Here is a 72,089-nt window from a genome sequence, read left to right as displayed (position 1 = left end):
AAACTGCAATTGATAAATCTGCAGGATTGATCCAAATACACCTGACTAACCTTCAAATTATCAACTATTACAGCTGTTTGGTTACTTTGGAACTGCTACTGCTACGTGACATCAACTCAAGGCCAGATCTGCAACTGTCTGCATCAGTCCAGCAAAGCTGTCTGCAGAAAGGTGCCAGAATAGAGAGAGAACAAGCTCTCTTCAGAAATGGTTAATCAATAGCTTGCTAGGTTGACTCAGTGCCATTAGAGACAGTGGTGCACCCACTGTCTATAAATTGTGACCTGTCTTCTGTTTCATTCTCAGTCACCTCTCCTGCCGTCCTGGTAGTTACCCATTTTCCACTTGGAAGCTTGTGGGCATTACCAGAAATGTCCCTAACATCCTGGCTCTGGGGAACAGCAGTAATACTTTGTTGTGTGTCTTGGTTTCTTCTAGGGAGGAGGAGAAGGTAAGAAACCGATTGTAACTGCATCTCAGTGTGCCTACTAGCCTTTATTTGTGTCAAATATCCTGTGTACATCACTAAAAGAACTGTAGTCTCAAGACTGTCAGATGGACATACGCAGGATAGCATAGACAATGCTGTACTTTGATCTTTTGACAGATTTATGTTCCAATCGAATTTTTGTGTATGAATTTTGCAATGATAGTGCAGTGATGCCTAGAGGCAGCTGTAGATACAAATCTATGCACAAGTGAGGTAATTAAAATATGAATATGTATGTTCTAATTTCCTAAAGTTCTGGGCTGGAGTTTCACCTGTATTGTAATCACAGCTAATACCTACTTACATGTAATTAGAGTTTAATACCTACTTACAAACATTTTTATATTGTATCTAGTAACACTGTTTAATACAGGTAATATTTATGTACCACGCTATTTCAAATACATATTCCTTAAAAGCATTTATCCTACTGGCATATTTACATAAGGAGCAAGTAATTTGCTCTAATTTTGTATTTTCAGCAGTCATTTTCTTGTTTTATTTTAAAAGTTTAATTAAAAAAAGGTGAAAATAATTAACTTCATTTACTGGAAAAGCTGAAGTATTATATGAAAATTTTTTCAGCAGTCATGATGTCCTTATACAGGAAAGTTGTTTTCTACTCAAAAAAGAAAATCATTTAAGCATATGCTTCACTTTAAGTATCTGCTTAATTTAAAGCATGTGCTTGATGACATTTTGTCTGAAAGACTAGCTTTTATGCTTACTGAGGGTCATAGCAAAATTCCCATATTTTTAGAAAGATCTGGTCTGTTAATGGGATATGCAAATAATAACAACATTTCCATACTAAAAAATTTCTTTTCCTTGGTATTCAGATGAAATTGTGGATACAATTGTCCAAAAATATATCAGGCAATATTAGTGTGATGGACTATTTATTAATGTGAAAAATTCATAACTGCACGTTAGCTAATGGCAGTAATTTGGCATTTGAACAGGTGAAAAATATACTTCTGATCCAGGGAAAAGAAAGATGACATAATCAAACTGTGTTTTATTATGTCTATTAATAGTTAAGGCTGTTCTTTCTTACATAGCTTAGCCCTTAAATGGGAGAAAAATATTTGTAAATAAACTATTTATTTGGGATTTTTTTTTCTTTTTTTTTCACATTACACAAAGCCTAGCATCAGCATTTTACATACCTGGTAGTCCTAGAGAAGAGATCTTTATACAAAATTTTAAGTTCAGCTTTTGTTTGTGTTTTGTAGGCGACAAGGTGAGCCACCACTTGAAAATGGGTTCCTCCCATACCTGGGCTGTGCCTTGCAGTTTGGTGCCAACCCCCTTGAATTCCTCAAAGAAAAGCAGAAGAAGCATGGCCACATCTTCACTTGCCATGTAGCAGGGAAATACATTCATTTCCTCACTGACCCTTTTTCCTACCATGCATTGATGCGCCAAGGAAAACACTTGGACTGGAAAAAGTTCCATTTTGCTACTTCTGCCAAGGTACTGCTGGTTTTAATATCTAACAAACAAAGTATCTGCTGACATACCCAGTTAATCCCTGTAAACATAACTGTGCCTTTGAAATAGGATTGGTTTCACATTTCTGCACTTTTCCTCCTTTAAAACATTGTGGTCTTGTTTTGCTCTTCCTAAATGGAAAAGAAATTTGCAGTGATTTGGATTGTTCTAAGACTATACATTATTCTAAGACTGTACATAATTTTGTTACATTATTACTCCTCCCTCTAGTAAGCTATGAAGTTATACTTTGGCTTTCATTTATGTTAGATTTTATCATCAAGGTAATGACAGGCCTTACTTATCATGCATACAATTTATTTTGTGACAGGCTTTTGGGCATGGTAGCATTGACCCAGCAGAGGGAAACACCACTGAAAATTTTCATCACACTTTCATTAGAACCCTTCAAGGCAATGCCCTAGATGCCCTCATTGAAGCAATGATGGAAAACCTACAGTATGTCATGCTGCAGTCAAGAACACCTAAGCTCCAGTCTAATACCTGGGTGACAGAAGGACTTTACACATTCTGTTGCCAAGTGATGTTTGAGTCTGGCTTTTTAACACTTTTTGGTAAAGAATTTAATTCAAATAATGACAAAAACCTATCATCAAAGCAGGAAACTGAGAGAGCTCATATCCTAAATGCCCTTGAAAACTTTAAGGAATTCGATAGGATTTTCCCAGCCCTTGTGGCAGGGCTGCCTATCCACCTCTTCAAGAGTGCCCACAGTGCACGTGAGAAGTTGGGAGAGGCACTCCTACACAAGAACCTCCTGAAAAGGGACAACCTCTCTGAGCTTGTCACCCTCCGCATGTTCCTGAATGACACCCTGTCAACCTTCGATGACATGGAAAAGGCGAAGACCCATGTGGCAGTGCTCTGGGCCTCTCAAGCAAACACCATTCCTGCCACTTTTTGGACCTTGTTCTATCTTCTTAAGTAAGTCCCAACGCTTCTTGCTCCCTAACAAGAAAAATGTTTATCTTTCAGAAACCAGTTCATTAATACAGGCCAATTCCACTGCTTGATACCTCACCAGTGATAAAAATCTTACTGTTTGCAACAGAAATGGTGTGTTGTTCTGGACTTCCACAGAAAAGCCCTTCACTCATCTGAGAGCAAGTAGTGGTAGCACAGAGCAATTCTGTAGAAGCTTTTTTTTTTAAGAAACAACACTCCAGGGCAATGCTACACTTTGTCAAGAAAGCTTTGGAGTTAATCTATATGTTATGACATTAAAAGTGCTAGTTGCAGTCAAAACATTGATTATATTAAGGCTACAAATATAACTAGACATTTTTAGTCCATCTCACTAGAGCAGGCAACATGAGATTTAACTTCATTGTTGTTTTCACAGATACTTAATAGAAAATAATTTATATGCCGATAGATCCCATTGAAGCTCTGCTGTAGACTGCACCTGTTGAGCTTGTTACTCTTGAGACAAGTGCACAGCTCAGATAATACTATCAAATGTCCATTTTAGAGTGGACCTTTGTGGATTATCTGCCTCAGTATAACTAGCACTGAAGTGTGTGTCTAAATTTCTAATGCTTTTATTTATCATATCTACTTGCCAATGCTACTTTTTGAGGTTAATTGTTACTTTTTGCTACAAGAATGAATTTGCTTTAGATTTTCTGGACTTGGAGTCTTTTAATACCCTGATTGTGCCTTTGTCAAGACACTATTGCACCCTCTTTTATTGTCTCTATATATTTCACCATAGCTCATATATTCAGTGTCTGAAAGAAAGCCTAGACAGTGAGGGTACTATGTGGGCTCTTAGTATTAGGAAGATTCTTTTCAGCTAGACAGAATATTGTCACATCAGCCAGAATAAATGATGTTATAAAACTGATCTATAATCCTGTTCCTAAATTTTCTGCCCGTGGTGGGGCTATTTCCTAATCTACAACTGGCTGATTTTTTTCTTACTCTTGGCATTGCTTTTTAGTGACAGTACTGTTTATTACCTGAATTACTCTCATCAGTTCTGTCCCACTTGTCATTGCAGACAAAATCAAATACTTGAGGATCCTTTCCTTTTTTTTCCCTTTGAAGTTATAATACCTTTGCCAAGACATGAAAAAGTGGAACTGCAGCATTTTGCTACAACATTTTCATTTTAGAAGGTTGTACTTGTCAGCCAACAATAGAAATTTTAGCCAGGAAGAACTTTAATAGCAAACCCCTTCTTAAAGAATTCTTAAATTTAAAATTATGTTATACCTTTGCTCTTTTGATCTTAGGAATCCAGAAGCAATGAGAGCTGCTACCAAAGAAGTGCAACATGTTTTGGAAAGTGCTGAAGAGAGTATCAGCTTAGATGGCAAACATATTTCCTTGAACCGAAAACAGCTGGATAATATGCCAATACTGGGTATGCTTCTTTTATGCAGGAATCACACTACAATTTCCATGGTCTTCTACTTATTACCATGTAAATACTTGCTATGGAATTCCTATGGAATTAGCAAAGAAACAGTAGAAGAGGAAACTATATGTTCCTTAGCAATAGCCAACACAACCAGGCTTCCCAATGTCCCAGGTGGTACTGAGAGTATCAAAATTTACATGAAAAGCACTTCTTCATGGGTAATGGCATGTCTCAATAATCCTATACAGCTACATAACATAGACCCATGGATAATTCTGAACAATATTTTGTTTGGTTATATTTTTAAATCAAATGAAAATGTGTTGCCAAAACTTAAATCCCAATTCTTATCATGTGAAGCAATATTTTCTAATACCATTATTTCTATTTTCTCTTAATATTTTTTCAAATTATAAGCACATTTTTCAGAAGTTACAGAGAGTTTTGATAATGTTGCCTTTTAACTACTGTTACTTAAAAAAAAAGTCAGCTTATATTGAAACAGAAAAACCCCCACATTATTTTTTTCCTGAATATGGGTTTCTATAAAGAAACTCTTACAGCTTCAGAAAATTCTGCTTACTGAACTGCCTCTTTTTCTTGTTATCTTTCAGTTTTCACTGGTTTGGTCTTTATCTCAGAGTGACATTGTGTTTAACTTTTGAACATTTGGTTTCATCAACTATAAGCATTTTTCTAGGGGAAAGAAGATCAGGTTCTCAGTGGTATCTATAGAAGGGATAGAAATGCTAAAAAGAAATGAGGAAGATACTTGCTTAGGCATTTAGAAAGTTAATATTAAAATTTTTCTTCTAATAAATTCAGGGTTTGATAATGGCTCTGAAATAGATCAATATCTATGACCTGCCCCCAGGATGTGAATACACTGTTTCCATGGCAATCATTCCTTGTTCTCTCCCAACAGACAGCATCATCAAGGAGGCGATGAGGCTCTCGAGTGCATCCATGACTTTCCGAGTGGCCAAGGAGGATTTCACTTTGCACTTAGAGAACGACTTCTACAACATTCGCAAAGATGATATTGTAGCTCTTTATCCTCAGCTGCTGCATTTTGATCCAGAAATCTTTGCTGATCCCTTGGTAAGTATTTTTTTCAATCTGCATTAAACTCAGCGCTGTGGCAGAAGTTAACAGGCCTTTAGATAAAGCATTTGTAGTGGTGCCCCATGGCTGGTTTTCTGTTGTACCCCAGACAGTCTGTTCTTACATGTGAAGATGTAATGATAGGCAAGAAAAAGAATAAAGTCAGTGCAAACACTCTCTGCAAAACATGTTTTAGTGTGACCAAAAGGTGTGCTACCAGCCCCAGACAGCCTTCTACTTACTGCCTTCCTCACTGAGGGAAGATCACCATTATGGAGGTCTTTGAAGAAGGACAAGGATAATAGTTTCCCAAAGGCATGGAATTAGAATACTTCCAATACTTCTTCTGCTGCATGAACAAGGATGCAGGTTACAATGCTTATTTTTAGAGGTCAGGACAAAAAAGGAGAGTTATCAGCAAAGAACCTGGGATCCTGTACCACATAACAGAACTTCTCAGAGGCCACTCTTTCTAAAACAGCACCATGGGGCCTGGTGCTACTGTACGATGCTTATTTCTAGAGGCATCTCTTTCCTAGCCTGCATTTTGTGTCTTAGCAGCTTTATCTGGTTTTTGGAGGTATTCAAATATCAAGGAACTCTTTTGTGTGTTCAATTGCAGACGTTCAAATATGATCGCTTTCTGAATGAGAATGGGGAGGAGAAGACTGATTTCTACCGGAATGGTCGGAAGCTGAAGTATTACTACATGCCTTTTGGGACAGGCATGGCAAAGTGCCCAGGCAGGTTATTTGCTGTCCATGAGATTAAACAATTTTTGGCTCTGATGTTTTCGTGTTTCGAGATAGAGCTGGTGGACAGTAATGTGAAATGTCCCTCTCTAGATCAATCCCGTGCAGGACTGGGTGTTTTGCAGCCATCCAATGACGTTTATTTCAGGTACAGGCTGAAATGCTTATGAATATGTATTTTTTATTATGCATATACACTATGTACTAGTAGTACATAAATACACTGTATATACTAACAGTACTAAATACACTGTATGACATACACTTTATATACATTTTATGTATATATGCAAATGAAATACTTCAAGTCTTGGGGAAAATCTATATGAAGATGCTAATTCACCATTTTAATGAAAAATGTGCTGGTACCAGTGTGGTACCAGCATGCAGTGGGTTTAATGTGCTGTTTTGATGCAAATATCTCCTTTTTTACCAACCATTTTGAAATGCAAGTTAAGATTTTCAATTGTGTGTGTACAATAGCGGGGCTTTTTCTGTCAGCAAATACTTTCCCACAGTTAGAATTTCATCAGCTAATTCATCTTAATTTCAAAATTGTACTACAGTTAAAACGTATTCTTTTCTACAATTGAAATGTTTGGAGGGGGGGAGGAATGGTGGTGGTTATCCCCACAGGTGAAATAAAGTTTTTGTTGTATAAAGGCAGATCTGCAGTGAGGAGGGGAGAGTTTTCTGGGGAAATACCTTTACGGTTTTATGAAAAACTAGAAGACTTGAAAAAAAAATTACAAAAATGTTCACGTTCAAGTGAAACTGCAAAACTTGTATTATATTCATTGTAAGATACTTATTTTCAGAGAGTGCTAACTGTGTTAAAATAAATTATATTGGCTGAACCAAATGCATCTCTAGACTGTTGTTTTAATGTCTTAACATTGTCAAAGGTTTATGCACTCATCCAAAGCCACCTAAACCAGTTTTAAACTAGCCAGCTCAAACACCAATTTGGATATAAATAAATATCTACCACATATTCACCATATTCAAGGGTGGTTTTAGCCTCATTGCCTTAACTCCGTATTTCAGTAAGCCTCCTTAGGTCTTCCTAGTCTAATTCCACTAAAGTTACCATGGGTAGAATTCTGTGGCATGTGCATGAGAACAATTGTTTCAGGGTTAATATAATTTGCTTCTCTTTAACATCCCTGTCCTTTTCTGCTGCAAATGACAGATGTATGTATGTATGTCACAAAGTCCATTTTTTAATGAAACATCTTCAGGCTGAAAGAGAGAGCTTTCTTACCATCTGATGCTGAAAAGAACAAATGGACTTAAAACATTTTTTTATCCTGTTCTTTTCTAAGGACCTGTAGTGGTTTGGCCCAAAATACTTATTACTTATTTACTTTCTGTGAGATAAGAATTAGGAGAAAGCAAAGCAGGCACAAAACTTAAAAGAATATAAAGAAGTTTATTAACAGACCTAAAAGGAAAGGAAAAAGAAATCATACCACACCTTCAGAACTCTTCTCCTCCCCCCACCTTTCCCCCTTCTCCCACTGCAAAAAGACAACCCTTGAGATGTCCAGTCAGTTTACCACTTCCATAATAACCTTGCTTAGTTCATTTAGGGAGAGGAGTCTCTTGCTCATGCTATGGAGACCATCTCCACAAGAAATTAATGGGTTAGCAAAGCATAGTCTCGGAAGTGACCCTCTTGCAAAGGGGTGCTTACAGATTCCTCTGTGACCTAACAGAACCTATCAGCTGGCCAGTATGAATATGGACAATTTTTTAGGCCATTTAAAATTTTGACCTCCTCTGTGGTCCACACTTAAGAATAGACAAACCCCCCCCCACAGCTCTCTCTGTTCCAGTGCTGGGACAGGTGGCTGCAGGCCCCATGCAGGGGCCAGCGGGCCCAGCCCAGGCCCTGCTCGGGCCAGGCCAGGCCAGGCCATGGCCATCCTGGAGCTGATGGGCCCTGTTCCACCCACAGAACCCCACCCCACCCCCCCGCAGCCCTGCTATGTGCAGACAGACCAGCCTGGCTCCCCCTCTCCCATGTGGCCAAGATTCAGCTAAAGCTGCACCAATGTGACCAACAGAGATAAGCCACATTCCATCTGCAAGGCCTAGGTGAGATTAACCCTTATAGTGCTGTGAAGAGCTGAAAACCTGAGGGAAGAGAAAGAGGAGATGCTTAAGGCTGAAATTCTGTTGTAAAGCTGTGATATATCAGAATATCCCGTTGTAATTTCATGAAGGCATGGGAGGGGTGGAGCGTTCAACTTGTGAGCGAAAGCACCTGCGCTGAGATAGGCAGATGCTGAAGCTGCTGTAATTTCATGAGAAGTTTAAACAGGGAGAGATGGAAGCGATGAGGACTTTTGCTCCAAATGGAAAAGGAGAAAGACCTCAGTTCCTAGAGATGCTCCCAGAGATAGTCCTAGAGATGAAGATGAGGAGGACCCTTTGCTCCCAGGGAAGGAGAAGGGCCTCTATTCTTAGAGATGAAATGCTCCCAGAGATGGGTGAAGAAAACTTTTGTTTCTGAACGGCTCAACCTTAAAATTTTACCCTGGTAATTCAAGAGTGGACCCTTGAAAGCAGTTGTGGGAAAAGCTGCAAGTTGGGGGAAGGGACTCTCACATGTGAGCAGAGAACCAACCCAGGCGGCTGTCTCATTGTGATAATGTTTTCATAGCATGGGCAAGAGAGACTCCTCTTTCTAAATGGACTGAACAAGGTTATTATGGAAGTGGTAAACAGACTGAACATCTCAAGGGTTGTCTTTTTACATTGTCACTGGGAGAAGGGAGAAAGGTGGGGGGAGGAGAAGAGTCTGAAGGTGTGGTATGATTTTATTTTTCTTCCCCTCTTTTAGGTCTGTTAATAAACTTCTTTATATTCTTTCAAGTTTGGTGCCTGCTTTGTTTTTCTCCTAATTCTTATCTCACAGAAGGTAAATAGTAATGAGTATTTTGGACCAAACCTCTACACATGGCTTCAGTATCACAAGACAGCCGCCTGGGTTGGTTCTCTGCTCACACGTGAGAGTCCCTTCCCCTGACTTACAGCTTTTCCCACAACTGCTTTCAAGGGTCCAGTCTTGAGCTACTGGGGTACCATTTTAAGGTTGAGCTGTTCATAAACAAAGGTTGTCTTCACCCATCTCTTAGAGCATCTTCACCTCTAAGAATAGAGGCCCTCCCCCTTCCCTGGGAGAAAAAGGGTCCTCATCATCTTCATCTCTAGGACTGTCTCTGGGAGCATCTCTAGGAACAGAGGTCTTTCTCCTTCCAATTTGAAGCAAAAGGGTCCTCATCGCTTCCATCTCTCCCTGTTCAAACTTCTCATCAAATGACAGCTGCTTCAGCATTTGCTTATTTCAGCACAGGTGCTTTTGCTCACAAGTACAGTTTGAACGCTCCACCCCCCATGCCTTCATGAAATTACAGCGGGTACTCTGATATATCATAGTCCATCACCACCATAGTTTTACAGCAGAGTTTCAGCTTCTAAGCATTTCCTCTTTCTCTTCTCTCAGGTTTTTTCAGCTCTTCTTTCTTTACTTAATATCTGCAGCACTAAAAGGGTTAATGTTACCCGGGCCTTGCAGCTGGAATTTCGCTTATCGCTGTCAGTCACATGATCTTTGCCGGACAGCGGGGCAGCTTCAGCTGAATCTTCGGCCACACTGGCAAGGTGGGGGGGGGAACCGGGCCGTGCCATCTGCATGTAGCAGAGCTGTGGGGGGCCGAGGGTGGAACAGGACTGCACAGCTCCAGGATGGCTTTGTCCCAACCGGGCCCGGCCCAAGCAGGTCCCGGTCTGGACCCGGCCCAGACTGAGCAGGGCCCAGCCCGGGCCCGCTGGGCCCTGTACCAGCTGAGCCCAGTTACTTGTCCCAAAGCTGGAAGCAATAGAGCTTTCCTGGGGTTTGTCCATTCTTAAATGTGGACCACAGAGGCGGTCGAAATTTTAAGCGGCTTAAAAAATTGTCAATATTCAAACTGGCCAGCTGATAGGTTCTGTTAGGTCACAGAGGAAGCTGTAAGCACCTCTTTGCAAGAAGATCACTTCCAGAGTTATGCTAACCCATGACAGGACCTGTGGTCTGACTTTTTGTCCTTGACACAAAAGTAAGCCTCATGACAGAAGATGAGATACAGAACTACTAGAAATTTTCAAATTTCACATTCTGGCAAGATATCCAGCCAAACTGATAGAGCTCTTCCTAAATAAGGAATTTTCAATTGAGTTCTAGAACAGCTTTAAATTATCTATTCTTTTTTCTTCTCACTATCCACTGTGTTAAACATTCAAATGTTAATAAAAAGATTATGCAGTGTGTGATTATTTTTTACCTTGGTGTTGTCCTTGTAATTTTATTTAATCTTTTTGCATTTTCAAGGGAGAACACTGATTTGTTGCCATTTGCACTATGTATAATATTAGACTATTATGTATAATGCAAGGGGGTTTGAATTATTACTTTGGTTCTCTTGGCAAGGGTAGTATCCAGTACAGCTTGTTTTCATACTTCTGTCAATTATATTTTGTATGATTTATATAAATTATAGCATACTTAATGTAAGCTGATTTGGAGAGTGAATGCTAGCCTGACATGATTGTAATTACCTGTGCCTGGCACATATTATCATTAGAGCATCTACTCCTTCCTTCTTAAATAAATCCCGCTTGACACAACAGTTTTTGAGGACAGCAAGGCTCTGCAACGTTTTAAGCAAAATACACTTCCTTGATGAAAAGGGATTCAACATGGCATTACAGCAGCAGAAAAAGGATAAGACAACTGCTAAACTAATTCTAGGTTCCTTCAGAAATTAAGCCTTCTTTTACATCCCTTTGTCTCCTTCAAACTGACTGTGCCAGGCTTTTCTGACTGTGGTTTAATGGGACTTTGTCAGTTCCTTTGGTCTATGAGAAATTGAAGTACTCAGTAGCTCCTCGAGCTGATCTGACTTTCAGCTTCCCAAGTTTGGGAAAATAATGGAAGATTGGTGAAGAGGATTGTGAACATGGTCAAATGGCTTGCAAGCGGGGGTGTCAAAAACCACATACATCATACCAGTCATTGTTTAGCTGTCCTCATGTGCTGGACAACACTCGTGTTTAGATAACATAATCTGGTGATAGATTTAGAGTCATCATGTTGAGCATGACTGAGATTCCTGCCTTTCTGGGGGAACAATCAAATGGTGGTAAACTACACCTGCATGAACCCCTGATATACAGGGGGAAAGAGTAGGTTTGGTGATCCCCTAGCACACACAGAGCTCCATGGTGCCTGCATCCCTGCTTGTGTGCCTCTGCCCGGGTGCTGCTGTGGGGATCCCCCCACTGGCATCACAGTTTAAACCAGCCAGCAACCAAGCACCAAACAGCTAGTCACTCACTCCCCCAGCAGCAGGATCAGGGAGAGAATCAGAAGCGTAAAAGCTAGGAAATTCATGGTTTGGTCTTAACAAAACTAAATTTTCTCTGCATTTCAGCCATGGTATTGTGGTGGTTCCTGTGTCCTGCCTGAGCTGGCTCACACACCAAGGAGTACCAACAGTAAAGAACTCAAGGGAAGGTAAAAACATCAGAGGATTCACCCTAGAGATTAAAGTCAAGTTCTGAACATTGTGGAGAGGCTACTGACTTAAGTGCAGAATCATCATAAATTGGCAGAGACCAGCACTGTCACCAGACAGGGTTCTGCAAGGGTGGCTCAAGTGCTCCTGCCCAAACTCCTGTGGGACCATGGTCCTCACCACTCAGCCTGCTGCCACTCATCTCTTGTTGAGGTAGCAGTTCTCCACGGATAGCTGGACCACATAACCTGTGGATTGATGTTGGGGTCTCCCCCCCGCCATGGAGCCCTGGGAGAGGGGCCCTGGGGGGAGACACGGGGTTTCCCTGCCCCTGGTCAGCCTTGTTCCCCATTGGTTGTTTTGTGTTCCCCAGTGTGGGAAGGACCCTCGGGTCCCGTGACTGGAGGAGTTCCTGAGCAGAGCCCCGGCCATGTGGCTGGAGAAATAAACATCTCTGAACATCTACCACGAATCTGTCCATATATACTTCTTTTCCACTGGACTCCTGGTTTGATATATGCCTGTTACAGTAATCCCCGCTGTAACAAACTGGTGGAGGAATGCGGGCAAGACACCAATCCCTGAGGAAGATTCGCGAGTAAAAACCACTCTAGACCTCTCTCTTCTCATCTTGGTTTGGATATTCTCTCTGGACTATGGAAGAATCGTGGGAAGTGGGGCTCTCTGAGCCACAGAAAAAAATGTATCTAGAAGTAAAAGGAATCCTTGAAAAACAAAACAAAAAAGTAATGCAACCAGGAGATCTAGAACATTTTTTCATCTGGCTTTTCAAAAGGTTCTCCTATATTTCTCGAGACTTACTTTTTGATATCGAACCTGCTGAATCTTGTGACGGGTGTTTCTGGGACGAGATATGGGATAAAGTAAGGGATCAAAGAGAAGCTTTCCGTGCATACCTTATAATCAGGGAAGCTCTTGAGGAGCATTTGTATGGTCCCATTACCCCTAAAACAGAAGATCATACTTATCCCGTGGCCGAGGCCGCGCGGCCGCCATCCCGGGAGCACATGACTGCAGCTGTGCTGGCGGAGGTGCCTGCGCTGGATGCGCCCGGCCCCCTCGGGAGCGCGCACCTTATTGCAGACCCCATCCCTGTCTCGGGGTCCCCGGCCACGCGGCCGCGAGTGAGGAAGCGATGCCGCAGGCGCTGCGGGTGCCGTGGGCCACGAGCAGCCAGGAACCGGGCATCAGCGTGGCAGGCCGCTCTGAGCACACGGCTCGGAGAGCCCTGCGGAGGGAGAAGCAGCGGTTTCCACAGCGACACGAGAAGCCGCGCAGCGCAGCGCCGAGCCGAAACGGGGCCGCTCTCAAAGCCGCGTGGAGTTGGCGCAGCAGAACCGCTCACAGGGCACGGAGCCAGCGGTGATGGCAACGCGGGGCCGCGCAGAGGCCAGACACGCGCCGGAGCAGCGCCGCTCGGAGAGCGCGGAGCAGCCACAACACGGGGGCCCGGCCGAGATGTCGGAGTTGGCAAGGCGGCGGCCACACGGGACAAGCAGCCACGACGAACACGCAAGCATGTGATAGGAGGAGTCGTAGCCACGAAAGTCACAGGAACTGTGAAATGGTACAATGTAAAAAACAACTATGGATTTATAACACGAGATGATACAGGGGAAGATTTATTCATCCATAGAACTGCCATTAAAAGGAATAACCCTAAAAATTACCTGCAAAGTGTAGGAGATGGGGAAGTTGTACAATTTGATATAGTGCAAGGAAAGAAGGGTTTACAAGCAGCAAATGTTACTGGGCCTGGAGGTGTTCCCGTCAAAGGCAGCCGTTATGCACAAAATTATAAACAATATCCATCCCAGCAATTTCCCTACCCACAGCCTATTTTCCCCTTTTACCCTATACCCAATATGAACCTTTTCCTAAGTTTACCCTATCCCCAATTTATTCCTAATCCGTTTTTCACCCCATGGCTTCCCTATACAATTCCATTTCCCTACAATTCCTCTCCGATGCTGAGGGGGGGATGAAAAGAGGGAGAGAAGAAATTAAACCCTCTCCTGCCTCAGTTTCCCCACAAAGCATGCCCGGAGAGTTCTGTCTCCCTTCTGTCAGCCTTAAGATGTTCCACAGAATCTGTTTGGACATTTAAAGTCTCAGGAGGGTGGCTTGTTTCGTCTTGAAACTGTCCTTGTTAAGTTTATCCAGTTGTTTTCATTCTCCTTTTATTAAAATAAAACGGGTGAGATGTTGGGGTCCCTCCCCTGCCATGTAGCCCTGGGAGAGGGGCCCTGGGGGGACACACGGGGTTTCCCTGCCCCTGCTCAGCCTCGTTCCCATTGGTTGTTTTGTGTTCCCCGGTGTGGTCAAGGACCCTCGGGTCCCGTGACTGCGGGGTTCCTGAGCAGAGCCCCGGCCATGCGGCTGGAGAAATAAACATCTCTGAAACATCTACCACGAATCTGTCCATATATACTTCCTTTCCACGGGACTCCTGGTTTGATATAGGCGTGTTACAGTAATCCCCGCTGTAACAGATTGATACTCAGTGTATACAACAGAGGCAACCAGCCCTTTCTGCTCAGTTCTGGACTCCTGTAACCTGAGGACGATATAGCATGCCTTCAGGGAACTCTTTCATATTGACCTCATGTTATGCAGATGAAAAGACCCAGTATAAGCCCCTAAGTAGACTTCCACTTTGTGACAAAAGACATGCAGATGAACAGTTTGAATAGTTTGGATATGAATTTCTTTTTTGTTTTTTATATTGGGCTATATACAAGTATGTTGGTTTACTGCTGTAGCTGCTAATTTTCTAACCTCAGTTAAACCCCTGTTACTGGGGTTCCACAGATGCAAGCGAGGGGAGAAAAGAGAGTACAAAGTCTGTGGCACTATGCCTCAGCTAATGTAATCAAATTCTACAGCAATCAATACTCATCTGCCTTGCCAGGGTCACAAACACAACAAAGGTTATAACAGGGCAATGCTTTTTGCTGCCTCTCCTAAAAGCAGTACTTTTCTTAAGACAGGAGAACAACAAAAAACTAATACTAAAGACCATAAGAGCAATTAGAAATATATTGGGCAGATCCAGGAAGCAGGCAGCCTCTACTGCGGGCTCTGTGAGTATTTCACATTATATACTTACTATTTAAAATGCATAAAGAAATACAGGCAGAAGAGGAGCAACGACCTCAGCCCCCAGGTGGGCACCCTAACCATTAGGATAACTCAGGTATTTTTCTCAGGGAATCTGTAACATGTTTTCTCTAAAAAAAAGTTACAGACTCAACAGGATGATTTGCATGACTTCCTGTGCCTTTACAGCCAAAGTGCTCTCTTAGTTGAGAAGAGATTCAATTTCAACATGAGATTGAAGTCCCTAAGGAAGAGGAGGTTAGTGAGTTCAGTCTCTCCTACACCCCAGGGGACAACTCTAAGCTTGTGGTTGTCCTGTAAAGGGTGAGTAAGAGTGGAGGATACCTCTTGAGGGACATATAAGCTTACCATAGATTAGGCACACCAGGGAGTTTAAATGCCCAGATTTTTTTGGACCCAGATGAGCTGGGCATTGTTGTAGTCAGGTGCCTCTGAACAGTGATTTGGGGATTAGGAGCAAGGGACAGCCAGCTGAGCGAGACCATGTGCCTCATAATCCAGCAGAAGGAGACCTTTTGGGTGAACAGATTGCCTAGGCAGTAAAAATGCTTTACAGTTTTTTCAGGATAAAAGAAATCTTTACTGATCATGGAGATCTTGGAAGTGACATGGTGCTCTTACTAATGAAACAAGACACCATGTCAGAAACAAGACAGTTTTACAGTTCTGAAACCATGCTGCCCACAGCTGTTGTAACAGAGCTGCCACTAAGTTCAGGCAGCCACTCTTCAACTTGTCAACAGTGTTTTTGAACTGTTCAAGCCCTTCTTCAATTGTTTTTGTATTTTGCTGTAGGAATATCAGGATAAACTGGTATTTATATTATAAGATGTCTTATGCAAGTTTCTGATGAAATAAAAGAGGAAGCAAAAAGAGAAGTCATGGGATAATTTTTCTGAGAGCATGAAATACATTTTAGTGATAACTATAGCTTAGCTGGTAGCGTGCTTCAAGCTGCTTATCATCCTGGTCTAAAGAGAAAGCTGTGGCAGCATAAATAGGTATTTGCCTTTTATGAACTGCACAGAGTGCTACATCTGCATGTCAAAAGGCTGAAGGTAGGACCAAGATCTTCTGATGCTGCTGCTCATTGCAGGGGATTGGACTAGATGACCTGAAAATGTCCCTTTCAAGCAAAACTATTCTATGGTTCTGTGGTTCTATGATGTCCTCTCATTTACACCACCAGGTCCACACAGTTAAAGAAGATACAGAGGAGGCTTGGTCATAATTATATCTAGCTGCATACAGGGGATTTGGTGGTAAAAGTAGTGATTGCCTCCTAATAACCTTGAAATTAAATAATAAAAAGGTTACATACTATTAAATGGACTGCTATCAGTGTAAATACCCAGCTTGCTAACTCTTGTTGACTTGGTTTTCTGCCAAGACAGACAACTCTGTGGGGAACACTTCAAATCAAATGACCTGCAGTGGCCCATGAGTCATAAAAGGAGAGAGAGGTCACTTCAGAACAATTAACTAAAGAGCCATAGATGTTTCAAATGAAAAGTTCCTTTTACTTAATTCACCTGTAAATAAGATCCTGTGGGCTCCAATTATCTTTCTAAGGATTAAGTAACTTCTAAAATTTGTCTCATCAGATAGCAGGATCCCATAGAGATTTTGAAAGATTAAAACATCTTGGCTGACTGAGTCTCTCATGTTTTGAGAACTCTTCAGTGTGACTGGCCATGTAATTATTTCTCAGTAACATTTGTATAACAGTCAATTGGAAAAGGATTGTAAAAGGCCCCCAGTATATGCAGACTTGAGACATAAAAACACCCACAGGAAGAACATTAAATACCATAGGGTGGAAGAAGTCAAGCTATACGTCACTTCACCCTAGGTACAGAATGAGGCCCAGTTTACCCAGGACAAGAACAAGCAGAGCTTCCTTGGGATCCTTGGGATTTGTTCAAGGCTCCTAAGGAACAGGCTTGCTCTCAGAGGTGCTTAGCATGTTTCAAAAAACCAGCTGGTTTTCTGTTGGGTTCTGGAGGGCTTTGGGAGGCCTCCATCCTTGTGTTAGCTGCAGGTAAGCCCCCTGTGCAGAGTGCTGGCTGGCAGGAGCAGGGGCTCAGTCCCCGCTGTCACCCCCAGGATGTGCCTTTGCCTCTGCCAGCTGTGCAGGGGCCAGACTCGCCTCTCACTGGGTTTGTAGAGAGAACAGTGCCAGACCCCATCTCATCTCAGCCTGTGCTTCACATGGACATCTGGACTCTAAAGGTAAGCCAGATCCTGCAAGGGAATTGGAGACAGATATGAACATTTTGTGCCTGTGAAGGCTCTGTTGCTCCCCCTCCACAAACTTGCATGTCTGGTTTGAAGCACAGGGTGAGGAACATTGACCAAAGGGTTGCATCAGTGGGAGAGAGGGGAACTGAGTCTTGATGACCTGCAGTGACCTCAGCTCTGCTCTTCTTTAATAATAATTGCTCCTTATGCTGAGGGAAAGACTTCTTTGCTTTATGCAACAGTTCAGCTCGACTGCTCTGCCTAAGTAAGCAAAGCCTTGGAAAGGCAAATAGTTAAGGGGAGGGATTCTAAAAATACATCCTCCACATCGAATTGACAATTTCATGGCTATTTTATTTCTTCAATATAAGATCTCAGAAGAAGGAATAATATCCTTATGAGAATTAAAAAGCTGATGTTAAAAACAACAGGGGAAGCCATTAATGATGCAATTAAATGAGTTGTGTTCTCTGTGCCTCATACTCTTCATACATTAGCTTCTTATATGTATTATTTAGACACAGAAAACCTGATTAAACAGACCAACACAACTGTTGTCCATTGAAGTTCTGTATCTGTACTTAGAAGAGATTCTCCTGTTTCTGTAAAGAGACTGCAGTCAGAGGACTGTCCCTGAAATCTGTTGATTTAATAATCTTGTGAATTTGCAGAAACCATAGCCAGAGGCTAGGGGTGCTGCATGCAGATATAAGAGATACACCACACTGCACAGGTATCTGCAGATGAGGTTCCTAGTGGAGGCACTGCAGTGCCAGAAGAGAGTTGCCTGGCTGCAATTCAGAAGATCCCAGCTCCCTGCTGAAGTTCCTGGTGCAGGCAGAGCAGAGGTGAGAGATGAAGGGCCAGCCCCATCTTGCCCCGTGAGTGGTTTCTAAAGCTAAATGGTGGCAAAAAATACTTGCTTATTCTTCAGTCTTCCCTGCTAAGAATGTTTTTACAATCTTTATTTATTATTGGTATTATTTCCACACAGATAAGGACTTGGTATAAGAATTGTACAAACACAGAACAAAACCACCATGCTTCTCCCAAGGATGTCACAATCCAAGGAAAAGATAAAGTGAAACCATCCATCTAGAAGAGGGCAAGGAATCAATGAGGCAGCATTGCCAGAATGTCAGCTAGTGATCTGAAGAGACCAAGAGATCAGTTAAGATCAAGTTTATCACAGGCATCAAAGCATCTTGATCTGGTCAGATCTAAAACATGAGAACTAGACAGTTAATACCAGATGTCAGAGAGGTGAGGATTAAGGTACAAAGCTCCTTGGAAGAAAAAAAAGAAAAGTTTATATTTGGTATTATAAAGAATGCAGGACAAGGTAGCAAGGGAGGAGGGATGACAGCATAGATAAATGCCCTTTGCAGCAAATATATGAATGGATGTAGCAGGAGAGGAGAGGAGAGCACTGGAAAAATACTGCGGTACAAGGAGGAAACACTTGGGTGAATGTTTTGTTAGGAGAATGGTTAGGGAAAGCTGTATCTTATCAGCAGTTATGCAGAAGGCAAGACAACATTTGAAGGAGTACACAGACAGGGACAGGTTCCTGATGGGTGACCAAGGATAAGGATGGGGTACTGATCGTGAGTCTTGAGCCCAACTAAAGACATTGTGAAGCAGCATCACTTGAGTGAAGCAGGTATAAATTCAGTTGCTGGGGAGCCAGAACAGCACTTAAAAGCAGTGCTCCAGAATGTGATTTTTTAATGTGCATTCAGCAAGCTGTGAAGCAAGAAAGGAACAGAACACAAACAACACAGAAATAAGCTTGCATTAGGGCACAGTGGTTAAGGAGGAACAAAAGATTAAGGGAGGGCACGACCGGGTGGCTCTGAGGAGATACAATAGGATGGAGTCAGAAGATGAGAAGAGGTCTTCAAGAGCATGGTTCTGTGGAAACCATGAATCTCAATTTCCAGAGTAGATCTCAGACAGATCCTATTCCAAAAAGTTACTCTGTAAACAAAATACAACAGAGTGAATCCACGTGCATGCACTATGCAAATATTTGCCACCACTCTGATCAAAGTTATTAGGTGATAATGTCCAGCCTTCAACCTGGCCTTGAACAGCGTTTATTAAGGTGTTCCACTACTACAGCTATTGCTAAAGATCAGTACATCAAAGTGTACCATCAATCAGCCTTGAACCTTGTGCAGGGGACTACCAGTGGAGCCATGCAGAGTATAATGTGTCTGGAGCCTGCCAAATAGGACAGGCAACCATCACCAGCACCATAGAACCACTATTACAATTTATGTATTGTCAAAAATATGCTGGATAGCAAGAGGTAGCTGAAGAAATACAGATTTTTTACTTCTTATGCTTATCTGGGGGATAATTCTAATATTTCTGAGGCAGGCTTTTTTCATAGCCTAAGAGCCTTTACTTCAAGTTCCTAATTTCAGTGTAACAGAGATTTTTGTAATGAATATGTGGTAAGAATACAAGAAAGAAAGGGAAATAATGGGTGCCACGTATGTAAATTAAAATATCTTATAGTCTGAAAAATATTAAGTTTTGCTACCAAAGACTACAGGAAAATAGAATTTTAAAAAAGTTTAAAGTCCTGTTTTGAGAGTGACAGACAGCCAAAGTGGGAGTCAGTTCACAGGTTAAGAAACATGAATTAAGTTTCAAAACTCATATAGCGAGTGGAGATCTGGCCAGCACATGCAGGCAGCTGAACAGCAGCAGCTGCCAAAGTATGTGTGGTTACTTTAGGGTAAACCAAATAAATCTCTAAACTGAAATACGGCACTCACAAGGGGTTTGACTCATTTGTCCCCACACCGGAAGTAGAGACATTTGAAATACCCTGCAGTAACCCATGTATCTCTAGACTCCCTTCATACAGACTTACAGTCCCAAAAGTCAGGTGTCAGGTCTATTGACTTCATGGTTTCTTCAGAGACTGAAAAGCTCCTGGGATCTGACTGTGGGTAGCTGCCTGATCAAGCCCGAAACCTCCATGGAACAGAATGGGAGCTGGGCAGTTCACTCATACACAAATGCACACAGGTAGATACCTACATTTAAGTGCCCTAATTTTTGAACTGAATCCCATTCTCAGAGTTTTAAGGACTATCAAAGAAATGTAAGCTCTGAATTCAGTCTTGGTCATCAGCTTTCAAAAGCAAATTTTTATTTCAACAGAAACAATAGCTATCAAGCATATAAATAATAAAAATGCCCTGGAGACTTTTTTTCTTGATAACATTCTGAAACTAAGTCCTGGAGAGACAGTGTTTTTGGTTTAGGAATTGTATAGTGTAATTTTTGCATAAACCAAGGGAGTCAAGATTGCACAGATAAGGAAAATACTTTGGCCAACAGCTTCTGTGAAAAAATCCCACAAACTGTAGTCACTCAAACCAGCTTTTCATCTACCAGCTACACAGGGGTCATATTTCCTGAATTATGAATTTCAATTGGAAATAAGAAAATTAATTCTTTCCTTCCATTGTATTCAAAATGACACATTCCTGGTTTTCTTCCCATTTAAAAAGTTTTCATTTCAAAATTACTTCAAGTTAAAAGATTAAAAGATGGAAAGCATATGATTTTACTTAATTTGATCTATACTGGCTGTCACAATGTTTTGGTTTGCTGAAAACTGACATATTTGACTTAGGTCAAATCTACTAAATGGCTATGATCCAATTCTTTCTGGAATTAATTATTTTCGTAACTTGCCTAGTAACTAAAACTTCTTTTTAATCTTACCCAGAGAACTGTTAACTTTCTCCTACCAGGCACTCATGTATTGAAATCTATGCAGAACTCATGGAGTATTTACTTTTGAAAACATTTACCAACCAATTCTTTGGAGTTCTTACACAATAAAAGTACCCCAAGACACTTAGTAATGGATTGCTTCCCATCTTGTCAGTATCAGTAGGAACTTAATCTAAAACTTTCACCACAGGAAAAGAAACCATTGTGTACTCCTCTTGAAATTCTCCTCTGCAACATTTACATAAGGAAAGTAACTTTGTATATTTCTATTAACTTGAATGAACAGAAGAGATGTATCCGAGCAGATTCCAAAAATTATTTTCTATCTGTTGCCGTATGCACAAATACAGATCCATCAAACTATGGAGATGTTTCTGTCTGCTGACATTAAATTTTGGTATGCAGCATCTCATGACTATCACAGCCATAAGGCACAAAGCAGTTGGTGAGATGCATGTTGCACAAACCATTTAGAATAAATAATCAGGTGCAGTGCTGCATCTTGGTTGTCTACTTTAAAATATAACAGAGAAGAGCTTTCCTAATCACAAATCAAAGTCACAGACTATCTTATAATACTGCATTTTTGTTTTTCTATTTATTTTTATAAGCTTCTACACATTTACATTTCTGTGTCAGAATTTTATTAATTTACTTGCTTATACAGAGAGCAAAAGAAAACAGTCTCTAGTAACAGAAGGTAAAAAAAATCCTGTCTTGCTCAGCTCATAGATGCATGTCAAATCTACTTCCATTGTTACTTCTTCCCCCCAAAACTCAGAAAGAAACTACTTTCATTAATCATATCATTCAAAGAAATAGAAGAAACCATAAGAAAACTAGAAAATTCTTCTGGGTAAGAATTCTAAATGACAATCTCACTAGCATAAAATACAAAACTAAGTCATATTTAAAAAGTTCATGAAGTCATGATTCTAAGAGCGAAGATTATGTTTTAGTCTTTGGGGTCATTCCCTTTCTTAACACCTATTCCCAACATTTGTTAAATAAGGGGAAAGAAATCCTTCTTCAAGGAGTTGTCACTGGTGACAGTGGTCCCAACAGATCCACAAACCTTCATCTTTTCATTTGACATGCACATCACATCTGTCTGTTTTTCCTCTGCGATTCATAGACTCATAGAGCAGTTTGGGTTGGAAAGGACCTTGGAAGATCACCTAGTCCAGACCCCCCTCTGCAATGAGCAGCGACATTTTCAACTACATCAGAGCCTAGTCCAACCTGACCTTGAATGTTTCCTGGGATGGGGCATCCACCACCTCTCTGGGAATCCAGTTCTGGTGTCTCACCACCCTTACCATAAAAAAATTTCTTCATCTCTAGTCTGCTCTTTTAGTGTAAAACCTTTACCCCTTGTCCTATTGCAACAGGCCCTGCCAAAAAGTCTGTCCCCATCTTGATTACAGGCCCCCTTTGTATTGAAAGACTGCAATAAGGTTTCCCTGGAACCTTCTCTTCTCCAGGCTGAACAACCCCAACTCTCTCAGACTGTCTTCATAGGAGAGGTGCTCCAGCTTTCTCTTTACTTCTGTGGCCTTTCTTTAGACTCACTCCTCATTCCTGTGCTGAGGACCCCAGCACTTCAGGCGAGGTCTCATGAGAGCAGAGTAGAGGGGCAGAATGACATGTTTGGCTTTCTGGGCTGTGATTGCACATTGCAGGATCATGCCCAGCTTTTCATCCACCAGCACCCTGCAAGTCTTTCCCCACAGAGCTGTCCCCAACCCCTTCATTCTCCAGCCTGTGTTGACAGCCAGGGTTGCCCTGATGCAGTTGCAGGACCCTGCACTTGGCCTTGTTTAACCTCTGATGCAGTGCTCAGAGGAAGATCATAAGAACAGTCACTCGCTGCTCAAGATTTTTTTTGATTTGTTTGCCTTTTAACTTCCTTATCTATAAAACCCATTGGATCACAGAATGAGAACAAATTCCTGCTGACTTCTACAGCAATTCCATCTGTTCTGCTTTAGAACACAGAGGAACAAGAAAAAAGAAAAGAAAAACAATAGAAAGGGGAAGTTCTCCCACAAAATAGGTTGCACTATGTGCAGTTTTTAGCATATCACGGGTTGACAGATCAGCTGCAATGATGGCTAAATTCACTTTAATGGGGTAAAAACAGGATGGCAATACTGCCAAAGTGCCCTGAACTTAAGTTAAACACGGTAATTGTACACTTAGTCAAAAAAGTCAAAAGAGAATCAAGGTCTTTGATATGAAAAATTTAGCTTAGCAATGGAGGAAAAAAAGTGCAGAGTGTAGAAAGCAGAGCCCATCAGTGATGTTTACATGAAATATGACACTCTTTCATTACTGAGTTGAGGAAGAGTTGTTTTCTTTTCTTCTAATTTATGTCTTCCAAATAATTTCTTAATTATGGACAAAATTATGGCTCTCAGAAAGAAGGTGAACCCTTGGAATACAAACTAATATGATCAGCCACCCAAGCAACACATTACTCAAGCAGAAGCACTAGCTGCAGAAGACCAAATAAAATGGAGGAAGTGCAACATAATAGGTGAGATCCTGATAGTACAGAGCGAAACTTTGCTGTCAGAAGACTCCCTCAGTTTCAGTGACAGATGTTTAAGAAGGCAAGGAGAGAAAAAAAGGAACGACATTTATCAGAGATGGGCAGGCACCTTCATGGGAAGTGCAGATTGAAAGCTCTGTGGGTGCTGTGATAGCTGGAATAAGAAAGCAGTATCTTTCATTGTCACATCTGTTAAAACTTTTCTAGGAGAAAACCTGATATGAATTACAACCTATTCCTTCCTAAGAATGACATCATAGAGAGGAGAAAAAACTCCCCCTAATCATTTGCTATGACCATGACTATAATAGTATAGTTATGGGGTATAAGAGTATAGTTAGTTTTTAACCCTGTGTTGCAGGAATTAAATATCCTTGTAACTGTGGACAATCTTTCTATAACAATGCCACAGAATCTCAAGTTCACAGAATATATTACAAAAATCCATATTATTGACTATCACATTGTTATTCTACAGGAAAGAGACTGATTTGTTCATCTAAGAGTACCATGGAATCGTAGAAAGGTTTGGGTTGAAAGGGAGCCTAAAAATCATCTAGATTCCAAACCACCTGCCATGGGACACTGCTGAAGTCCCCATCCAACCTGGCCTTGACCACTCCCAGGGATGGGGCACCAATGACTTCTCTAGACAACTGGTTCCAGTGCCTCACCTTTGTCACAGAGAATTCTCTAATTTCTTCTAACATCTAATCTAAACCTACTTCCAGTTTGAAGCCGTTCCCCCTCATCCTGTGACTACATGCTCTTACAAATAGTCCCTCTCCATCATTCCTGTAGGCTCCCTTTGGGTACTGGAAGGCTGCAATTAGGTCAGCCCAAAACCTTCTCTTTTCCAGGATGAACAATCCCAACTCTCTGTCTTTCCTCATAGGAGAGATGCTCTATTCCTCTAATCATCTTCATAGCAAGTCTTTTAGCAAAATGTAGCTTTCTTAACATCTCTTTTTTTAACAGCAGTTAATAAGTAGTTACTGTGTTTGTATAAAGCCAGCAGCGCTCTCCTAGCTTGGAGAGGCTACTCTTCTAAGAAAATTCATAAAATTCAATGCGTGTTTGTTGGTGGCCTTGACTATGAGTAAAGGCCATTTGGAAATCACTAACTCCAGGTCATCTCTACCTTCTCTGTTGCGTAGTCAGTTGGGTAATAAAACCCACAGAGACAACGAAGGCAAACAGACCTTGCCAGGTTGACATGTTCTGACACTGGATATCAGTCAAAGCAATAGGAGATAAAAGTGATGGGAACAATAATGCAGCTATGAATCTGATTTTTTATTGTTGCAAAGTTTTATTGCAGTAGAGACTGAAGATTGCACCTACAACCAGGCAGCCAGTATTTTTCAGAACTGCAGACATGCTGAGAGGCAGGAAACCAGCCACAAAAAAACTAGGATGCAAGCATTGAACATAAAGTTCATTATTCTCATGTGTGCCCACAGGCAGGCCAGTAGGAATTGCTTAGGAATACAGAACCTAAAGAGACTTTCTGTACATGCATAAAATAATGCTTGGATGAGTAAATAAGTGAAGACCTCTGTGTGGAAGACATCAGTGCACGTTAGAGGAAAAACATGAAGAATCAAAGTTCTTCCAAAATCCTTTCAAGGTTCTTGTTTTCTCACATTTATTTATTTGCTGACACTATGACTTACTACACATCCTTATCATATGTATGACCTAAGCTTCTTTCTTAACTTGGGCCATGAAATACAATTATAAACACACAAAACCCCAGCAGAACTGTATTCCAAAGGCCAGGCTCTGCAACAACAGGAATACAGAAAGTACTAGCCAAGTCAAACTTACATATTATTGAGTCCTTTGGTAGCAGGGTGTGCGTGGTCTATCCAAACTTTTCCAGTGTTGGGATTTAAGAGAGAGGGGAAAAAAGTGAACCTGAACCCTGAGCAGATCTTTTAAAGGTCTAATTGTCTGATCTCTCCACTGAAACACTCACTCCTTTCAGCAATCAAATCCTGGCTTACAATTTTTTGTGTGGTGACCAAGGTTACCAAGCTGGGTCTAAGGTCTGTGTCTGTTTCCATGAAATTCAGTGTTCAGGAACAGTCCTTAGAAAATGAAACAAATTATTAGACTATAAGAGCAGGAGCAAATAATTTAGTAAAGAACATTTTAACATAACCATTTGCCTATATCCACTTATGCTCCCTTCTCTGTTTTCAACGATTCCTTTTGGACTACAGGATTTGACAGCTGCTATGGGAAAAAGCCATAATAACCATACACAGGAATATAATTTTATAGTTAAAAGAGGTGAAAGCGTACATGTGAAAACAATATCAAACCAAGAGAACCAATACTAAAAACAGTGATAAATAAAAAAGTGGAAACTACTATTGACATGTATTGAGGTACTCATTCATGGACAAAAAGTGGCAGCACTTTTCTGCATTCAGAGCCAAAGCCTTCTCTATTGAAAATTTCCCAACTCCTTATACCAGGAATCAGTTTGCTAAGTGAAGAAGAATTCAGATGCAAATAGAAGTAAATATCTTATCTATGTTTTCCTCTATTAACTGCAAGCTTTCAAAAAACTAGCACTTATACTTTCACATTCAGGCTGAGGTATTGATTGGCAAAATCTAGTTTAAAATGGACTAAATTGTCATGAAAGACTATATGGACATTTACATTGTGAACATTTCATTACTGATGACTTAATGTAACTTGATTAGGAACAGTTGTAAGTTAAACAGAAATTAATTCTTTGCACTGAAATAGAACATTTATCTGTGGTTTACATAAGGCAGGCACTGAAGTTCTGAGGTTTCCTTTGGTGCAAAACACTGTAGATAGATATTGCCATAAAAAAGTTCATGAAAATGAAAATTTAATTCGGAAATCAGAAAATTTATTTTGTCCTCAAAGTGCAATTATTTGGTAGTGTTATGGTTAGAGGTAGTAAACACTATAAATGGGTTTGGTTTTTCTTTTTCTAGAATAGACAGTCAAAATTCTTATATCAGCACCTAGTAAGACACTAAGAATTCCATGAAATAAATACCATTTTCATGGACCTGCATAAACAATCCCTTCTATTCAAACTTCAGCTAGAAACATCATATTAGAAAAACAACTCATGGTTATTCCCATTTGTGAATTCTTGCTCATTAGTATTTAAATGCTCTAAGAGCTCACCAAATAAATTTGGACTGAAGAAGGTTTATGAAAGTAAAATAGTAGCTCTTCCAGAATAATTCCCTGAATGATTTTTTTAATTCCACAGTTAAGAATTTCTCTCTTGGTTTATCTTAATGCAGTGTGAAATAACAAGTCTACCTTCTCATATCCCTGAAAAAAAGCTAAATCACATAGCTTGTAGATCACATATTTAACTCCAGAGCAGCTCCCAGTGAATGGAAAAGAAACCTCGCCATTTCTCAGTTTTAGAGGAAAAAGTTTTTAAACACCGTTTCTTTGCTTTAACATTCAGATGTGCTGCCAGGAAGCTGTTCGATTATGGGCAGAACAAGACCATTACTAAAGGAGAATTGCAACTAGTCTGTAATCTGAGTTCTTTGATGTTAAGCAGACTTTTTTTGGAAGGCCTGTAATGGAAATTTTGAAGATGTACAGTGCTGTATGTAACATCTCCAGCCTTTTGAATATGAAACATATATCAGAATTTATTAATTTTGACCAGAAAAAGGCAAAGCAAGTTGCTTTTCAAAAACTAAGCCATCTTATTTTACTTTGTCTCAGTAGCAAACCCAAACAAATTTGGTTTAATTAAACCCAATCTTAGAGAAAGCCAGCATAACAATGAGAATTAAACAAACAAGAAACAAAACAAACAAACAAAAAGACAACAAAACAAGATAAGTTGATTTTCAAGGTTGGTTCATTCCAGCAGTTCAACTATTGAAAAATGTTTTGAATTTCCCGTTGAGAATACCTGAACTGAATTTCCAGCTTTGTATAAGCTTCTAATTTGTGTTACCTTTTCTCTACCAAACAGTCCTCTAATACTTCCTGACACAGCCCAGCGCCTTAATTGTGTCTCCCCTGATGGGGGAGGCTTTTTAGAGTCTTTGCCAGGAGTCAGAGACGAACGGGACTTTCAGCCTTCTCTTTCTTCTGTAGTTGTTTATTAAGTCTTATCAGAGAAATACAAGCTACTGTCATGACCCAGACATAGCATGAAGTAGAGAGTGCAAGAAAAGCCGAATTATCAAGATTACACAGTCTATTAAAGGTAAATCACCCAACGAAAACTTAAAACGAAAGATACTTTCACTTTTCCACCAACGTCTAGTAAATTGTCTTGTCACGTAGACAGGAACTGTGGAATTCTTTATCCAATCATCCCAAACTACTTCTACTGCAGAATATGGAGCAGTAGAAGAAGAAGGAGGTCTGGAGAACAACAACAATCCTCCATTTTGATGTTTTTTGCTTTTATCTACTTACTATAGTAATAAACCCAAAACCTCTAAATTTTTCACCCTGTGATTATCTTACATAGTATTCTATCACCTAGTTCACACCAGTGTAGATTCTAATGCTTCCCAGAGGGTAGGCAATTTTCTCCATGGACAAAGGTCAAAAACAGTGTTGTCCAGAACCATTCAAAACAGGCAGAGAAATATTCTCTGCATTCTGTGTTCCCACAACTTCCCCCATGTGAAGTAACTGCCCACTTTAAATCACCTCATTCCTGTTTTATTCCTTGTAAGTTACCTGTTTTGAGCTATTTTAAGGTAAGAAATTTAACTTAGGACCAAAGTCTCAATGGAAATGCTCTCTCAAAAGAGAGGTCTTTAAGAAGCAGCCAGAACCATAAACTCGATCAAATTCACTAATAACAAACACTGGGATTAAAATCATCTCCCAGTCACAAAGTCAATTCTGTAAACCTCAAATGGGTGTAAACTGTTCTGCTGCACTGTTTTCATCTAACCCCTCCCAGGGCCAGTGTTTTCCAGGCTAAATAGAACCAATCCCACTTTTTTCAGGAACACGTTTTAATTATACCCATCCTACAGAAACACCACAAGCTTACTTCTTTTGGCATGCCATTGACTCAGTATTTATCCCAGACTCTTGCTGCTCACTGTCTCAGCTGCTCAGAGAGCAGCACATGCCTACACTGAGGCCTGCCAGCTTTGCATGAACAAGGAGGAGGTGCATCTCGGTCTCTTCTCCCTGCACAGTATAAGATAAAGACCATGGGAGCTGTAACTTAGTGCAAGCAACTAAGCAGGGAGCTAGCAAATAGCACCTCAGAGTACTTGTGTGCTCTTCCTTGCTTCATTTAATATTGGACAGATTTTCACCAAAGAGCAAGTACAGCATGAGAGAACTGTTAATATATGCTAATTATACAAGTGTGCCCAGTAGTTTAATTAAAGCAGAATGTTTACAAACATTTCAATGTGCTGCTGAGAAAAAAAAAAAAACCCAAACTAACAAGGTTGCGTTTATCCAGAATAAATGATTACAGAGGAGTTTTCTTTAAAGAAAACATTCAGGTTTTGATTATTTGGCTCGTGTGACAAAGGATCTCTAGGAAAGTCAAGCAGAGGTGAACTCTAAGCCTTTCATATGCTGCCTACAAGAGCAAACAGTAGGATTATTACCTGCATTTAACGGAAACTAAATGGAACTCCCAAGCTTACCAAACCTACTGTGAGGGAAGATCATCACCCTCTACGAAGTTCTTTCTCCCTTAACTGCATATCCACATAGGTCTGCACTCAATGAACAGTTTTGTGCCAAAAATGCCAAGATGTTAGCTAAATGAGTGAGAATTTATGGTAATAAAAGTTATCACATAAAATTATGAGATGGAAGATTCCATAGGCTTTCAGGTACTGAGAAACAATGAAGTATTTTAAATATATAAGCATTGATACATTTTCTTAGTGCTTGACAAAATAATGTCAACTTCTGGGACCCTCAGTTACTCTCAGCTGCTATTAAATACTAAGATTTAACAGGTATTTGAAACAAAGAGACTGTGATAATATGTAGTTGTAGGTTTTGGCATAAGAGGGAAACAATTCAACGATTTAGTGAACCCCTTTTCTTCATACATCATTCCTTAATCAATAACGGTCTTCAGAAGTAATAAGCAATATAACTTTACCTATATTCTGAACTGAAATATGCCCAAACCACAGACTGCTCAAAATTGGTATCACAAACTTTGGCCTTGCATTTATATAGAGAATTGTTAGTATATAGTATATAAAATATATGCATAGTACATGACAATTCCTTTCTGTTAGGCTTAAATATTTGGCCCACAACACAATCACCACTTTATCACAACATAAATTTGGAATAATACAAGAAGTCTTGTCTGCAATCTTTAACATAAAACTTTAATTACTTAGCACATGAAATGAATTATGATTAAAATCATGCAGATATTCAGAATGCAAAACAAAATACTTCAAATACAATTGCATGTTTAAAATCTACTCAGTCAAATATCTACTTTGAGGTAAAAACGTAAGAATATACTAAGCAATTATAACCTTAACATAAATAAACAAGTACTAGTATTTTCAGAACAAAATAATCATGGAAACAACAATTTTTAACACATATATTGATATAAGAGGTACAGCCCATCTACTCTCCTTCACAGTGTGATCCACTCATCTGATATAAATCCAAAAATACTAAAAAACTCCACACTACTAAAGCACAGCAGCCAGTTTCCCCCAACATAAGACTCCTACCTGCTTACTGCAGTGTTGGGGCAAGTTATGTGAAAAAATATACAATTTCAAAGATTAAGGGGTTTAATTACACAGCTTCCAAACAAGAACAGTGAAAGCTGCACAACCAAATCCCCACTGAATACTACAAAATGCCTTTGGCCAAAATTACAAATATAACGAACTGAAATTCAGATCAAAAATACGTGACCAATCAACACATTTATGCTGTCACTTGCATGCACAAAAGCAGACCAGTTCTGTGTTTGTGCACCTCAGTGTATTTTTATTTGGGGTTGTGTAAGTAACTGTGTAAAGAATCATGTCACTGCAGAGGGTCCAACTGCATACTCAGATTCAAAATGACCACAGGCCTCCTCTAAATCACATAATTTCCCCAGATGACAGTGGTCTCTCACATTTCTCTAACTTCCAAGAAGAAAAAAATTCATATTTATTTTCATCACAAGTAGTACAACTAGAATACAAATAAGAACATTCTATCATAGTCTGCAGCAGCTGAGGTTTGCATCTCCTGAACTGATTCACTCATATGAGCAACAATACAAGGAAAATGACATAAAAACTAGAATATAAATATTATACTGCACTATGAAACACTACAAATAGAACGTACAAAAATTATATTAGGGCATTAATTATCTGTAAACCTATTAAAAAGAACACCTTAATACAGTTTGCAAGGTAAACATAACCTACAGTCTAAGTTTTCAAATGGCTGTTTGTCAGTGCAGCATAGAACATTTCCATAGTGCAAATCTTACCAACTGTATGAAAGATACTGTCCCCTTCAGAAAATGCTCCTTCCCCCACCCCCCTCAAAACAACGAGTCACAAAGTCCTATCTCATTTCACATTTAGTATAAGATGTGGTTTGAAACATACTAACATACAGAAGCTTAATTTTAATATTGAAAAACGTTTGAGTAATCTTGAGAAATTAAAATAAAAAAGTTAGATATGTTATAGCTGGAAGACATGAAATCCAAAAATATGATCCCTGGAAATGAGGAAATAAAAAGACACTGATATCTCCTTTCTTTCATCTTTTGGAAACATACTGTATGACAGTACAGCAGGGTCCCTGGGCTGTACAACAACCGTAAGGTTACTTTAATTGCTGAAGAATCACAGTGTTAAGTATATCTGCTTCTTGCAGCGTCAGGCTTTCATCCGTTAGCTCTTTATTTGGAAAGGTAGTCACAAGAACAAAATCCGTTGTTGCAAAAGCTGGACGGGACTGGATAATGAAATCTCGAATATGCTTAATCCTGTGAAAAGGATATGGATATGAAAACTCTGTATGATTCCATCTGACATATATCTCTGAACATTAAGATGATCAGAGAACACAAAACCATCAAGCAGACTAAACCAATAAGTAAGTTCTAGATTTCACATTTCTTTTTGACCCAGATAACTAATGATTGTAGCCTACAATTTTTTGACTCTTGCATAAAAAAAACCCTGAAAAATTATAGTGAATGTTGCTTGTTTTCTCAAGGAATAGAAACAAAATTTGTAACATGGAATTATATTGCAAACTGATACATAACACAGGAAGCCAAGTAATTTCAACATCACTGTCAAAAGTTTCATTAATTAGTATATTCCAAAAAAGGTGAAATTATTAATGGAAGAGAGAATCTTAAAATATATGGTCAAAGTGAAGAGAAAGTAGAGGGGAATTACTAATGCACTTCAAAAGCAAGAGGTTTCTCCTACTCTCACTTGGCAGTAAACTTCTGAACAAGAGTTAATAAAACAATCACATCAACAAGAATAATTTAATTTTATAAGACACAGATTAAAAAAAAGTACTTTAGAGATAAAATCCTGAAATTTGAGGTTTTTCTATTAAGACACTAAGATGAGAATAAATCTGTGAAGATGTTTTGTAATTAAGTTGGCAAATATACTGCAGCCAAATAAGCAGGGATTTCAGCTTTCTACCAGTCTTCAAGGCCTATGACATAAGTCATGCACTTTAGCAGCTGATTTTGATCATATTTATGTCAAAGATAACCATAAAGATTCACAGTCAAGAGAAAGTTAATAATGATTAAAATAAGCTCATGTCAACACAACCTTGGTTGTTACAGATGTTACTGGCAAGTTTACCACTTCTACACTTTCAGGCAGACAGAAGAACACACAACTCAGCTACAGAGGCTCTCAATAAGCCCCATGGTTTGTCTCAGTCACTTCTCCAGCAGCTGCTGTGAAGAAAGGATCTGAGCCTGTACTCTTAGGATATATTATCAGGTCAAAAGTATCAAAAAATATTGCTACTGGCATCTCACCTAAAATTTCCTCATTGTAGTCTGTGTACACTGTCAGGTAAAAAAAGCTACACATCATCCTTATTCTGAGCCAGGAGGAAAAAAAGGAAACAGATGAGCTATCCATGTAACAACATTAACATGGAATTGGGTCCATGGTAACACCATCTCCAAGTCAGGATTCAAGTTGCAGCCATGTTCTAACACAATTGTGCAGATTTCAAATCAAGGCTGACTTTTAACACTGTTTAAGCATGGATAGAACTGCTGCCCAAATCTCTGCCCTCTGCCCAAAGTTCTCTCAGCCACACAGTGGAGAGTGGAGCTTTGCAGAACCTTGCACTAACACAACCTCTTAGACAAATAAATGGGGTTGGCCAACACCATTTGTGGCACTGCCCCAACAGTGTCAATAAAATTGGTGGCAAGCTCTAATCAGCAAAGCTACTAACAAATCTAAAACCTCCATCATGTTCACACATTGCCAGTTCTTAGGAGATGACCACCCAAAACAAAAAGTAGGTTCTCAGTATTATGGCCAACCCACATGCTGGAATTGCAAACAAGCATAAAGTGTCTATATACCCTTCTGCATATGGGCTGCCATCTACACTTATATCTGTGACATGTTTTGTCACAGCCTCGAGTATAACAAGGTAGAAAGCTGGAATTCTTGATTATGGGCCACAGGATTTCTCTGCCCATAGTGTGGACTATATTCCAATCGAGACTATACTCCACACTTCGTAATGAAGCGCTTTCACAGTGTTTCCCAAGTCATCCACCTGGTCCTCCCAAGGAGGGCCCAGGGCTGGGATGACTACATAGTGGGGCTATCCAGATTTCAGTTGTCCTGGGAAGAGTTACGGCTTGTATTATGTCGTTAAAAAAAATCAAAGGACATAATTGGTTATAAAAGTTTGTATAAAAGTTGCAGTTATCAAATATATTGTGTTTCCAAGTACAGAATTTTTGACAGTCAGTTTATCAAACATCCATGTAATGAAAGTGACACAGAACTATACACTTCAGCAAGGCTGGTATTTCCCCCATTTTGATGTCTTGCTGAGACTCATTTAATGACAAAACACAAACTTATCGAAATAGGTAATGTTACCTGCGTTGATGCAGAATCAATTTACCTGTGTGTTTGATTAAATCTTTGTATTAATCGGCTTCCATCTGCTAATCTAATTTGAATTTTAGTTGCTGGCATGGAATCATCAATCAGAACAGGTGCATTAAGAATGGATTTCTCCTCCTCCTCTGGGGAAGAAGGTGTGCTGACTATTTCAGGTGTAAGGCTATAGGATTGGAAAAAACCAAACCAGATGTTACTAACAGAACCATGACAAAGTAGTCTGAAATTTTCAGTCACAGGAATGAAACAGCATATGAATACAGAGCACAGAACAGAGATTCTAGCTTTTTTCACCTTCCAAGTTTTTGCCCTTCGCCACTGAAAGCTTTGAATCGCAGTCTGGGCTTCACATATTCCTGTTCTTGGTGATCTTCCATACCCAAATTAACCTGGCCACCATGAACAAGTCGCTGCAGTTCCACAGGAATTTCCCTTAATTACAAAAATAAAAATTTTCCAATTACATCGTGGACTGCAAAAAAAAATTAACCAAAAAAGTACACACACAGTATGAGTCAATAGTAATATGTCTACTTTGAAAGTCACGTTTAATTATTTTATGAATTGATTTCATCCTAAATGAAGAAAAAAAAAAGTGAATTGACAGTCAAAACCTAGAACATACTTACATCTGAATCACAGAATGAGCTAGGAAAAAAATATCAATACAAAAGCTGTTGTAACAAGTACCATTCAGAGTTAAACCCTCAAAGGAACCAAAGTATTCCAAATTTTTAAGTGCCCCATGCATCTGGTGACAAATACAAACCATATTTTATGGGTTCAGGCAAAGAAGAAGTCTGGAACTTTTAATAAGCATGTGGAGAAAGCATTTTACTTCACTCCAAAGACATACCTCAAAAGGTTTTTAACTTGAACATTTTAACATTTTAACTCACCCTCTTTTAACAGACTCAAGAAACTGAGCATTTGTTGGATCTGAATAGGATCTCAACTCGCCATCATCTAAACTGAATCCATTTCTCCACAGTTTCAGCAAAATTTGAACCTATGAAGCAAAACCAGTGAAATAAAAAAGTGAAGAAAGACAAATAAGGTAGTACAATTTCATACAGACTAGTTATAGAAGTTTTGATCTATACTTAACAGATTTTGTACCAGACGACAGAAAGAAGGCAAATGACAAAATAAGAACAATACATTGCACTGTACCTGTCACTGTTAGATTCTTTTTGAAAAATCCCAATAGTTATAGACTACTATCTTCTTCTAGACCACTTTCCTACCTTGGGAAAAAGAATCTCTTAATCTGCTATCCATGACAAAGTATGACATAGTGAGGGTAGTGATCTTTGCAGTGTTCTAGTTACTTTCAAAAGCAGTAAACATTTTTATTGATAAATTAAGAAATAAACCCATAAAATTACAAATTACTGCTGATAAATCTGTTACAGCAAAACCTACACTTTCCTCAAATTATTACATGCTGAGCTCCAACAAGCTGAAAGTAGCTCCATTAAGTTCAAATGCTAAGAATTCTGGAAACCAGCTCCCTTTGCTCCCTTCTTATTTTGCTACATCCTACATGAAAGGTCCAGCCAGGACGTTTCAGCTTCAAAACCTGCACCTCTCTTCCTTCTAAGTGCTTTGCCATCCAGCAAAACTAGACTTTCCTAGCCAGTAAAACTGGCTTCCCTTAGAAAACTAATTCTGCTCCCAGTTATGGTAAGTCCACTGCAACAAGATTCTGGCTGGCTACAGCTGGCTGTTACTTGGAGAGTAGAACGATTACTGAAGAGCAGAAGTAGAAGCTGTTACTGAAGTTAGCAGCTCCTTGTGTGGCACGACAGCACCCCCTAGCCGGAACCACATCCTCTGGGCCTTAGTAATTTCTTGGGTTTGTTTCTAGACAAGCTGAAGATTTGCTTTAGCCATTCACAAAAATAGCAAAGTGCAGAGAACTTTGTTTTTCCCCACCCTCTCCTTCACACCCTGGTTTTTAAGTGATAGGAAAGAAAGGCCTCTAACCTGCTGCTTCACCTTTCCTAGAATACATCCATGCACTCCAGTCTGAGACTGGCTGCTTTGCAAGCCACAAGAAGAATCCATTCCCAGAAGGATTAAAATGTTAGCATAACTAAGAGAATCCAAGACAACACCTGATGGAAAGTAACTGAAAAGGAGGTGTGCTAAGAATTTTAAAGTAATTTACATTTGACAATTCCATAATGGAGGCCTTAGGGGATACCCAATGAACATCTGTTCTCTATGGACACTTCAACAATTTCTACTGAGCACGTATCTAATATTTAGATATTATTTTTTCCTCATAGACATAGTTACTGTAATACTGGCATTTCAAACTGTAAACATGATTAAGCAGGCCTCTGTTAGAGGTTTTGTTTTCTGCTATAAATTTTACTTACATCCTGATTTTCTCCATATATGTATTCAGAGTGCTTTTGTGATGAGTCACCCAATCTGTATCCACCACCAGAAAATGACTGAAAAAAATACATAGAAAAGCTTATAAAACATTTCTCTGAAACAGTTTATTAAAATTCTTACCTGGGTGAAAAAAAAAAAAAAAAGCCATCCACAAGCTTGCTTCTGCAATAAAAAGCAAGTACTGTTCTATCATGTATTTTCTAAGTGGAAAATTGTATCTAGCAGCCATAATCAGGCTAAGCAAGCTTTGTGTGACACATTTCAGCTTCTGTTCTGTATACTTTTTCAAACATAAGAATCATAGAATACTTCAGTTTGGAAGAGACCTTTAAAGGTCACCAACTGCTCCCCTGTGACAAGCAGGCACATCTTCAACTTCATCATGTTGCTCAGAGTCTGGTCCCACCTGACCTTGAATGTTTCCAGGAATGGGGCATCCACCACCTCCCTGAGCAACCTGTTTCAGTGTTTTACCACACTCATGGTAAAGAATGTCTCTCTTATATCCTCTTTTATGTACCCTCTTTTAGTTTAAAACCTTTACCCCTTGTCCTACCAAAACTAGCCCTGCTAAAAAAATCTATCCCCATCTTTCTTATAGGCCCCCTTTAACTACTGGAAGGCTGCAATAAGGTCTCCCCAGACCCTTGTCTTCTCCAGGGTGAACAGTCCCAACTCTCTCAGGCTTTCCTCATAGGACAGATGCTCCATTCCTCACTCTAACAGGTCCATGCCCTTCTTGTGCTGTGGACCCCAGAGCTGGATAAAGCACTTCAAGTGGGGTCTCACCAGAGTGGAGTAGAGGGGTAGAATCACCTTCCTCATCCTGGTGCCCACACTTCTTATGATGCAGCCCAGGACATGTCTGGGCTGTGAATACACACTGCTGGGTCATGTCCAACTTTTCATCCACCAGTACCCCCAAGCCCTTCTCCAGAGCTGTTCTCACTTCCTACATTCTCCAGCCTGTGTTGATCCTGGGGGTTGCCCTGATGCAGATGCAGGACCCTGCACCTGGCATTGTTGACCTGATGAGGCTTCCATGAGCCCACTTCTCCAGCTTGTCCAGGTCCCTCTGGATGGCATCCCAGACTTCAGGCACATCAACTGCAACACTCAGCCTGGTGCCACCTGCAGACTTGCTGAGGGTGTGCTCGACCCCACTGTCTGTGTTACTGATGAAGACATTAAACAGCACTGGTCCCTCTATGGATACCTTGTCACCATCCTCCATATGGACACTTAACTGTTGACCACTACTCTCTAGGAGCAATGCTACAGGTAAGAGATTTTGATTTGGGATGCAAATTTAGTCTGGATTCTTACTGAATCAAATGTAATTGAAAACAAAGCATGTAATTCCAGTTCATGATGATTTCTAATGATTTCCTCTGAAATAGTGTGGTTCTTTTCCTTTATTTTCTAGAGCAAGCTATTTGAGCACAGACAATATAAACCTGTGTTGAGCAAATCTGCTATTCACAAATCACAGAAAGGGGCACTTGCTCTCCTGTGGTTTTATGAATTTTAGAGACACAAATGTAAAGAGAGATCAAAACATCTCTTAACTTTTACCTTAGCTTTACTGAAATCACCAGATGCTCTCGAGGCTTCATCTAATGGGACAGCCCCATGTTCTTTTGCTTCCTTGAAGAGTTCAGCAACAATTTTACTCGGATTATTGGAAGCCCCAGAAATCTGTAATCCTCTATATTCTGAGTCACCTGAATAAAATCTTTAGAATAGTAATGCACATAAGCAACAATGCTTTAAATGACAAGCACAATTTTTCTCTTTCCATCAGAAGAAAAAAAATTAATGAACAAAGAGACAAATTTGGCACAAAACCTTTTCATTCTGATAAATGTTTCACTTGGTTCTGACCTTCCCAACAATCCAAGCAGCACTACACTAAAGACATTTGACTAACAAAGAACCAAGGTGCCTTCTGGAGCAGATCCCAGAGATTAGGGGGCAAAGCTGTAAGTTTTAAGTGAACACAGTCCTGATGCAGCCGAGCACCTTATGTGGCTGTCACCTATTCCCAGAAAGACTGATTTCCTTAGGTGTGTCCTGTGCATGGGACTGTGTCTGGACTGGATAGAATATAAATTCACAGCTAACACCACCTTAGCAGAACAAGTATAAAACTATTCTTGGAAAACCGGAACAGTGCTACAATTTGATTTTTTAATTCAAACATCTAGCATACTTCCCTTCCTGACAGTATCAGAAATGGAAATTTTCTAATAAATTTAATTAACCTTTCAAGGCATTTTAAAACCAGCAGAAACTGTTGTGAAAGCTAATTTGTAGGTGTTTTCTTCACCACAGCACCATTACTAGGTCTTGAAGACAAACTGTTGAACTACAAATAATTCTGTTCAAAACTGTATCTGTTTGATTATAAGGATCAAGATATTCCTCGAGAATTATCTTGAGAAAGGCACTATAATCTCTAAATACTAATGAAATAGATGCTATAAAAATATTTGTATATAAATCAAAACCTGTCAAATCTGTTTTGTCTTTGATTACAGGAAGCATTAATAATTAATAAATGCCTTCTACTTTCCTCAACTTTTACCCTTAACCACTTGGGGTAAGGCAAGTCAATTAATCCATGTGAAACTATCTCCAAGACCAACGATTTTATAATGTGTTGATTCCACCATATTTTACAATTACCAAAACACAGTATTGGGTATGAAGGTACTGTACATTCCTACTGTTTTTATAATGCCACATAATTGTCAATCCCTAAGTAACATGTCCCCTTTGTACATAAATCTGTATTTATTACCCCAACTACCATTTATATGGAAAATCTTTAATTTTTAGATCTGAAAGAAAAATAGTGGTAAGGAGATGAAACAGCAATTCTTATCAGAATTTGTATTCAAGAAAGAAAGGAAGTACTCAAATATTTGAGCAATAGATACACAGAACAATTCAGGATACTCGAGAAAGGCAAAAAAGGTTTTGAGTACAAGTGTAAGTTACAACCTTTGCAACAATACAGGTTAAGGCATCTACAGGTCCTACATCAGTCAGATTCTACTAAATATAATTTTATGACAAGAGTGTACAGCTAACACTCTAATAAGTCCCCTAGATCTTTGCAGGACAGACCTAGCTCACACGCATTTTGAAAAAACAGGACGGAGCACAGTGCGAATGTGACACAAACCCCAACTACTTTCACAATTGTTAAATTATTTTTTCCATTTTGTTTTAAAAATACCTTTGGTTTTCTTTGTCATCGCTCATGCTTCTCTCTGGTTTTCTCAGCCTTTTAAGAGAATCCAGTTTAAGACTGCCAAGAGAATAAAAAAAAACATTTGAGGATGACTGGCACATAAACTTCATATCTAACTTCTGAAGCTACTTATTTTTCAAAAACTTAGGATATCAAGTTGTGTTTTTTGGTTTTTGGGGTTTCGGTTGGTTTTTTGGGTTTGGTTTGTTTTTTGTTTTTGTTTTTTGCCAAAGTACACAGACATGAATGCTTCTCAGTGAATAAGCAGGAAAGGGCACATGTATGGCAGAGTCATTTTGCATTAACAGTTGGACTGCATGGTCACAATAGGCCTATTCCAACTGAACTATTCTATGTTAGCATAGAAGAGCAGCACTGTTTCCATGCAATTAATGCACTGCTCATCTGAGAGCAAACTGAAGTCTACTAATTCATCTCTTCCTTCTCACACAGATTGCAGAATGAATGCCAACAAATAACAAGTATTTGCCAACTATCACACTGAAGTGTTTGAGATACAGTATTGCAGCTTTTCCTTTGACTGGGAGTAGGAAGTTTTAACTTTATGATATGTATTGGTAAATGGAGCTATTTGCTTTATTCGTAAACTTTTTTCCTATGTAGCTGGTTAGTCATCTTAGGTGGTTTCACCAAAAGAAACAAAAAACCTCAAAACCCCCACACTTCCAAGTGTTGCACGCTCTGCTAAAAATCTCTCTTCCTGAAGAGATCTGCATTTGCAGTGCACCTGAAGCATGACTGGTGACTAAGATCTTTTCTGTTGCTTGACCTCCTTAAACACAGAGATCCATATTGGCAGCAGTGATTGAAAAACAAGACACATACAAGACATGCCATGCATGGCATCACTGTTAGTAATGTTATAAAGACGTCTTTAAATTATTTTTTAAAAATAATTAAAAACTGGAAAGATTGTTTTATTTAAAAAATACAAGACTACACTGAATCTTCAAATGTTATGTGAACTGCAAACACTGTAGGTTAGCAAAAGCTGGACTGAAATATAGGTATGTGTCTTTCCTTCCACCTGCCCAACCCAGAAAAATTCATTAAGAACCCCTTCTTATTTCTGTCACCCCAATAGGAGCCTACTAAGGAACCTACAAAAAAATTTTAGAATCATTATTTGCCTCATCAGACACTGACATAAATAAAACCCTGAAAGCAGCTCACTTGCCAAGTTTCACACAAGCTGCCGCTCTGCTGAACTTTGAAGAAGCAAAGAACTGCAGTAATTTTCTGATACAGCAAATTTCCAAATTCTGTCTGTGTAAAGAAAGAGCAACACAGCATTTTGCTTATAGCATCTTATATGAAGTGGGGTTAAAGTGTTTTGAAATACCTGGAATACCAATTAGTACAAAGGCTCCTAAATAAATAAATTTAAAAAGCATTCTGAGAAGACAGACAATACATTATTGCAGGGACTCACAATTTTTGATTCTGACTTGCTGTAGATTGCTTTTTATACAAAGAGGGGATCAAGTAAGAATGACAAAGTTTTTTTAGCTAATACGACACCTATCCACATATTTCTGAAAAACAAAACACGTATTACCTCTGTGATACCTTTGGGTTACTGGTCTTTGTAGCTGCTGGCTTGTCAGAACACAATGACTGCCTTTTAGCTTCATCTTCATATAACTCTGCCAAGGCCAGCTGTAGGAAACAGAATTCTTTTTTGTAAGTCTGTAACTCTAGAACTACATACAGAATAGAAATAAGACAAAAAAGAATGTGAAATATGCATCTCTCCAGAAAATTAGAAACATCAACATGAGGAACCCAAACTAAAATTCAACTTCCTTTCTGTTTTATGGAAAAAAAAACCAAACTACACAATGCTTAAATGCCATTATGACTTGGAACTTGTACTCTTCTACCCTTTGGTTTCCACTGCTTCACTGGCTATGTACAGCCTGTATTAGATTCAGTCATGAGAGTAAATACACACAAAGATATTAAGCATCAGCTCATTAATGGGAACAAATTGAAATAAAGCATCTAGCTAACCCTCTGATAGAAAACAATAATAAATTCTACAAACATTTTACATAGAAATGTAAAAACATAGTTCAAATAAGCTTGTATTGGGATGAAGAACAAATTCAGCCTAGCTGGCTTGCATTCAAGACATCACTCCACAAATACTTAAAAAAACCCCAACAACTTTTTCACAAAGATCCCTGAAATGCAGCCATTATCACTGGCAAGTCCATTCTTAGAAAGTTATGCAAGGGACCTGCAATGTCCTTTCAACAATCTTTCTTTTGCTCTGCATAATACTCTACTTTGTCAAATCATCCTTAGTTTTGTCCCCAAACCATTCTGTTCACACTATGCAACTGACATTAACATTTTATCATACACACCAGAAAAGGTAGTAGGCTAAAATTTCATTACAGTTTTATGTAGAAGGAATACACATTAAAAGAAAATGAAACATCATCTGTCCTTGAAAACACACTGCTAGGAACACAGGGTGCTAATCCCATATTATTTTTTGTTGTTTCTATAATATTGTGAGGTATTTTCTGCAGAGAAAAAAAATACATATGAGGAATTATAGCCATTAAAAAAATTAAATTGAGTAAAGACAGCCAAAAAAAAAAAACCAAAACCAAACCTGCTGAAGGCCTCCATTCTCTCGGAGGATAGAAGAAAATACCTTTCAGATACGTAAAGCTGATGGGTAAGTCATAGACAACACACCCCATTACCATCCCTAATCCAAGGACTGAGGGATGCTGAGAGAGCATAGATGGGCATAGCCAGGCTTCTGTGCTTTCCTCATAACCCATCTCTTTTGGCGGCACCACAAATCAAGTACAGACCCAGGAGGGTACTTCCTTGGGGTTTAACACTTTATCAGTAGGCAGCTACCCAAGATGCCAGTCTGCTTCAGTTAACTAAGACCTTGTGAACCAAAAGTATCAACATAGACTTTATTACTGTTACATATGGAAATAATAATAAAGCAATCCCAATACAACTAACACTGGAGAAGAGAAAGCTCCACAGAGACCTCACTGGGGGCTTTCAGTACTTAAAAGGGGCTTAGAAAAAAACAGGGAGAGAGACTTTTTACATAGGCATAGTGATAGGACAAGGCAGAATGATTTTAAACTACAAGAGGAGAGATTTAGATTAGGTATTAGGAAGAAATTCTTTACTCCGAGGGTAGTGAGGCATCAGAACAGGTTTACCAGAGAAGTTGTGGATGCCCCATCCCTGGGAGTGTTCAAGGCCAGGCTGGATGGGGCTCTGAGCAACCTGGTCTAGTGGACGGTGTCCCTTTCCATGGCATAGAGGTTGGAACTAGATGATCTTTAAGGTCCCTTCCAACTCAAAGCACCCTATGACTGCAGCAAAAATAATCCGAAAAAGAACCTATGAAAATTCCAAATAGTAACCAAGAAAAAAAACTATGCCCATCTTTCTCTGTTAATTATGTATAATTAAACAGAATAGGGGAAGTTTCAGTTACTAAGTTTTACCTGTTTTCCAATCAATTTCTCGTTAAAATATTTCAAACCTTCAAAAAGTGTCAAATCACATGCAAAAAAAGGAATACTGCTAAAAGGGTTTGTAATTAAGCATTTAAGTACCAATGCTGAATTATATTTGTGATCACACTCTACTTTTCCCACATGCACCTGGGAAAAGGTCTTGTCCTTAGTCTTATACCGCATCTACGGAGACTGACACTTTCATGCGGGACAAGACATTCCTATCAAATAATCAAGGAATGCAATGACACTGAAATAGCTTCAAGAACAGTTAAAACACAGCTGGTGAAGTGTTGGGAGAGTCCTTCCCGTTCCGTGGAGAACTGAGCACCCGCCGTTTCCTAATGGGCCTAGTTCTCTTCCACAGGCATCCTTCCCTTCCCAGCCTCAAAAGGGGCGTGGGAGCTGAAGGAAGAAAAGCCGACTGGGGTCAGAGGGCACGTCGGGGCAGCCCCGGCAGGAGACCCGCGCAGCGCCCACTGCCCTCAGCACCGGCCTGGGGCGCCCCCGAGGGGACGCGACGCTCCGCCCGGCCCCGCCCCGCCCCGGCAGCGGGGCCGCACCTCCGCCCTCTCACCTGCAAATCCCGGGCACTGGGCGGGCGGCCGCCGCTCCGGGGCTGCCGGTCCTTGCGGCCAGCGGCGGCTGGAGCCGCGGGCACATCCCCGTCCGGCTGCGCGGGCGCTGCCCCGCCGTCCGCCATCTTGTGGAGGCGGTGGCGAGGGCCGGGCGGGGCGGGGCCAGTGCCGCCGGGGCGGCCGCCATGGCAACGGGAGGAGCCGTGCCGTACCCAGCGCACCGGCCCGAGGCCGGCTGAGGGCCGGCTCCCATAGTGCTTATGCACTTCAGCAAACAAAACCATCAGCATTCATTGGTTGCGAATTGCATAGCTTGTCTATCAGTTAGTACTCAAAGCCCTGTTGGCTAGTTGTACGTCTCGCTTCTCATGCTACTTACTGTGAAGGTACAGTTCTTCCCTCCATTTGAGTCCGAGGTCCATTTTGAGTCGGCGGTCAAGGAGTCGATGGTCACGGTCGCCCACTGCCAGAATTACCTTTCATAGACTCAAATAGACTGGAGCAGACCTCTGAAATCGAGTCTAACCTGTGACTGAACACCACCACCTCAACTAGACCATGGCACAGAGTGCCACGTCCACTCTTTCCTTAAACACCTCCAGGGACGGTGACTCCGCCACCTCCCTGGGCAGCCTGTTCCAATGTCTAATCACCCTTTCTGTGAAGAAATTCTTCCAAATGTTCAACTCAAGCCTCTCGTGGCACAGCTTATGTTCTCTCATGCTGTCACCAGTTGCTGGGGAGAAGCTGCCAACTCCCACGTGGCTACAGCCTCCTTTCAGGGAGTTGTAGAGAGTCATAAGGTCACCCCTGAGAGTTCTTTTCTTCAGTCTAAACAACCCCAGCTCCCCCAGCTGCTCTTCAAAAGACTTGTGCTCCAGACTTTTCACCAGCTTCATTGCCCTCCTCTGGACCCTTCTCTTTCCCCCAGTTACTGCTCAGTTCTCCTGACTTCACTCCTGCTGGTTCTCATCCAGACAGACCCTTCATCTTGGGATTGTCTTCTCTTTTCCTTAAAACAGCTCCATACACTGAGCATGATGCCATATTTTATGGGGTGTCCCTGTAGTCGTTTGGGGTCAGCTGTCCTGTCTGCATCCCCTCCAAGCTCCTTGTGTACCTCCAGCCTTCTCACTGGTGGGGCAGGGTGAGAAGCAGAAAAGGCGTTGATGCTGTGTAAGCCCTGCTCAACAATAGCCAAAGCACCATTATGTTACCAACACTGGTTTTCAGTCACAAATTCAAAACACAGCATTTATGGAAAATTAACTCCAGCCTAGACAGGATGAAGACCTCTTGACTGTGACCTGAAAGCTGAACTGCGGTACTGGGAAGCTGCAGCTGGAATGGCCAGCTAACCATCCTCAGTTTTTTCTAGGGCTGTTCAGCTCAAACACCTGCTGCTTTATAATCAATCTCTCTAGACCCTGTTGACACTGGCTTACAGCCCAGAAATGCTGGTAATGGTGGCAAATGGAGCTGAGATCTCATAGAATCGTTTAAGCTGCACTATTAAACTGTGCACTTCATGCCTTCATAGCCATCCAAACCCTCAATGAGAATGCAGACAAAACAGTCTGTCCCAGCCCACAAACAACACAGGAAAAACCACGGTCCGGTACCCAGATCCATCTCAAGGGTCAATGGTGACACTGGTGACAGTGGTCTCTACACTGGTGACAATATTGTTCTTATGGAGTATGTAGATATGAATGATTGGGGGTTTTTTTTACAGAACTATATTGTGTGCTTGACAAAGAAGAACGGAAGTACTGAGGAGATATATTTTATGTATACATATTTATATAACATTGCATATATAATACATTTCATGCAGCTCCCACATTTTGAACTTTATATGCTGATGATGTATGGTTGCAAAGAACTCTTTGCTTGATTTAGGAAAAGAAGGAACCTGAATAGAAATAGGATCTCCCCTCAGTTGGCTCCTGTACTTGAAGCATTTGTATGAGGACTATGCCAAGCATAAAGCTGTAGTCACATGTTATTTCATTCACCCTTCTTTGGGTTGATACATGGTGCGCAGCTGCTGTCTAAGTCAAAATGTCCTGTGGTGATGCAGACTGAATTAGCAGAGAGGATGTCTAAACTGTAATCACTTTAAAAGCCAAATAACTTTATTATAAAATCAGGTTTTTTATAATTTGGCGTTCCATATTTTGACAGGCATATCTTCCCTAAACATTGGCATTATTCCTGTCTGTCTTTCTCTGTGATTGCCTCCTCTGCTTAAGGCTGTCAACAACATTTCAAGAGATCACCTGAATATAGATCAGCACATAATTTTTTTTCTCAGTGAAATTTACATAGTCATAGATATCTGGAAATTTAAATTTGTGCAACCCAAGCATCCATTTTAATTTGCATAACATTATTCTTGTGACCAATGTTTTCTCACACAGCTATAGATTTAAGACAGTTAATTACTACCTGGCAGCTCTAGGTCTTTAATTAAATTTGGTACCCTTTTTTTCTTTATGTCTGAAATACTCTTCAATTATCCTAGATATTTTCCTCCTAGAGACTAAAACTAGCAGCATTTACCATCTTCTTTTTGGCAGTCAGGTCTTTTTTTCCCAAAATTTCACTACAGTGTTGGTGCTGTCCAGAAGCAAACATAAAAACACAAGTAAAAATAAAATAATAATTAAAAAGTACATATATAAAGTGACAGAGTTCTCCATGCTAGTGTGTGGAGAATGAAGATAAGTAAGATAAATACTTTTAAATGTATTTCTGAAGTCCCAGTGAATTATAATATTTTCTTGATTAGAAAACTTGTATCTTTCCTACCCAAGAAGCAAATGAGTAAGTGCTGACATAGCGTTTGTATTTAAATTAATTTGCATGTTTTTTGCCAAAAATGTATTGTCCTTTAAACCTGGTTTTGTGAGTAGTGGGCAGCAGTGGGAATTCCCTGATACTATTGCTTCTCCATGAGCTTCAGTCCCATGAAACTTGTGCTGGAAAGAGAGGAATGCTATAAGGAGGAGGGCATCTGTGCTTTGTGATTGTGGAGTAAACTGTGTTAGAGGGAAATTTCCCATAGAAAATAATGTAGGAACAAGAAAAGGCTTGGGGTGAACACAATGGGTTGTCATGGCCTAGGGTAACAATATACCAGCTGGTTTGCAACTGATAACATTGTATGGTACATTAAAGGAAATTTTTTAGGGGCTGAGAGATTCACAAAATCACCACCAAACACCAAAAAAAATAGAACACAGTCTCTTAAAAATCTATGTGTATTTCTAATTTCTGAACCACTACAGTTCTTAAACTCAGTATGTTAAAATACTTTCATAGGCCTTTTGTTGTGTTTGAGGTCTAATATTCTGCTATTTCATCATCATTTCAACCTAGAATTTCTTTGGCCTAACTCTGCAACTTGCATTGGATTTTGTTACAAACTGTATATTACAATAACTGTAAAAGAGCAACAGTGTCTTCATTTCCCTGCTCCGTTTGGTTGTCTCCAAATGTTTCATCAAGGATAGAGTTTTGGTTTTTGCTGGTTATATTTATCTAGGATGATGAAAAGATTTAATAATGTATCATTCAGTTACAGGGTCTATAAATTACAGGTATTTGGCTTTTACTTGATGAGAATTGCACATGGCAAAGTTTTCTGCCAAAACCTAAACAGTAGAATAAAATGAAAGGTTGAGAGAGGAGAGAAACAACAAAAAGAACCACCAGTCAAATAAAAAAAAACCCCATCAAAACAAAGCAAAAAAAGCACTCCAGAGCTTCAGTTGTAGCATAGCTTCTACAACTTCAGTTGTAGCATACAAGAGCAGAACTGAACTGCCTCCAGTTACAGTGGACAATTGAGGCTGGTCACTTCAATACCTTTGAAAGGGATGTACAAGTCATTAGGATCCCTGACAACCTTAACCTTGCAGTTCACACTATGTGACCCAAGGGTTCAAAAACACACAGAAGGCAACAGAGGGCTTTAAGGATATCAGACAAACCTTCCACATACAATACATGTGAAATAAAAAGTAAAGTAGGTATTTTATTGTATTTTTTAAGGCTATTTTGAGATCAAGCCTTTCTGTTTTTCCTGCAGATGCACTGAAAATCAGGATATTTAAATTCATTCTGCCAGGGCTAATGTATGTTTATTTCATTTTGATGCTCCAGTAGCCATGCCCTTGCCTCCCTAAGGGGAGGTAATGGGTGCAGAGACATAGTACAGATAAAGATGAAGGTTTCAGAGGTTTGACAATTGGTCTATAGTGCAGCAACTGCTGCAAACCAGATTTATGAGACTGCAGTAGGAAAGCATCTTGATGAGGAAAAGCAGTGAGGACATATTTACATCGATGTGAGAGCAAGTCTACAGGTGGTGGGTCTGCAACAGACTTTCCACTGCTTCTGCTGTGGGGCAAGCTGGAAAAATAGGCATATTAAACAGTTCAACAGAACTAAGGAAGCCAAATTCCCACAAATCTATATCCTGCATTCCTTATTTCCATTTATCCCTGTATATCTCCTCCTATTATATCCCTCTCCAGTTCCGAGCCAAAATATCATCTTCTTCCCTTCTGTCCTCCCTAAGGCCATTTTAGAACCTCCAGCATCTTCTGTAAGTACCATTAGCATTTTTGTGTCCCCAGTGTCCTTGCACTGCAATGGCCCATGTCCCCTGCCATGTCTCTTAGATACTGTCCTGGGTTGCAGTGTATTCTATTACCATCCCCATCAGCCGTTGAAATCAAGTGGGGCAGTGTTTCCTTGCCTCCTCCCCCCAGACTATCTTTCTGTTAATTGCCCATCATTGTCCTGCCGCCTGACTCAGAGATAACTCCCTCCGGACTATCTTCTGTTAATGAGCCTAATCAACACTTTGCCTCATGACTCATTACCCCATTGTGAGATGCTCCACCCAGAGGGAGGAACCAAGCATCCCATCGTGGATATAATCTGAGGCTGAACTCCAGAGACACCGGCTTCCCACTGGATTTCCAGAGGACAGGAGCTACACAGCCACCATTGGACTTCCTGAGGAAGAGCAGACTGTTTTACTACAGGATCACTGCTTCAGAGGACTGCAGCCACCATTCTACCAGACTGCTACCACCACCCTGCCTAACAGGGTGTCAGGTTGTACCTTGACTCTGTCAGTTTGACAGTGTTTTCTTTTACCTTTTTTTCCCCTTTTCTTTAATTTCCATTAAATTGTTATTCTGACTTGGTGCCTCCCACTGGTTTGTTTTCAAACTAGCACAGATACCTATTTTGACCCCTCACTTGGACCATGGACATCATCTGCTGTGTCTTGTCCAGAGCTGCGTGGGCTGGCTGCCTCCCAGAAGAATGAGCAGACTTCATTATCCCTACGTTTCCCTTTTCCGATGCATGAATAAGTTATCTCCACTTCACTTGGGCATCTATTTGGTAGATTTGGCTGTCTAGAAAAAAGGAAGTGGAATCCAACTTCAAAACAGCAAAAAAGGATGATACATTTTGTCAGCTAAAAATAGAAGACGCACTCAGCTGGATTGGAAACATATTCCTGGATGTGACTGTTAGCTGAGATGAATCCTCCCTTAGAAATGTCTCAACAGGTGAATTGTAGTGTGTGTACAAATCTGTTCAGAATCATTAACTTTGCTGGTGAATCCAATTTTTTTTCATTTGCAAAAATATGATGAGCTAGATAACGTGTGAAAAAAATGATGCTAAACCAGAAGTCAACTCCCTGGATCCTTTCTATTGGTTTCAGAGCAAGGTTTGCCTAAGATCAGATTTAAGAGATTTGGATAGACTTCTTACTCTGTTTTCCTTAGATGAAATTACATCAGTATAAATTGTTCGGTGGGGTCTTAAAAGAGTTTAGGAAACAACAATCTTTCTTTCTAATACCTTCCCAAATATTTTCAGAGCTTAAATGAAATGTTAAGGGAAAACTTCCTGCCAGCACTACAATGGAAAAGGCATGAGATACCAGCAGGTGGCGCTGATACAACAAGTAAGCGGGATCCGCAGGCTCAGCTTTAAAGCCAACATTTCGAAACTTTGCCTTCCAGCTGATAGCGTTACCACGTCACTTTCTAATTTTAAATATTGACATCTTATTGCTGTGAAGAGTAAGAGCTGTAGCTTTGTACCAATGCCACACAGGTCTAAGTTCTATAAACACAGAGAACAAAAAGACAATATACAGCATTCTGTTCCTCCACTGGTTCAAGAAAGCAGGTTAAAAACATGTTACATAGCAGTCATGGAAATTCTCAGAAGTTTTGACAAAATGCTTTTGGTGAACTATAGGTCAAGTTAAGATGGTTTATTTACCTTCAATTCTCACCTGCATGGATACCTTTTTATTAATGCAAACATAAAAATACATGCCTGACATGTTGCATTGTATGACAGGCACTTGAAAAAGAATCTGTAGAGAAATAGTCTCTGCATAGAATAGTCCCTACCACTTCAACTTCTTATCTGAAATGCGATCATTTACCCTGTAACTTATTCAAAGAAAAACATATTTCCCATAAACTCCTCTTAATACAAGTGTCCTATGGCTACGCTGTTAGGGAAAGCATCAGTTGTCTTTGACTTTTTTTTTTCCTCCTGTCTGTCAGAGCAGAACATTACCATAAGTTAAGGTGAAATTTTAGGAAATGTCAGTTAAAGTTCAGGTAACACATTATAAGGAATTTAATCCCAGGAAATACTAATTTGTTCTTTAATTTGCTAGTGGTAATTGCAATGCATGGATTTGTTAAACAGTAAAACTCTTTCTTTTAAGTAAAATTACACACAGCTCTCATGCTTACTTTCCCCTTATTTGCACTGACTATTATAAAATTTGATTAAGTCTCCAGTTCTTTTGGAAACCACTACAATTCTGTCTCTTTTGTTTGTTTGTTTGTTTGGGTTTTTTTGGTTTTTTTTTCTCTTTAAATAAAGATCCTAGTTGCACAGTAATGCTCAGAAAGGCACATCTAGGAAAAAAAATACCCACATTTTACCATGTTCTTGACCCTAAGGGTTCCTTATTCTTTTTGGTCTTTGTTTCTTTTATTGTTCATTATGTCTTGGAACACAGTTTGACCTGATCCTTTTTTCTTCTTGGAGAGTGAAATTAAGAGTGCACCTGGAAATATGGGCAATACTTCATCCCCATTCACTTAAGCTTCTGGCCTTTAAACCAACGCAAGCTCTAGAAAGTCATCTACAGGCATCCTGTCCATGCAGCCTCTCCTTTCATTTCTGAATTTTGCATTTCTCATCTTTGGCAGTTCTTTAATCTTCTCTCATTGCTGAAAGAGTGAATGGAAGTAATGAGGAGGGAAAGAAGAATTAAAGGAGGTGAATAACAAGAGACAGCTGTTGGCTTCTACTTCACAGCAACAACAGTATCTTCTAGGCCCTTAGAGACAAATGATAGAAATCTGAATCTACAAATCACCCTCCCATTAATCTGCATTAGTGGTGGCAGCCCATGGCGGAGTCCTAGAACCTGCCACACCTTGCAAGCTGAGAGATGATGAACACCACCTGTGCCATTTCAGTACATGTGAGCTTTGGAAAAAGACATCACCTGAAAAACATCTATAAAGAATGAATCCTGGAAAAAGAGATGTCTCCACTGAGTCTTTGAAGTGCTCTGTACAAAGCAAAAGCAGGGGAGTTCAGGAAAGGTCACCTGTTGGGGCATAAATTGGTGGATTGATGCTTGCAGGGTTCTGTAAACTAGAGTAGCTGTGAGTCAACTGCAACTTATTTTTGGAAGTAAAATGTTTTTCTTCCATTAATTTTCTTTTTTTAATATCAGGTTTGGGCCCTGCTCAAATTGGGATGAAAAATTAGAATCTTGAAATATATTCATGAACAAAATTACGTAGGTCACTTTTTTTTAAACTATTTCATCATTATTTAGTTTAGATAACTTGAAGTAGCTTGAATTTCCAAATAAATAGCTTAGTAGATTTGGAGCATCCCAGTTACTAACATGCTAATAGATATTTTGACAGATTCAAAATTTGCTGGTTTTCCCCAAAATATTTTTAGGGACAAATATTTGTTGAAACCAAAGCCCTTTCCTCACTAACACGTCAGCTCTGACAATCTTGCACTATGCAGTCAAAAAAATCACTCAAGTGAGAAATTTCTGCTCAACTGTATTTATAAGAGGGGAGGGTTAGGTAGTTCTGCAGTCCTGCTGCTTTGGTTTTCCCTGCAGATGACTATGAAAATACTCACGTGGAAGTTCTTCACCTAGTAATATAGTCCCTCACCTGAGTCAAGGCACTCTTGTGTTATATGTCTTGCTGTGGCACTACATTTCAAACTGTCTGATGTGAAATCATATTAACAAGTTGTGGTAGATCTAGTGAAAGAGTAAGGTAGAAATGGTCCCAGGTTGGATAGTGAGGGGGGGTTGTGTTCACATTCACCACAAATTAGGGAAAAGCTGCTGGTTGCTACAGCACTGAAAAGCAACATTAGCAGGGCTCACATTATTAAAAGAATTTCTGAAGAGTTAATTCATACTTCTGTTGTGATTTGCTATTCAGGAACCACAAGCTTTTCATGGGTCCATCTGCTTTTAAAAATCAGGTTGTTGGAAGTTTCCTCTAGTGTGTTTATGTAAACCTTGATTCCTCTCTCTGACTTGTTTCGTATTTAAGTGAAAAGCACTTTAAAACAAAAGCGTCTTCAACACTCCTCATTTTCCATTTTACTGTATAATTCTATGTGATCATACACTAGTAAAGGCGAAACCTTCCCAAGATGGATATTTCAAGTCTGCACAGTTATGATGGAGCCAAACTCCCTGGAAAGACACTTCCACATGGAGTATTTTACATAGTCCAAATCTCATGGGTGTCTGCACAAGCAGACTGTAGGACATTTCGGTTCTTTTTGAAATTGCTTGGTATTACATGGTATCAGTTTCTTATTCTACTGGATTTTTATTCAATTTTCTCTCCAAACTTTTCAAATTTTATCACTATTAGAAACTGTTGATTTGTTAAGGGCTGCTCTTATGTTGCTCTTCCCTCATGACTGTGGAATTACATTCAGTATTGCTAGCTTCACCAAGTAGCTGGCATTGGCCCAAGAGTCAAAGGTACTAGCAAGGTGTAGCACTTTCAGATATGCTGACATTAGTCTAGCAAAGCCAGAACAAATGCTGTGGGTGAGCTCTATCAGCATACCTCTTCCAGGAGAGAAATTATAGCAAGATAAAGATCTTTGATCAACAGAGAGATTTCTTTTGTAGTGATGTCTCTGGCATGGCACATCTGTGAAGCAATTAGATGCTGCATTAGTATTAGGAAACAAATGAACTGATTTTTATTGTGAAAGAAAAGGGAAAAAACATGGTGAATTGCTCAACAGAATATTGTTGCATTAAGTAATGCAAAATAAGCATATTTTGAGCCATTGAGGGACTATTCTATATTTCTCCTATTAGTAATGACATTTAGCTCAAATTGCTTGTCTAAATATACCCTGAATTTTCAAACCCCCTCTGCTTCTGAATGTGAGTGGAGTATGGGATTGCACAGTTGAACTTCTGGATCATTTCACTCGTCAGAAGCTGCTTTCAATGCTAAACCAAGGAGGTCACTATGTGGAATCTGTATTGGAGTCTGGAGGTTTGATTGGAAAGTGTGCGATGGTTTAAGGTGAAATACGGATTACAGGATTCAGGATTGTGATCTGTGATTTGATGAGTTGCTACTTGTCAACCACATGGAGATAGCTGTTCATGTGTGTTCTTAGTGAGTGACAAAAATAAAGAAACATGACTTAGATTACCCATCTTTGAGTGAATATTGTAGCCTTACAAAAAGTTCAAGTTAGAAAGTTGGGTGTTCTGATTTAGGTTATGATATCTTGGAAAGGGTTAAAAATAAGAGTGTTGAAAGAGACATAATGTAACAGGAGCGGTTCAGTCATCAGAATAATTATGCTGGTAGCAGAGTCCAAAACTTTTTCACATGTAGAAGTTGGAAAGCCTTCAGGCTGTAATGTGATCTGTGCAGGTTAACTGTCCTGACATAGTCAATTGTACCTTTCCTTACAACTGAAGGTGAAGTTTGCCAGAAATCAACAGCTGAAGACTATAGAAAGCAAAATTCAAATGCTGAATTCTGTGAATGGTGGAAATTGAGATTTACAAGGAGACATTCTTTGTATTTTAATTTACCCAAAGTTATCAGTTGAACCTGTATTTTATGTATTTCCACAACACCTTTGAGCAAAGTCAGCATGTCTGTCCTCTATGCAATATAACTTTATGACAGAGAGGCTGATTTTTTCCAAGTTACTCAAGTGGCTACAGACACAGAAAGAATGTTTAACAGGATTTGGTGTTTAAATACTTTAAAAAATCTGGTCATAAGTGATTTGCTTAGGATTACACTGCAAACCTGTGATGGAGACTTGAACTGAGGTTTCAGGAAAGGTCTCTCTGAAAAAGTTTAGTTCCAGAAGCATGCACTAATATTTGCCAATTTTTTGCAATGACTTTATTTCCGTCAACTTCTGACACAGCACAGGTTCTCTTTTGTTTAGTTTTGCTGAAATTGGGGATGAAACAGCTTCCTTCCTGTTGTAACAAACTACCTCTGCATCCTGGAAACTCACTTCTGATACAGTGTTTCTAACTTTGTTCTTATTCTGAATATACATTAAATTCATTTGTTCTTTGACTTTGAGGGACCATGGCATGAGGTCAATACTAAGAAGTGGTCAGAATTTTAAATATAGATTACAGACAGTTCTTGTTGACATTTGAAAAATCTGAGCTCTTCTATTAACTGTATGCATTATAAGTCAGTTAAAAATTAATACAGGATGGAAGTAAATTACTTCCTTCTTCATGGTTTAAGAAAAGGAAAATGAATCTGAAATTGAAAAGTTTTTTAACAAACCAGTCTTATAGGGCTGAATAAATTAAACTGTCAGACTTTAGTCATTACACATCTTCCTGTGTGAAGCATGGAAATTGGAAGCACAGACTGTGCATATTATGTTAATACTATTTACTCTACTTGGTATCCATGACGTATCCTGGTGAGACTAAGCTGCAACAGAATTATGCCTTACAGGAAAGAAAGAGAAATAAGGTTAATGAAACAGCATCTTGGCACTAGAGCTAAGTAAAACACATCTCTGACTAGAGTGCTGAGCAGCACTGGGGGTATTCATGAGCTATTCTGCAGATGCTATGGCTCACATTAGCATGTATAACACCAAATCATCCTGTCAAAGAACCCTTTTGCTGTTCAACGGCGTAACAAGGCATTGATTGTGATTGTTGGATTATAGAGTCTGTCTATTGAGATTCGTGCAAGATGTTAAAATGACACAAAGGACCATATTCTTCACTAGAATCCAGACGTGCTGCTTTCATAAAATACATTGTCCCCAAAATATTAGGAAAGACTACATTTAGGAGTGACTTTCTGTTTTATTATGCTTTAGTATTCTGAAGTGTCTTACATGGTGTTTCAATTTCACAGTAAACAAACTTTTCAGTTCCGCCAAAGAGGTATTTATCTTAAAATCATTTATAGAAAACCTATTGATTTTCCCCAGGGTAGAGTTTTATTTTGTCATATTGAGTGTCATCCTGAAACCTGTGGCATTATCTGAGAGTAAGCAATTTCTTTTCAGGTAAAGATGAGACAAAGCTAATGAGTATTTTTGTCTGCTCTACATTGCATTGACTTTGACAGAACAAACACTAAAGCACTATTGGATACTGGACCATTCTTTTATGCTATATAATATAGATCCTGTATAATACAGTTAGTGACTATCTCTAGGGCTACAACTAGCCTCCCATCCTCCATTATGCTGTCACCAACTAGTTTTACTTTGGGAAATCTTAGCATTTATTATAGTCACTAAAAGACTGAGTTAGCATTAGTTCGCTAATACAACATACATGCAAGCTGTGGTATGGATATGCAGGTGATGCTCATTCTCTGGACTTAGCATAGTAGCACTTTGTGCAGTTACGTGGTGATTCTGCAGCCGGAACACAAATGCCCCTACTATATTTGCTTTGGGGTCAACTCCAAGAGTCATAGCACTGCAAAGACAGGTGAGATCATGGCACTGGGGGCCACCAGTTCTGCACTGTGGCTATCAAAATCCAGTTGCAACTTTATAGGTAATGACATTCTGAAAGGGTTTTTATGCCTATTAGTGCTAACCAGTCAGTGAGTGAGAAGATCCCCATTGCTGAGCCCTGACCCCAGAACAAGGTGAGCATCACAACAGATGGGAGAGGTTGCTCCCTCCAGCCAGCCACAAGAACTTGTTCACATCATCCCAGACCAGTGCTGAGGATTTCTGGACCAAGGCTGTGGTAGATACGCTCTGTGGCACGACTGGAAAGGAACAGCAATGCCTTTTCCTGGCCATGGGATGAATTTTCTGGCTCTGGAAATAGCACTTGTAAAGGAAGTCTGAACAAAATTTTAGAAAGAAATTCTTTACTGTGAGACTGGTGGGACACTGGAACAGGTTGACCAGGTTGTGGATGGCCCATCCCTGTTAGTGTTCAAGGACAGGTTGGATGGGGCTTTGAGCAACCTGGTCTAGTGGGAGGTGTCTCTGCCCATGGCAGCAAGGGGTTGGAACTAGATGAGCAGAGTCCTTACTGGTGTTGCTGAGTGTGAGAGTTCCAGATACATCCATGGACTGGCCAAGAGATGTCCAAAAATAGATAAAAGGTCAAAAGATTAAAAAGAAAGGTAAAAAAAATATGTATAGTGACAGCAAGTGTGGTGAGTGGGAGATGGGGAGAGGTGAGGAGACATTCTTGTGGCTTAAAACAGGCCAATATGTCGCTAAGAGAGGCTCAAAACTCAAGAATTTGGTCTGAGAGCAGTTGAAGTCATGCTCATTTCTGCAAATAGCCTATTTGATGTCAAAGAAATTTCTGAAAGTTATGAAGCTGAGTACATTGACAATTTTCTTGCCCTTGGTATGCATCTTGAAGGTTGTACTATGATGCAATTTGGAGGCAGATATTTCTGCTGAAAGAAAGTAGAATTTTCTAAGCCATTGGTCACAGGCACAAAATGACCTAAAATGAAAGCTGAATTATAGCTCTGATGCAATATAATATATAAGAATCTATTTTAAAGTGACATATAGCACTATTTTGAGAAGATTCTAATTTATTTTTTTTAATTAGACAGAAAGTGACTGATGAAATTATTTGCATTTAGCACTGTGGAATGCAGTGAACTAATTTATACTTGACATTAATATTTCTGTTTAAACCAACATAACCTATTCTTAATTTGCTTTGCTGATCAAAATATACAGCTGTAATAAATTTGAGGATGAGAGGAAATTACCAAGTTCCAAAAGGCTGTTTCACAGCATGTTTTACCAAGTGACAATTTGGGCAGAGCATCTAGAGAATCTATAATCCAATTTCTCTTTATTAACAGTAAAGCTAAATGCATTACTTCATTCACTTTAGATTCAACAACAAGTAAGAAAAAGTTATGACTGGATAAATGTAGCATATGAAAAGAAGAAAAACCCAAATATAGTTAAAAATAGTATAGACCCCAGGATAATACCTTTGCTAAAAGACATGGAACAATAAAGGAATGTAGGTGACCACCTGATGGGAAAATGGAGGGAACCCTTTAAGGATACCTCAGATACTTCTGCAGCTGACTCAGTGATGAATATACTTAATATACACTTAGTTAATTTTGCTATTTCATTTTAAAATTTCTTTTGAAAGGGTGGTAGGGAGTCACAAAATTCACTGGATAAGAGATAGATTGCTGCAAAATAAAAAAAAAAATCTGAGAAAGAAATAAGATTATGCAATATATGTGTCACTTAGGAGGTTATACTCTAATTAAAAGAATTAATCCTAGGCAAATTTACATGAGAAAGGAAGAAATCGTGGAAGCTCAGTGTGGTTTTTGTGCAATGTTAATTTTATTGGACTTTATGCTTTTGTCCAGACAACATAAGTGGGCTGTAGAATACAAAACAAGGCTGGAAAACTGCTGTGTATCTGCTTCCCTTTGTCCTGAGGGAGTGACAAATATGGTTCCCACCAGACTTCAAAAGGCCAGTCTAAATGGCTGAAAGATACCAAACCCTGGAACTGTATAAATACACATGAACTATTAAAATAAAATGTTTAAATCCAAATAACAGGACCTTTCTATAATCTACAAATATTTCACTACATAAACAGACCCCCTCAGCGTGGTGCAGAATGTAAAGGGAGTAAGTCTCCCTTGAAGGAAGGCTTCTGCAGAAAGCTGGCATTTGAGTTAAAATTGCTCTTTGATTCAGACTTCACCAATCTGACAAGCCTCACACACTATGTAAGACACAACAACTGCTTATCGAGCAGGGAAATGTCAAAAAGCAACATGATTTATTTGCCAGCACTACAGGAAATGCACTCTACACTACAATCAGCTTGACCTAAGGCCCTTTAAATTTAACAAGAGAATTTTATAAGTCCTGAGCAACTACGCCTTCAGGAAATCATGGAGAAGAATAAGCCACTTCATCAAACTCTCCTGACTGCACTGGTGTGGTGGTATTCTTAATGTTTTCTCTCTCACCTCCATCTGGTGCTGGTACTAGCCAAATACTGATATACTCACTTGCTTTCCTGCTGGAAAAGAACGACCAGTTTTATAGCCCCATGTCCTCCTTTTACAACAGCTCCATCAGCAGTGTTAAGAGATTTCTAAAAGTGCTGGGCAAACCTCAGCATCCACACACCACCGCAGTCAAAATGGGCCACTTGAAGCCATTACACCCAGCTGAGTTCCAAAGGTCAGATTTTGGCAAACAGTCCTTGGGAAGGGAACAAATTGTTATGTTTCCTTTGCATCGGGGAGGTTTTTTTAAAAGAGAAGGACTCAGGACATTGCATAGGAATGTGGGGCTCCTCCTTCGAGAGAATACCCATGCACTAAATGAAATACAGAAGCATTTTTTATCTCCTCACCTAAATAACAAGGTGCTGGACTGCACCCGCAAGGCAGTGGGAGCTAGTGGAGCTGAAGCAAACAGGCAGGTGACAGAGGGAAAATTTTTTAGAAAGCCAGATCTGGAGGTCTGGTCATGCTATTGTCTGTACTACATTTGAGAAATAAATATATCTGGTTAATATACAGTGACTGGCATTTTCTAAGCATTAAGGGATTTTGGATCCAATGCCTTGCAAACCCTCAGCAGCAGGTGTGATTCCCTGGCTGCCCTTGAAAACCCAACCATGGGAGAGATGTGTTAGTTTTGGAGAAGTATGGAAATATCCTACCTACATTGTGAATAGTATAGCTTTGAAAACAATACAATGACATTTTTCAGGTGGTCCAGCCATGTCATCTCTTATGGTTGGGTTGAGGTAGGGTTTGAGGCCCTGCATCAGACCCTGTATTGATGTAACAGTTAAGTGTTGGCTCATGCAAATATGTGTGGAGAAGAAATGCCTGCAGTCTCACTTTTCCCTAGGTACAACAGTGCATAAATATTTCAGCTCTAAGTGCTTCATCAGGCAGTATTGTCAGTGTTTCCTTTGTGAAATGTGGTAAGTCAGAGGGATTTGTCCCATGAAGCACCAAATGAACCCTGCTGCTGTAAGTGACCTTTTGGATATGATTAGTTGGATTTATTTTTAAAATACTGTGATTATTTATTCTACAAGTCAAATTTATCTTGCCAGACTGAGGCTAGAATCCAGGTAGGACTGAACCTTGACATTTTAACAATATTTTATTTTATAAACTTCAGGCTATGTTTGGTGAATTTTATTATGTTACAAAACTAGAAGGAAGAGAATGGATAACTTTTTTGCCTCTTTGCGGAGATTTTTATATTGAGCTTCATCAAAGGCAACAGAGCCTTAAAAGCCCATACAACAGCCTATTCTATTCAGTTCCAAGAATATGTCATGTGGTTACATACTGAGCAGGGTTGTGTGCAACAGCAGACTTAGCTGAGCTGACTGAAGAAAATGTTATCATTAGCTCTGTAGGCAAACAACATTAGGAGACAGAAAACACTTGTGGAAGCCAATATGATTAAAGCACTACTTGCTAGTCACGATCATGTTGCCTGTTATGTCCAAAAATACCAATGCAGTTACTGAAGGTAGGACTAACAAAGAGTTCAAGTGTCAAATCTTTGAGGGGGAAAAAGTATCAGGCTTATCCCTTCCTTTTTTTCCAGGCTAAAACAGAAAAAGTCTTGATTAAAGGAAATGATATCATGGGATTTTCTAAGCAACATTCAAGATACAGAATAGGAAGTTCAGCAGTAGAAATGAGTCAAAACGTCAAGTAGATATTGTTAGGCAGTCTAGCTTTTGCAAAAGGTTCCTCATGATTTCCATACTAATTAATCAATAGAAGATGATCCTTTCTCTGGCAAATTACCATACTTCATACATATACAATACAACAATCACTGTGGGTTACGGAGGTATCAGGCAGTGACTTGTAATGAGTCACCTTAGGACCAGAACTGATCTCACTGTGCAGTCAGCTCTGCCACCCTACGCATCTGGGCTGCATCTGGCCACCTGCTGGAACAATCCATGCAATGCTGGGCAGCAGTGCTGCATTGACCCACTCAGGCATCTGGGTTCCCATGACTCTGAGTACCTCTGCAAGACCCTCCTTTTTGTGACGTAGATGTACTTCCAGTTGCATGTAAATGGGCGTATGAAAGAGGCCAAGTGGCACTGACTTGCTTGTATCCACTGTACTTAACATTCTACTACTCTAGAGTACGTTTTTCAAGGAGAGACCCTGTTGAAACAGTCCCAAACAGAGCAGGCTAGCAATTAAGTAATGTGGCACTCAGGGCTTTGGTTTCTGAATTCACTTCTATGCCCTCTTTTGTTTAACCTAATAGTCCTGACCATGCAATGCAAAGACATTCAGTTACATTGTTCCAGCTCATATAATGTGCTACCTTCGTCCCACTGCAGTGTCCTACTTGGTATGTTACACACAGATGTGTATGTTATTGTTGCTTGAAAGGACTCATTCCTCACTGCACTGCATGCATTATATAAGAAGTTGGTATATAATTTGGTTCTCCAACAGTGAAAAGTATGTAAACAGATGTGTCAAAAACTTCAACCTATGAACAATATCAGCTGTCAGAAAAAAAAATATATGAAGGTTATGTAATGAAATTTGGAGAACCAGAATCAGTTACCAGGCAGTACTTTTAAATGTATCCATTACTAGTGATGAGATTTTAAAGTCTTTCTGCCACCATGCAATGAAATGAACTGTATTGGAGCAAATGTAATAAACACCAGAAATATAATAAGTATTGTAGCCTGCTGCGAAAGGAAATGGTTTCCCTAGCAATAAAAAATGATGCTACCAAAGTACCCTTTCTCTCTTCTTGCTTTCTTGCTGAAAATTTTAAAATTCTCATGTTTCTTGGCTGACAAGAAGAATCAAATATCTACTATCCAGCTTCAACTGATGTAAACAGATGCAAAGTGAGTAGATTTCATGCTGATTAGTGACTGGTAAATTTTATCATTTCAGGCTCTATTAAAAATATTAAAGATTTTAACATTAGTGTGCATTTCCAGATGGATACCATGGGAAAAAAATTGCATTATATAACTGGCATGACATTTGAAATGGAGGACATTGGCATATCATCTACAGTGACTTCAGTTCTCATACCATTAGCTCACATGAATATACTTAATGTTTAAATCAAATTCTCGTATTTTGTACTTGGGGGAAGTGGAGAAGAAAGGTTTCATGCTCTCTCCCTATCCTAATAGCTATTAGGAAATAAATATCTTTCAGGTAGTGATTAATTTCTGTATTCTTCCGTTGAAATTTCTTATGAAAAATCAAGCAGGAATTCTGAAAATCTGGTTCCTCTAGGACCTGATTCATCTTTACACTGACACCCATACACCATTCTGACAACATGAAAGGACTTGAAACGATATACATTTTATTTTTGAGATATAATAAAACTTATTTCCTATTCCTGAAAACAAAAAAAGTATGTGCTTTGTAGATAAAATGTGTAAATCTATAATTCATATTTCTTAAAAAAAATATACATTCTCTGGTAAAACAACTATATACAAATTCAAACATTCTGTATTGCTCTCCTTGAAAGAAGTAAACAAAACAAATCCCCTCCCTGCAAGTCTCCTGCCTATAGCTTTTTTGACTTAGTTATGAACCTTGGAGCACTGTGTTGTGGGACATGCAAAGCTGGTTTTTGAAATAATGATCATAAAATATTCAGAACAAAGCCAAGGTGTCCACAGCATACATTGCTACTGTTTTGAAAACATATTTAAAAATATATAGTTAACACATTCTGAAAGGATCTGTTCCTTGTGGGGTGAATAAGGCAAGGGACTAAAGAACAGATAGGTGAGTGGATGCTGCACAAAGCAGTAGGACAGCCACACTGAATTATAATACCTTGAGTGGTCTGCAGTGTTGATGGTCAGGAAGAGTATTTTGCATCCACACTGCACAAATGCAATGGCAGTCTGGTGGACTAAAAGCACAATTGTGATTTAAGTACAACTTAAGAGTATTTGCAGTGCTGCCCAGTGTTTAACACCTCCACTAAATGCACATTTCAGTGTGAAGCAAAAGGACTCCATGCCTCAATAAACATGAGAAATTTTGACAACAGTTTTTCTGAAATACTTACTATGGCTGAAAGTAAATCCAGTATTTAAGAGCTTTACATTAGATTCTCATTCCTGCCATAATGTGTCTGTGTGTGACTGAAAGATAGTACTTTAATTCCTGTTGGGCAATGGATTGGATGGCAAACATGTAAAGTACATTGGCCCCTGAGCCTTTGAGACACTTGGGAAACAGTCCTGGTTTTGTGGTATGAAGTATAGATAATATAGTTTAATTTGAAAAGAAAACTTTCCCGTGAAAAGCTGAGCCACAAATATCCTAAGGGAAATGTTCAGATGAATATTATCTGCTTGAATTTCCTCTTTTCCTGTGTGCTCTCTCTTCCAGACCAGCTTGGAGCAGACTCCAAAATTTGATAAATTCACATGAAGTCATCAGTCTCAGAGCCTCTGAAAAGAGCTTGATGCAGAACACCAGGCTGTTGATATTACTGTATTGCTATTGAGAGGGTGAAGCTGACAACAGCTCAGCCATGTTTCAGGGGATGTGAATGTCTCTCATGTTACATAGAGGTCATCAAAGCAAAGTATTTCTAATACAATCTCTTTGCCATGAGTCTCTGGTTTCCTTCTCCTGAATATGGACTTCAGTTTAGACTTCTCCGGCACAACATTTAAAAATCATAGCCCTTGAATCTTCCAGAGTTAGGTCACCTTCTTTTGCAGACTCTTATTCCATGTGTTCAAGGCAGCTGTCACTGTTGTTGAGTCGCATCCACATGTATTCTTCATTGTAGAGGGAAAAAATAGTTTCATTTTAATGGTTTCACTAGATAGAAGGCCAAAGCATTCTATGGCTCTTTACTCTCAGTAGGACTTTATTTTCACTTTAGCCATCTAAAATAACCCTGTAACTCTTCATTTGATCTATGAAAGGGAGTGTCTTGATGCAAGAGATAGCACAAGCTGTATATATGCTTTTAGGAATGTTTTTCCTCCATTCATTTATGGTGCATTTTCATTTCCTAGTGCTCCCACGCTGTCAGTTTTATTTATTTTTGATAGTAGTTGATACTATGATATGCATTATTCTATCAATCCATTAAATATTAATCTAAGAATTTTTTTTTTCTGAAGAACACCAAGAGTTGTATATCTAGTGATTTTTGATGTTCTAAGTCATATAACACCAGCTTGCAGTGCTCTTTCTTTTATCTCTGCCTATATATTTTACTTTCACTACTGCCCTGCACTGGAGTTGGCCAAGGATTGCAACGTCATTGCTAAACCTAAAAAATATGTGAGAATTGAATCACAAGAATAATTTCAGACAGGAAAGCAAATCCCAGTTTTATATCACCTTTTCTTCTTCCAAATATCCCATCAGTAATTATGGCATGTAACGTGTATTCACAGGGTGTCCTAAAAGTGGAAGGACTGGTCACACTGAGTGAAGAGTGCGGTAGGTTCACTCAGAGAGGCATTTTTATCAGATGGTTAAAGGGTGAGGGGGCTATGCCTGGTGTGTCACCCCACAGCAGACACAAACCCAGATGGCCAGTCCCAACCCAGCTCATCCCATGGGAAATCTCCCCTGACAGCTTCATAGACTTCCACACCTCCTCCTACTCCAAACTCCCAGTCATGTGTTCTACCTGCTCCATAGGTATTTCTGAGAAGTCACTACCTTTTTTTATCGCCTCTCTTGCTTTATTGCAGGTCTTGCTGACTTTAGAGTTATTCTCCCACCTCCAGCTCCAAAGCTGAGTGCCCTGTCCCAGATGGCAAGGAAGGAGGCCACCAGTCTCACTGTGGAGGATAGTGTCTTGGTAGCAGTGCTATGGCTCCACTGATCAGGGGAGGTTGCAGCAGCCTGGAGGGTGACTGCACACAAAATATAGGGTCCAGGCATGCCTTCAGAAGCCTAGCAGCTTTCAAAGATTCCCTTCCACAAACGTCCTTGATGAGGTTTCTGGAAGGAAGTTGAGGACAGAGGACGATGTGTCAAGGCACTGCTGAGGTTACTCTGGTGGCTGAAAAAGCACATAATTGGCAAGATGTCACCATCCAGCTGTGGTGATGAATAAAATTTCCTTTGGTCCTTCTCAGACAGTTTGCAGCATCATGGGAGAGCACGCAAAGGAAGCGTTCAGCATTACTCGCAGTGCTGATAGTGCTTAGATTGGGTAGTGGCATTTTCAAGTTTTCCGATGAAACTTAAAATATCACAGCTGGCAGCATTTCCAGCATCAGTTGCTAAAACTACTGTGATAAACTGAGTTTTCACTTCTCCTTACTGCATTGAATAAATTGAACTCCCTTCAGCTTGCTACATGCTGAATATTCAAGACCAGACTCCAAACGCTGTGTTTCTGTCAGAGCAGCGCTGACATTAAAAAATCTCCTCACTAATATATGAAGTAGCTTCACCTTTCTGTCCTCAGCCACAAATTCCCTGTCTCCAAATACTGCAGCTGTGCAGTACCACACGAACTACCAGTAGTCTTTCACCCTTGAAGCAGCTTTATGTCACTGCTAGAGCCTGTGTATCATTAAATTATGCTTTGGCATTTTTTTGTGTCTGAGGACCTATGGATATGCATTATTCAAAAAAGAAAAAGCTTTTCCAAGACTTAGCTAGGTTTAGCTGACTGCTTGCTCTTCTGGAAAGCAGAGAGGACTTGCATGGTAACCATGACTCAAAGCAAGCATTCTCAGTGATGTTGTCTGATGCATTGCATTCAGCAGGCAAAACTAATACAAAACTCTGGTTAACATGAAGTCACAGACCATTCCTGTCACACAGCTTCTAGAATTTCTCTGTTGCCAAGGTCTGCAACATATTTTCCACTCTGTAAATATTCAGCTGTTTGTTTGGAGGTTTTGGGTTTTCTTTAGCTTTTTTAAAAAAATACTTTCACTGCTTAGGTTGTGTTTAAATTCACTGAAAGTAGCTACAGCCGCAGTGAAGGCAATGAGAACACATTCTGATATCATGCGAGGAAGTTCAGTTTCAGGCCACATGAGCACACATCACATCCTGAGTGTGATCTATAATATTGCCTGTGGAGTTATTCCTGCCTGGCAGAAGGACTCCATTAGGACATGGTGCTATAACAAGCTCCTTTTTACCTTCACTGTGATCTCAGAGGGACACTCTTTTATATTCTCTCAGACTTCCTTAGGAACTAATTTATCTTTGCAGAGCTTGTCCTGCTCTTTGGAAGGCAGAGGCTCTTATAATTACAAATCTGTCGAAGAACAGTTCTGGGTAAAGTTATATGCCTCTAGAATACTTTTTTTTAAGTGTATAGAATAAGCTTTTTTCTCCCTCTCTTTTTAAAAGTACTTATCACGATGAATAATTAATATGATCTGGGAGCAGATGGCAACTTTTATCTGAAGTCTCCTATTCCAGGCGGAGGTAAGTGTTCTGATGACAGAAGGAATGAAGCATTGAGAAGCCTAATTTGGGACAGATAAAGCCGTACAGGTCAGAGAAGATGCCACATGGGGTAAAAGCAGTTTTGGGGAAGGAAGCGGCCACTGAAAACAATGAATAATTTCCTTTCTGAGTGTCTTTCACTAGGGAGACAAAATTACAAACAAAATGCTGAGTGGGATTAGGGCTGTCCTCAGGTCCAGGACCTAGAAGTTCAGAGCTATATGTCACTGTAGGCAGAAAGCAGCTATCTATCTGTACAGCACAGCTAGCTCTCTGTATGTGAGCTCGGTACTTCTGGTACAGCTAGGCATCCTAGAAGTGTCTGAGTTTATTCCTTTCCACATATAGGAACATCATTTTGACAATGGAACCTAGAAATTGAACCATAAAATGTATTTGTTGAAATGCAGAAATGAGCTTTCCCCAAATTATACAAATTGCAAATGGGCATGAAGGGAAGCTGATTTTCTACATAACTGAATATCCAGTTTCAGGAGACTAAACATGAGGCTTTTGCAGGGTAATGGGATTCTGACAGAAGCCTGTAGTTCATGAACACTGCATTGAACCTTATGGTTCATATGGCCTTGTTGTCTATGAATCAGCACGTTACAATCTGCTAGGCTTTTTTGTTTGGTTGGTTTTTAAAGTCAAGGCAACAATGATGCATCACGCTAGCTTTTATATCTAACACAGCTTCCTAATCAAAAGAGAAAAAAACTTATCTCCTCTACTGGGGGTTTGCACAGAGATGAGACATGGCAACAAAGCAGATAAGCAGATGCTTTCACTGAAGTCCCAAGGCTATGGAAGGATCATCCCTCTCTACCTAAGTCAAACACACTGCAGTGAAATACAGGTTCTTTGTATAAATACTGAAGTATAAACTAAAGGCTTCTCTCACATGCAAAAAGCCTGAGAGCAAAGCTAACTTTGCTCCATTCACTGAATGAGGGTTCCTTAAGGATATATTCTTACAGTACTAAACTAAAATTCTCGGGACCCCTTCCATGGAAGTGGTGACAGCCGGAACCACATATCCCATGTAATACTCTACTATCTGGTAAAATAGGTGAGCTGCATGTTGGGAATAGTCCTTGGCTTATACCATCTCCCACACTATGCCTGGGAGCTGTGAGAAAAACAAATCAGTCAATGCCAAATACATTCCAGAGACCCTTCTAGTGTTTAAAAGTAAATATGATTTCTGTTCTGTGCCTGTGGACACTTCTCAGTGTCATTTCACTTTCTAGAAGAGAGGTCTATTATGAGTTCATTTTTTATGACCTATAAATTTATGTTTTTAAGAGAGGCTGGTGTTACACACAACATCTACAGTGAAATTTGGAACAGCTTTTTTTGCCTTGCTGGCTATTTAAATGGTTTAATACTGTCTCCAATGCCCAGCTCTGAGGCTGAACTTTTTTGAAAGTGCAAACAGATGTAGAAACAGAGGTAGATGCTTTTGTTAGCAAACAAGCTACCACTTCTTACTAATGCCAGACAATTTTTGAAAGGAATTTTGTAGTGCTCATGATTAAATGGATGGATATACACACTGGGATAGCTTGTTTTTCCTAACAAAGCTAATAATAATGGATCACTTTCAGATGATTGTGTTTATTTTTTCCACACTATTTTGGCTTTCCATAAAGAAAATTCTCTGCTTTAGAAGAGAACTAGGATTAAGTACAATTAAGAACTGATCTAACTTTTCCTAGTAATAGGTATAGGGAAAACAGGTGAACCTTGAGAAAAGCTAAGGATGAACTGTAGTGAAATACATATTTTATCCATTAGACTCACAGCTTTCCTACAGGAATGTACATATGTTAAAGTAGTCTCAGGAGAGCTGTTATTCCTTGCTAGCAGCAACATCATGCTGTGAATTACAAATATAAAAACATACATGGTTCATATAGGGCTGTTGTACATATAATATCAGTCTTTCTCTGGACACACCTAGAAAAAATACTATTCCATTAATTTCACTAAGGCCAGTATACCAGTCAGAGGATTGTTTGGAAACAGTAAAAAGAATACAACTGAAATTATTAAATTTAGTTTGATTCACCTCATCCAGTACCTCCCACCTTATCTAATGGTAGAACTTGATAAAGATCAGGACTGTTCATTTTAATTAAAATAAACAGATCCATGTAGCTAGAGGAACTGCATTATTTGTAATTCCAAAGAGCTACCAATTCTGCTAGACTAGGTTTGTAACTGCAGTAATCAGAAGCCCAATTAATGTTAGGTGATCATCCCTTTAAAAAACTTGTGTTTGGGCCTCTCTATGGAAATCATACCAATTTGGATGAATTCAGATAGGTCTGAATGCCCCAAGTCCAACATACCTACCAGACTGGTTTGAGGCTGGTAACCAAATACCACTTTAGCATGGTGCACAAAAGTACCATTTTATTTTGAGATCAGACAAAAGAGGGGTCCACAAATCCCTGAGGCATGTGACAAACATCTAAAGTAATCATGCAAGGTACTGCAAGGGGAGAAAGTTTTCTGTCAGATGACTTAAAATCACCTGGTTACAGCCTGATAGTTGAAAACCCTCTGTGCTAGTCTTTCTAAGCAGTAAGTGAGAATTTCCTGTTCCCTCCATGTTTCCCTGGGTCAAAAAAGGGACAGCTGTCACAGTAGTAGAGTTTTTGGCACCCATGCATGTAGGTACATGTAATACAGTGATAGCTTTAGCCATAGAGAGTTAACAGGTGAGGTCCAAATATTGTAGTAGAAGAAATCTCATCGCTAAGTTGTGAGCATGTGTGCAATTGTGGGCAGGATTGAAGCCAAAGTTAGGAAAAAGGCATGATTTCAGTGATCTTGCTGTGGCTGCATATAGTGTAACAGCAAAAGCAATTTAGACCATGGAAGTTAAGGGGTTTTATTGACAAGGTAGATCATGTTGTACAGTTCCCATGTGGTCCTATAAGTGCACCATCAGGCAGCTAACCCAGCTAGCAGAAAGTGTAACTCAGATGGATTTAATGAGATATATTTAATAAGTACATTCACAATCAAGTTCAACACACTGGATTTTTTGTTTTCCCCAGGCTTGTGACAAAGCCTGTGACCAGCTGTGAAAGTTAATTGTATGTTATGTTGTAACCGTCTGGGTCTGGCAGAGAACCTTTACCCTATGGTATATTTTTGTCCCTTGGCAGCAACACAGAAGGAAGGAAGGAAGGTTGAATTTCATTTTCCCCTGGTTTGATGTATAACTAGTATGGCAATGTGTTGGGACATATTTTTATGCTGCAATGAGTTCTAGATATACTCTTTTAAGATTTCGACTTTTTACTTCCATAAAGTGGAATACAGACTCTTGAGGGTTCATTTTTGTTTAGCCCAGGTAAATCCTGCAATAGTGCTTGCCTAGTTTGCCACTGCAGTAAACACTGAAGGAAATTTTCCATATTCTTTTATACCCTTACAAGGCTTTGTTTTTCTCATCCAAGACATAACTTGGTGGTTTTTTCTGCTTTGCTGTTTCACACCTTATCATGCCTCTATTAATAATACTTTACCATCCCTTTATTAATACTGCTGTGATACCCATCTATTCCAGTTGCATGGCAGGCAGTATTTGCATTCTAAGCCATCCTATTTGGCTTTTAATGATTGAGTTATTTGAAATCATGGCAGCCATTTTGAGTGGTCTGTTCCAACAGCAATTATGATAATAAAATTATTTGTACCAGTCAGATGATTTGTAAAGTCTCCTTTTCTTTGGCTTTGTGAATAGTCTCTGCTGCAGCTTCCTGAGGACTACACAACCACATCAAAACCAGAAAGCAGCTGAATTTTTTTTTATGGGGTTTATATTAAGAATGTGCTTGGGCATTCCTTATCTCATGGTGGGTTATGGGTTTGTTTCTTTGCTCCTGCAAACTCATAGATTGGCACGTCATACCAGAATGAGTGGCAGTGAATGGATCGGATGGAATGGGCATATTGCAGGATTCCTTTCCTTGTGTTTCAGAAGCATCTGTTTTTTCTTTTGTCAAATCGACATTTTATGATCAAACAGGAGAAGGACATCATCTTCTTTTCCTGCTTCCCAACATCCCTAATCGATCAAATTTTTTGTGAATGAAAGTTAAATGTTTGCAAAACAGTAATTACTATACTATTTTGTGTATATACTATATAGTGTAGTACATATATATATATACTATAGTGTGATTTGAAAGTTAAATACTAATTGAATTACATGACCTGAAGTGAAGAATTTTAAGGTAGTTTAACCTGCTCCCTACAGATTGTTTAGGTATTAGCTGAGGAGCTTTACAAAAAGCATGTTCAAAGTTATTAAAGGCAGAATAAAATCAGCCTCCCCAAACTCACATTTGCATGATTTATAATACAATAGAATCACTGAATTGTTTAGGTTGGAAAAGACCTTTAAGATAATTGAGTCCAATCATTAATCTGCTATTGACAAGGCCATCACTTAAACAAGCCCTATGTGCCACATCTACACATATTTTAAATATCCCCAGGGATGGTAACTCTACCAGTTCCCTGTTCACACATTTTCCATTGCCTGACAACGCTTTTGGTAAAGAAGTTTTCTTAATATGCAATCTAAACCTCCCCTTGCGCAGCTTGAGGCCATTTCCTGTTGCTCCATCGTTACCTGGGAGAAGAGACTGATCCTCACCAGGCTAAAACCTCCTCTCAGGAAGTTGTAGATGGTGATAATGTACCCCTTGAGCCTCCTTTTCTCCAGGCTAAACAACCCCCAGCTCCCTCAGCTGCTCCCTCTGTGCTCCAGACCCTTCACCAGCTTTGTTGCTCTTCTCTGGACACATTTTTAATAGTCTTTAAAAAAACCCAGGAGGCTTTCTGGTAGCATTTTGAACCTAAGATGCACAGTCATCAGTTTGCTATAAAGTGGATCCTCTTAGACAGACTTGTGGTTTGCTTGTCTGGCTTTGGCTCTTCTGTCTGCTTGGCCTCTGCAAACCTGTTAAAGCTGTGCTCTTGCTCTGGGCAGCACTAGAGCTGAGCTCAAGGGTTCCATGCAAAGAATGTTGCTCCTTGGTCTAACTTGGTTTCCATTAAGCTGGTGATGCTTTAGAAATAAAACAGAGAAAGCACCTGGGAGAAGCAGGAGCACTGCCTGGAAGTGACAGAAGTTTATAGGGTGCAGGAACTTCAGTTTAAATTGACCCCTTCAGCATGGAAATAGATGCATTGGGCTGGCATCACCAGCACTGTGGGCACCTTGGTACCCCTCTACAGTCCAAGTCCTGCAGGTAGCTCTACTGTGCTCTTAGGTGTAGACCTGCTGTGTCATGGGACCTGCTTGTTAGGCGAATCACCTGCTGCTGGTAAGGGGATGTTCTGTGGCTCCTGGCTCCTAGACTGGGAAAGCAATTCATCTTCAGCTGCAGGTGAGGTTAATAAAAATCAGACCTTGTAGGGGTGGTAAATTATTCATTTAAAAGTTACACTGATAGTCTAGTCCTAATAAACTTTAGTAATTCTCATCCACTCTGATGCTGCTACTTTCCTACAGGAGGCTGATAGGAAGATAACACTGCACTTGGGGAAATCATCTTCTCACATAATTCAAATCAACACTTCACCACAGATACCTTTTAGTGTTTTCAAATAAATGTTATTGGATTGTGTATTTCCTGTGACCAGTTTCACTTTTGCCTGTTGGCATGCCCTCAATACTTCTCTGAGCACATCCCCTCAAAAGGGAAAGACATTTTCCCTTTTTCTGTGTGTTCCTTTTTGCCTGTACTAGTTTGAAAACAAACCAGTGGGAGGCACTAAGTCAGAATAACAATTTAATGGAAATTAAAGAAAAGGGGAAAAAAAAGGTAAAAGAAAACACTGTCAAACTGACAGTCAAGGTACAACCTGACACCCTGTTAGGCAGGGTGGTGGTAGCAGTCTGGTAGAATGGTGGCTGCAGTCCTCTGAAGCAGTGATCCTGTAGTAAAACAGTCTGCTCTTCCTCAGGAAGTCCAATGGTGGCTGTGTAGCTCCTGCCCTCTGGAAAGCCAGTGGGAAGCCGGTGTCTCTGGTGTTCAGCCTCAGATTATATCCACGATGGGATGCTTGGTTCCTCCCTCTGGGTGGAGCATCTCACAATGGAGTAATGAGTCATGAGGCAAAGTGTTGACTAGGCTCATTAACAGAAGATAGTCCGGAGGGAGTTATCTCTGAGTCATGCGGCAGGACAATGATGGGCAATTAACAGAAAGATAGTCTGGGGGGAGGAGGCAAGGAAACATTGCCCCACCTGATTTCAACAGCTGATGGGGATGGTAATAGAATACACTGCAACCCAGGACATTACCTGTTCTAAGTATTTGCAGCTGATAATTTCCCAGATTCCCTCCCAGAACCCTCCTGTCGATCGACTTCTGCTGTCCCTTCCTGACAATGACTGGTTCAGCCTATGTTCTGTATTCTGCGTATCTGCTCTGTGGAAGTGCAAATTCTTCTTCAGCATCACAGAAGATATGTTGAAAGGATCGTTATCTCCACTGGATAGGGATCAAGCACTTTACAGAGCTGCTTA

At 39.8% G+C, this 72,089-nt stretch overlaps 2 protein-coding genes across 2 annotated transcripts in view; one reads left to right on the top strand and one right to left on the bottom strand.

Moving 5' to 3' along the window:
- LOC121661921 (cytochrome P450 7A1) overlaps nt 1-7,088 on the top strand; it is a 7,230-nt gene extending 142 nt beyond the window's left edge. The window contains exons 2-8 of the mRNA XM_042022578.1: nt 74-171; nt 307-451; nt 1,726-1,966; nt 2,316-2,929; nt 4,243-4,373; nt 5,296-5,471; nt 6,097-7,088. Coding sequence (XP_041878512.1) covers nt 372-451; nt 1,726-1,966; nt 2,316-2,929; nt 4,243-4,373; nt 5,296-5,471; nt 6,097-6,396 — 1,542 coding nt within the window. The 5' untranslated portion in view covers nt 74-171; nt 307-371 and the 3' untranslated portion in view covers nt 6,397-7,088. The remainder of the gene's footprint in view (nt 1-73; nt 172-306; nt 452-1,725; nt 1,967-2,315; nt 2,930-4,242; nt 4,374-5,295; nt 5,472-6,096) is intronic.
- A 22,750-nt stretch (nt 7,089-29,838) lies between these two features.
- On the bottom strand, nt 29,839-43,558 carry UBXN2B (UBX domain protein 2B). Its single transcript, XM_042022577.1, has 9 exons — nt 43,421-43,558; nt 40,893-40,993; nt 39,299-39,370; nt 37,630-37,789; nt 36,033-36,110; nt 34,545-34,654; nt 33,940-34,077; nt 33,647-33,808; nt 29,839-31,493 (listed from the first exon to the last, which is right to left on the bottom strand). The coding sequence occupies exons 1-9, from the start codon at nt 43,544-43,546 to the stop codon at nt 31,331-31,333; spliced, it is 1,110 nt and encodes a 369-aa protein (XP_041878511.1). The 5' UTR covers nt 43,547-43,558; the 3' UTR covers nt 29,839-31,330.
- Between the last annotated feature and the right edge of the window lie 28,531 nt (nt 43,559-72,089).

The sequence above is a fragment of the Corvus kubaryi genome, unplaced genomic scaffold, assembly GCF_017639235.1.
Source record: "Corvus kubaryi isolate FWS band 111438036 unplaced genomic scaffold, C.kubaryi_AGA036_p1.0 37216, whole genome shotgun sequence".
Lineage (NCBI taxonomy): Eukaryota > Metazoa > Chordata > Aves > Passeriformes > Corvidae > Corvus > Corvus kubaryi.
Note: the sequence above shows the minus strand (reverse complement) of the source record. Positions and strands in the feature narration are given on the sequence as shown.

Bases quoted from the DNA above. Each gene is read 5' to 3' on its own strand.
- UBXN2B (XM_042022577.1), bottom strand. From the start codon at position 43,546: ATGGCGGACGGCGGGGCAGCGCCCGCGCAGCCGGACGGGGATGTGCCC. The intron at 34,655-36,032 runs GTAAGTAAAATT...TTTGCTTCATAG, and splicing joins TATATGGAGAAAATCAGGAT to GTTCAAATTTTGCTGAAACT. The intron at 33,809-33,939 runs GTGAAAAAAGCT...CCAATCCTATAG, and splicing joins GAAGGGCAAAAACTTGGAAG to CCTTACACCTGAAATAGTCA.